The 66640-nt window shown below is 40.4% G+C and overlaps 5 protein-coding genes and 1 pseudogene across 6 annotated transcripts; 2 read left to right on the forward strand and 4 right to left on the reverse strand.

Moving 5' to 3' along the window:
* Positions 1-12120: 12120 nt before the first annotated feature.
* LOC102715430 (ubiquitin-conjugating enzyme E2 5A) lies at positions 12121-15931 on the reverse strand. Its single transcript, XM_006644402.3, has 5 exons — positions 15583-15931; positions 15395-15487; positions 13703-13830; positions 12637-12741; positions 12121-12527 (listed from the first exon to the last, which is right to left on the reverse strand). The coding sequence occupies exons 2-5, from the start codon at positions 15462-15464 to the stop codon at positions 12387-12389; spliced, it is 444 nt and encodes a 147-aa protein (XP_006644465.1). The 5' UTR covers positions 15465-15487; positions 15583-15931; the 3' UTR covers positions 12121-12386.
* A 1314-nt stretch (positions 15932-17245) lies between these two features.
* Positions 17246-20332, reverse strand: LOC102715705 (vacuolar protein sorting-associated protein 25). Its single transcript, XM_006644403.3, has 6 exons — positions 20011-20332; positions 19037-19176; positions 18726-18779; positions 18521-18609; positions 18327-18402; positions 17246-17617 (listed from the first exon to the last, which is right to left on the reverse strand). The coding sequence occupies exons 1-6, from the start codon at positions 20067-20069 to the stop codon at positions 17496-17498; spliced, it is 540 nt and encodes a 179-aa protein (XP_006644466.1). The 5' UTR covers positions 20070-20332; the 3' UTR covers positions 17246-17495.
* Positions 20333-28029: 7697 nt separating this feature from the next.
* Positions 28030-31083, forward strand: LOC102707365 (annotated as a pseudogene).
* Positions 31084-31321: 238 nt separating this feature from the next.
* Positions 31322-36022, reverse strand: LOC102707641 (putative glucose-6-phosphate 1-epimerase). 2 transcript variants are annotated; one of them, XM_015836355.2, is made up of 8 exons: positions 35430-36022; positions 35211-35285; positions 34465-34539; positions 34186-34349; positions 32918-33052; positions 32264-32366; positions 31913-32012; positions 31322-31780 (listed from the first exon to the last, which is right to left on the reverse strand). In XM_015836355.2, exons 1-8 carry the CDS (start codon positions 35535-35537, stop codon positions 31578-31580), a joined length of 963 nt encoding a protein of 320 aa, XP_015691841.1. In that variant the 5' UTR covers positions 35538-36022; the 3' UTR covers positions 31322-31577. The 2 variants fall into 2 exon arrangements, with proteins under 2 accessions (XP_015691841.1, XP_006646164.2); XM_006646101.3 differs by having other exon boundaries at positions 34465-34521; positions 35430-36018.
* A 2886-nt stretch (positions 36023-38908) lies between these two features.
* LOC102707925 (common plant regulatory factor 1-like) lies at positions 38909-44398 on the reverse strand. The gene is made up of 12 exons (XM_006646102.3): positions 44257-44398; positions 42220-42292; positions 41933-41977; positions 41746-41835; positions 41583-41666; positions 40980-41107; positions 40825-40870; positions 40704-40752; positions 40373-40560; positions 39841-39918; positions 39593-39718; positions 38909-39487 (listed from the first exon to the last, which is right to left on the reverse strand). Exons 2-12 carry the CDS (start codon positions 42277-42279, stop codon positions 39245-39247), a joined length of 1137 nt encoding a protein of 378 aa, XP_006646165.2. The 5' UTR covers positions 42280-42292; positions 44257-44398; the 3' UTR covers positions 38909-39244.
* Positions 44399-53452: 9054 nt separating this feature from the next.
* On the forward strand, positions 53453-57752 carry LOC102715984 (V-type proton ATPase subunit E-like). Its single transcript, XM_006644404.3, has 6 exons — positions 53453-53723; positions 55256-55356; positions 55927-56083; positions 56458-56654; positions 57133-57232; positions 57473-57752. The coding sequence occupies exons 1-6, from the start codon at positions 53622-53624 to the stop codon at positions 57506-57508; spliced, it is 693 nt and encodes a 230-aa protein (XP_006644467.1). The 5' UTR covers positions 53453-53621; the 3' UTR covers positions 57509-57752.
* Positions 57753-66640: the final 8888 nt, after the last annotated feature.

The raw sequence follows: 66640 nt of genomic DNA on the forward strand, positions 1-66640 counted from the left end.
TGGTATTGTATTTTTGCAAGTTGGTATTTACAGGCTTGTAAAAGTTACCATTTTTTTTGGTAAAATTGAGAGGTGGTCCGTGTCCCTATGTACTTTTTGGTGAAATTTGCTACTCTAGACTGCCAAATGCAAAGATATTATTTTCTTACCCTAGTGTTTAAATCCATTTTGTCAAAAAGTGCTCCAAAATGGCAAAACTTTTGCCATTTTGAAGGATCTAAACAGACCCAAAGTTTGGATTACATATATAACTTTTAGATTCTATTTATATATGTTTGGATTTCATATAACTCTTAACTTAGAAAAGGTTTAAATTTCATATCAACTCCAATATTCTATTTCTATTGGTATAGGTTGGATTTCATATATAGCTCTTGTATCTTACGTACGACTAGTATATCCATCCATATGCATTATTATAATCTGAACACACTACTCTTTTTTTTCTTTTTCTAATTAATGGGGATATTTTCAGCCGTTAGAGTGAATACGGTGAGCTTTTATTGAGTTGTCTTTACAATATAACTATGGGATTGTCCCGCGCAGTTTTCCACTAAGCTAGATAATTCACGTATGATTAGATTTAATATTCAACTCTGAAAGTTCATTTCTAAAAATACCACTACGAACCAGTATACTTGGATTTCATATAAAACTTTTAGCTAAATAAGGTTTGAATTTTATATAGAACTCTTAAATTATATTCATATATACTTGGATTTCATGTGCGACTCTTATATTCTCATTAGATTGGATTTTATTTATAATTCTTAGATCCTATTTCTATTCATATAATTGTATTTTGTATATAACTATATAAATCAATATATATATATACATATATATATATATATATATATATATCGTTATAATTTGAACTCACCGTGAACTAATGATTAAGATTTTTCTTTTTCTCCGATTAATATGGTAATTTCTAGCCTCTAGAGTGGTGTCTTCTTTTAAAGTTATCTTTATATTATAACAAGTATGGTGTCTTGTGCATTTCTATGGCTAAATTTAATTTACATTTAAGTTCTACTTACTACGTTCTTCGAGCTCAAAACTAGTTGATATTTAGTTTCCTTACCTTTGGTCATAAATCTATTTACTACACCTCAATATTCGGTGTAGTTGTTGAGTATTTGCATATCTATCTATATGTGAAGTTGATTATACAAATTAATTTAATTGTGATTTGACTAATAGTTTAAGTTCACTTTAATAGCACAAACTTCGTTCTCACCTATAGCGCTCCATCCATATTTCTATTCGTTTTCTACACTTTATATTACTTCTAAAATAACAATGCAAAATGCATACTTTTGTTTAAACCATTAGTGTTGATCCCTTATGCTAACGTGTTGCGCGATTGAGCTATCTTGTCACCCCTGCCTTTCTTGAGCTTGCTGGCTGCTCTCTGTGTCACTAACCTCAAGCAGTCCTCTGTTGTCATGCTCTAAAGCTTCTCGGTTACTTCGGTTTTTGTTGCTCCTACCGATCTTGAATTAACACTGAGATGATTAATCCATGCACGCAGAGATGCATGGCCGTGCAGCCCTTTTTGCTTTGTTTTTTAATACAACTTTTGTTACTTTTTATACTACCTCCGTCCTAAATATTTGACGTCATTAATTTTTTTATACATGTTTGGCTGTTCATCTTATTCAAAAAGTTTATATAATTATTAGTTATTTTTATATCATTCCATTTATTGTTAAATATACTTTTATGCATATATATATAGCTTTACATATTTTATAAAAAAATAAAAAGACAAATAGTCAAACGTGAATAAAAAAGTCAACGGCATCAAATATTTTTAGATGGAGGGAGTAATATATACAGTTTGTAGAACTTTTGCTTACCGTTATAATTTTGTCATATTGCAATCCAATTCTTTAGATTTTTTTCTTTTATCCGATTAACAAGATAATTTTTAAATCAAATGTAGTCTCTTTTTGAGTTGTCTTTCTAATATACTAGCTTAAAATATCAAACATATTTTCCACCATATGTTAGATTTTTATTGTCATTTTTATAATGTGTTTTAATACGCTACATTAGTTTTCGGGCTTCTGTAAAATAGAGCTTCGTTTTTCTTATTTAATGATTCTAGCTATTGGAAAAAATGGATATAATAAGTTTATGATATCATGATGACAATACTTTTTGAGGATAACCTATGTGTATCATTTGTATTATATTTAAACTACGCATTTTAAAAATTATGAATGGTTGGGACTTAGAAATTTGACTAAATCTTATAAAAAGCAATAAATATTTTTTTACTGGAGAGAATAGATAGATAACTGAGATCGTTTGCTTTTTTGCACAACTGAAATTTGACAGCTTGTACATGGATCATGGTATGAGAGGGATTCGGTGTGTACCTAGTGTTTTGTCATGATCAGTGTTCGTAATATTACGATAATCCGTCGTATCACTATGACACGCTAATGGGGTAAATGGTGGTTTGGTTTCGTAAATATCATGAGAATTAAAAAAAATTAAAAAAAGGAAGAAAACCCCATAAAAAATCATAGAGATATCTCACGATAATCACAACATATTAAACGGTTTTCGCACAAAATCACTTATCGCTCTCGTAAAAACCGTTGTGATTATCGTTCTAGGTGTCGTTTTCACTTAAAACCACAGCGATAATCGCTATAAACCGTGTGATTATCACACCCAACCACTCGGCATTCCCATCAAAACCATGACTATTTTTTTAAAAAAATTAATTCATGTTATTTTTGAGCTTTTACCTCGGCCAACGGTACCCGGATCAGGATCATCGCACATCCGTTCATCAGTAGCTAGTCTCTCTCTCAAAAAAGGTGCAAATAAGCTGTTCTCTGATAGTCTGAATACACGGGACTTGCTGAACCAAAGGCAGTCGTCGTCTTCGTACGTTTCCCCACGAAAACATCCCCACCCTCCTGACTCGCGTCATGCACGTATACCACCAACCCCCCCAAAATTCGTGCCACGGCACACTGACGCGCGAGCACACATGTCTGTACAGTAAGCTAAAGCACACGTGTCCGCCACCTGCTCGCCTAGCTAGAGGGCCGGCCCCGTACGTACTTCGCCGTGAAATTTCCGTGTGGCCTTTTTTCTCAGGATAGTCCCTGGCTGGCTCCCTTGCTGATCAGCTCTAGACTTAAGGTGTCGTTTATTGGTAGAGGCTAAATTTTTAGTTTTAGCCTCTACATATCAAATGTTTAGATATTTATTATAATAAATAGTAAATGTAGTTTATAAATAAAACTTATGTATAATTTTGAACTAATTTACGAGACGAATCTAATGAGCCTAATTAACCCATAATTAGCCTATGTTATACTACAGTAAACATTTGCTAATTATGGATTAATTAGGCTCAAAAAATTTGTCTCGTGAATTAGCTCTCATTTATAAAATTAGTTTTTGATTAGTATATATTTAATAATTCAAATTAGTATCTAAACATTCGATGTAATATGAGACTTAAAAAGATTTAGTACTATCTAAGTAACCCTCAGTCGGGTAGCTGTTGGGCAACGCGAATGGGTAGAGTAGTCGACCGGACTGGGGCCGGGCGGGCAGAAAATGCCATTGATCCATCGAGCTGATGTGCTAATGAGTGGCGATGAGGGTCTCCACGCGCACCGACCTGACGAGTGCTCGACGTGTCGTTCGTTTACCGCGAGCGAAAATTGGTTGGTTCTTACCAACGTCGACGCACGGACTCACGCCCCACACGTCGGTGGCTGACAGGTGAGCCTCGTGCCGGCCACTGTTAGCTATGGGCCCGTGCTGTCAGTGGCAAATCCGTACGTATAGGTATAGCTAGATAGGTCGGTGCGTGAGGTATGAATTCTGATGTGCGTCATAGATCGTGAGCATGCAAAAATTTTTTTCCATTTTTGTTGCCACCGGCCCTGCCTGGCGCTCCGCTACTGTTCGAGCCTTCGAGGACACCTCTACACTATAGTGTAGCATCATACTACATCGATGTTTTTTTTTCTTATTTCAGAAAATGGGAGGAATGGTCCTGGTCGTCCGTACAGCCTCCGGCTTTTAACTAATTGCGGTGTCGTTAGCAGCTGAAACGATGTCGAGTGGATGAGTGCATCCATTAATCCATAGCATGAGGTCATTTCTGGAGGCCGCTGAAAAATCTCATAAGTTTTCTGTAGGAAGTCGTAATGGGAGTACCCCTGCTGCATGAATCATCGATCGCCACCTCTTCATCGTTTCCCGCATGGGTGATACAGGCGACGACCAAAAATCTAGCACAGGCCACCATTGTCAGAGCGAGCCACTGCATCCCGAAGATGCATGTGCGAGCTAGAATGAGAGTGGCGGGGCAGGAACTCGATTTCGTTGCTGCTAAGGCCGCGTTCGTCGCAGCCAACAAGTTAACTAAGCTCTATCGTATTCCGCGCACACGCTTTCTAAACTATTAAACGGTGTACTTTTTATAAAAATTTTTATAGAAAAATTGTTTTTAAAAATCATATTGATCTATTTTATATTTTTAATAATTAATTAATCATGTACTAATCTATTACTATGTTTCCGTGTCAATGATAAGTTAACTTACCTTACCCATGCCGAACGCGTCCTAAATATGATGCCAAAAAGCTAGGCAGCGTACGAGTGACAATACCAACCAGAGCATGGCAGAACAAATAGCGCACCCGGTGGTTGGCGGTGCACCTTATGTTCACTAGGTTTGGTGAAGTCGGAGTTACCGTTGGGTGTAACGTTGTTGATAACTATAACACATTTATTCTTTCGCTTTTTTGTGTACGTTGTAGCGGGGCGTGTGATTGGTATGCTGGGAAACTACACACGAAAGTCTTGCTTAACCCTAAGTTGTTGCTAGCAATGTCGACACCCGCTGACGTGAATCCCTCATTAGAGGCGTCGTGGTATACTTCCCCTTTCTTCTAGTGGAAATAAGTTTTGCTACTTCAGAGGAAAGCGCTCTAGATATTTGTTTTTATCCTTAGAGGTATTGTTTGGAATGATATGTAAGAATTTACCACTTGTAGAAGCGGCACTTAACTTGTGTGTCTATGACAAGTAGGTCTAGGGTCCACATGTTATACACATAAAGAGTAACAATTTGTTAAATGAGGTATTGTAGCGGTGGCAAATAATTAAATGCCTTGAAAGGTCCTACTCTATATCTTGGTGTTCACCCATTTATACGAGTGAGGTCATCTTGGAAAGTCATTTATGTTCTCAGCGATAATTATATTAGTTTTTTCTTAAATAACCATCATAATGTAAGGTTTTTGGGGCCGACTTTTCTTGGCCAACTTTCTTTTTAATTAATTAAAAACATGCGCTTCATGCTCTATTTTGAAATTTGCCTCAGAAAAATATGTAACAGCCATGGATGGATCTCGTTTCAAATCGATTTAGTTCATCTGACATATTTTTCCAAATTTTGCAACTTAATTTGGGTGTTTTATGGTTTATCACTAGTTTTTTAGTCGAGAACCACTTGGTGTATATATGCTGGTCTGCTGTCATCAAAACATGTGCTAATATCATCTTCGTTGACGGACAATGAAATATTCCCTCTTTTCCAGTTTGATTAGAATAGTTTTAAAATGCTTCACTTACCTCCCAAGAGGTCCAACATTGAATTAAGGGGCTATTGCATAACTGACCCTATTTTAGGATCCAACTGCACATTGACCCTGTTTTTTCCACTTTGCAGATTTGACCCTGTTTTTCAAATTAAAGGCGCCGTTTGACCCTGAAGTTACTCTACCATCAGTTGGAAGTGGAAAAAATTTAAAAAAGAAAAAGACACACGAAAAGACCAAAATACCCCCATCTCAAACCCTAAACCCTATCTCTCACTCTCTGACCGACAGTAGTAGCAAGTAGAGGTGGAGGCGGCGGCGGCGGCCGACCGAGCAGGGCGCGAGCGGAGGGGGCGGCGGCCGGCGAGGCGGTGGTGGGCGCGCGCACGGCGGGGAGGGCCAGCAGGCGGCCGATGGCGGCCCATCGCGTGGCGGTGCGGGCCAGCACGCGGCGGGCGCGCGTGCGGCCGGCGGGGCGGCTGCGGGCCAGCGCGCACCCGGAGGGCCGGCGGCGGGGCTGCGGCGGGCCAGCGCGGCAGTGGGGAGGCGGCGGCCAGTCGGAGGCCGGCGGCAGCCTTTGGAGGCAGTGACCAGCAACTACACTCTTGGGGTAGTGTATATGGAAGCACAAATTAATAATTTTTCAGGCCTTCTGGTAGCTACGTATTTCTATATTTGTGTACTGATCTGTGAATGTGTATTTTAGAGATGATTATGTGCTATTTTTACATGAACATTCTTATATACTTACCTCACTGTGTGCAGTTTGGCAATTTTGGATAATATGCTGTCAAAATTTTGTTAAAAAGTAGTAAAAACCTTGCCAAAATTTTATTACATTTATCAATTTAACCAAACTTTACTAAAATATCAAACAAATTTGTCTAAAATAGTAAACATAAATAAAATATTACATGTACATTAATTGTTACAATGTATACATGTACCAAATTGGGTCATATGTGCAATAACCATTTACAAGCAGGGTCAAATACGTAAGGGTAAAAACGTCTATTCATGTCTGTTTTAACACCGTTAAGGTCACTTAACGGACTAGGGTCAGTCGGCGCCTTCAATTTTGAAAAACGGGGTCCAATCTGCAAAGTGAAAAAAATAGGGTCAAATGCGTAGCTGGGTCACAAAATGGGGTCAGTTATGCAATAGCCCTCTAGGGTTAGTTTTGTAACAAAAAATATATTCATATTTGGCATATTTTCAATAGTTCCATCAGAGCTTTAAAAAGCAACAAAATAAATGAACGCGTTAATGTTGCATAAGGATTGACAGCATGTGTGCACGGTAATAAAGCACCTTTAGGACTAATTGTCTCATTATGAAATTAAAGTTTAATTATGTGCAGTTTGAAAAGTCTAGAGTATAAATATTTGCTTACTAAAATTGATCAAATTTCAATGACATGATTAGAATTTTAAAACTTATATTTTAGATTTATACCAATTATATTTAAAAATTAAAGTTTGCATTTAACAAATTTTCTTTCACTCCCTTTGAAAATAAATTTGTCGTTGTTTCTATTTCCATAAATTGTAGACTATCAAGATATTTCAAAAACATTACTAAATTAATGTTCTATCGCATTCTTTTCCTAAATTATTAGCTATTTCTCAACTTCTAAAGGTTCAGATTTTGATAAATTTCATACTATTTTTTCTTGATGTTTGCATTTAATATTAGGGGAGACAATATGTATAAGTTAATAATCAGGGTACATGTTTTGTAACTATGCTAACCAAAAGTTTCCATACTAACTAAGGTAAAGTCATAATAAATATAATATTAATTGAGCATTTGTTTCCTTATATAATATGTTACCAAAAGTCATTTTTACCCTTAAGTGGTAAGTGATCTCATCTTACCTCCTACTGACCATTGGATATTGTAAAATATATGGTCTATAATTACTTTGGAGTTTTAAGTCTGTTGGATTATCATAGAGCTGAGCTGAGTTAATAAAAGCTATTATAAAAAGATCGTTACCCATGTGATGCCCAGTCCCGTACGCCCGTTCTAACGTATCCATTCTGTTGTAGCTGTTTCAGGGCTGCAGTCTACAGGAGCACGTACGCAGCACCGAGAACATGGCCTAATCATGGCCCACTGTCAGGCACTGAGGCCGGACACCTCGAGCCCGGATGGACTAGCCCCGACCCCGATGCGGTAACCTCAGTTTTCCCCCGCGGAGGAGGTGGTCACCTCAAGCGATGGACTTACGTGAGCAGGCATGCATGCGGCAGCAGCAGCAGCTTTACGATGATGCTCTCGCGGCAGGTTGCCACACCACCCCGTGAGGCCGTCTGCGTTTCCGTTGTCACGATCGGTCCGGTGCCCCCGGCCTCGCCGAGCCTTGGAAGAAAGCACCGGGCGCGGAAGAGAGTGTAGCACAGCGCGCAGCCGGGCAGGCGGGCAGGCATCGGGGGTCGCGCCGCGCCGCGCCGTATCGGAATGGCAGGCGATATCCCGAGCGCAGCGCACCGCGGGCGATCAGAGGCGTACACGCTCAGCCGCTCTCAGGCCACGAGACGAGGGCGAGACCACCGCGTCACGCGCGCGCGCTGCCCTTGCGGATTTGCTGGGATTGGTCGATATTTGGATGGATTTTCGGGGTGGCGGGTCCTGCTGCTGTGGTCAGGCTAACCAGGGGGGCACCGTGCGTCCTGTTCCGTTTGCTGCGGCCTCGTCGTCGTCTATTGTCGGGACTCGGGCGCCGCGATAGCCGCTTCCTGTTCCACAGCTGCCCGCCGCTTCTCTCTCTCTCTGGTGCTAGGTTTTTTCTTCCATGCCCATGTTAGTTTATTAGGATCTGTAATACCTTTGACCATTCACATTGTAGAGTCCATTCGTGAGAGGTCTTGGAGGAGAAATAGTGCGTCAGATAGGCTAATGTCACTCCTATCACGTAATACACACTACCTTTGTAAGTGTTCTCAGTTTAATATTTCATCATCTTTTAATTTACATAAAGAACAACACTAAACACCTAAAAATCACAAAATAATATAAATACTACTTGGCTTCAGACTCACAACTAGCCCGATTCCCCATCCACCACACAACCGACAAGGAGATGGACCCGCAACAAGATGGCTATTGCAGGGAGATGAGCTCAGTGATAGGGAGATGGACTCAGCAAACGATGGCTTTCCATCTAGATCCAGTGCCTCAAATTAACCACATACGGCGATGGCAGCCACCTATCTTGGGGGCATGGGGCGAGGTGGTGGTGCGGAGGAGGTGGGCTCAAACATGACTACGACGTGAAGAGTTTGACGGGTGGTGGACTTACAGATCCAACAGCTTCTTTACCATGAAATGCTTAGGTATGGTTCTCCCATATTTGAATTTGTCTCTATTTGCTCCTCCACCATCTTACATAGGTCACCGCCATCCTTCCTTCATCTCCAGTCGTCGCCTTTGCCTTCTGCGGCCACGAGCTTCGCTCGAATCTGGCTGCTAAGAGGATGGTTGGGATGATTTTACTCGGAGCTTGGGTGATGCATGCATGCTTTGGGGAGGAGACCTCATAGCAATTAGCGTTTTATATGAGGCTCTGCTCACACTCTTAGATATATGTGCGTCTTTAAAGAGACGCCCTCCGTTCCCTCTCCTCCACAGAGGCAACAACGCGATGTGGCTATATTGTGAATGGTCTAACACGTTGAGCCCTACTCTTCATTCTAAATTTGTTCGGTGCTCAGACTAATGAGACTTGAATTTTTCATCATGTACTATAGGTTAGTCATAGCAGCTCGTGTGGTTCAAAAACTACCTTCTAAGCAAGAGTGAATTAATTTCGAAGTCAATGAAAGCTACAGCTTATATGGGTAAATGCCCTTCATTAGTCTCTCATCGAATCTAACCTATCAGAACGAAAGCTAAGTATGCTACTACTAATAATATACTAGAACTAGTAGAATATGCTAAATCCTCTCTGAAAGAGACTAAGAGTGAGGTTAATAGAAGAGTTAGTTGCTGACACTAAAATATTTCCATATTATTAAAAGGTAACATAGAGTTAACTTATATAGCAATTACACACAAATATATACCATGTTATTAGTATATGGTCGACCTCTCATTTACAAAACGTGTCTTGAACTTTTTTGTGTTGTAGTTGGCTATAAATATATATGTAGCTCTTTTGTCTCTTCTTTCAACCCCCCATCCACATAAAACATAAATATGATGTGCGGTAATTTTTAAAGTCCACTTACATTACCTATCGTAACCACCACCGAAAGTAAGACGAAGCAAAACCCCACCCCAAAAGATCATAGGCTTAAGCTAAACCCTTCGATCCTAACGCAAAAGAAGGCTGCAGGGTGGCAGGCGTAAGTTCACCCACCCAAAGTACCAGACACCCCGTGGAACGGATAGTAGTAGTAGATGGATCGATCGGCGTGCGCGCGCCACCACCGTACACTGAGAGCAGGTACAGTAGCAGACTATAAGTTAGCTATAATCATATTTTAAAGAGATAAGAGAAGAGAGAGAAGAGATGCGGGCTACTAATTTATAGCCAGCTGCACATGGACTCCAAGACAGAGTGTGTGTATAACATATAGGACCATATACTAATATTTTATAGGTAACTATTATATAAATTGGCTATTAGATTGACTATAGATAAATTGAAGCTATTAGTTAGCTATACTATTGAACTTGCTCTGATGCACACACACGCAGCTCAAGCGGCAGTGAAAGCTGCAGCGGAGGCGTGCGCGGCCACGTGACGAGCGGGCGCATGATTACGGGGCTCATTTTTGGGATGCCGCAACCACCAACAGCTCCTGTGCCGCCGGTATTATTGCCCAGGCACAGGCACAGCACAGACCCCCCGCGCAAGGCTGCTGCAGCTGCTGCTCCCTCTAGTCTCATCTCGCTCGCTCTCTCAAAGTCGCCAAAAGCCGAGAGACGGCCAGATCAAAGTACTACAACAGTACACGCTTGCATTTTCGCATCTACTATATATATGGTGATGAGTTTATGAACTGGAAACAGGCACATGCACGCATGGAAGTGAGGGTCAAACGGACCGTGCCTGCCTCGCCCTGCACCACGGCACGAGCGACGTTCGGTGGAAAGAGGTGAATGGACCGGGGTGCTTGTTTCTTCAACACTTAGTAACATCGAATGTTTGGATACTTATTATAAATAGTAAATATAAATTATTAATAAAATCTATTCGTAATCTTAGACTAATTCGTAAGACGAATCTAATGAGCCAAATTACTCTATAATTAGTCTATGTGATGCTACAGTAAACATGTGCTAATTATGGATTAATTGGGCTTAAAAAATTCATCTCGTGTATTAGCTCTCATTTACTAAATTAGTTTTTTAACTAGTTCATATTTAATACTTTAAATTAGTGTCCAAACATCCAATATGACATGTAACGTATAAACTACCCAAAGGACGTCGTACTACTGCTAGCTAGCGGTAGATTTGGCAGCTGCTCCGTTCAGTAGCCCTTGGTTCTTCGTTCCATATCTGACACCCGGGTTCAGTACCGCAGTACGGACAAGTAAAAGTTCAGGAAGGAATTTGCGAAGAAAAATATCCCACGCGAGACACACCGTTCGGTACCAAAGGGATTGGAGGACAAAGTGTCTGAAAAATTATCTCAATCTCTCTTTTCTTGCTTTGTAGTCGTGGTAACTTTGGGCTGTACGGCCAAGGGAGCGTCTATTGTGCACTCCCTCAACCAAAATATAAGCACCTCTTGATTTTAAAATTTTTATCAGTGTAAAGATGTCCAAGGCATGCATACATTTTCAGCCCCTCATATCCTTAAAGGCTGAATCTAAGTAATTTAAATTTGGCCATCGAGGTAACTAAAAGGAAATCCATTCCTTTTCCATTAGTGTTTGCTAAGAGCAAGTACAGTAGTAGACTATAAGCAAGCTATAAACATATTTTAAAAAGATAAAGAGATAAGAGAGAAGAGCAGAGAATTACAGATTTGTAGCTAGTTGCAGCATAGACTCCAATACATAATATGTGTATGACAGGTATAACATGTTAGCATATGTTTTATAGATTGTTATTGTATGAATTGACTATTTAACTTACTCTAAATAAACTACTACTAGAAATTTTTATATTTTAAAACGTTCTGCGTAATGGTGAATGGTCGCCAACTGTGCACGACTAGCGCAGAGCTAACCGTAAAAAAATGGATGCATACTTCCACCCCTGCGCAGAAGACAGCAAGCATCTCACAGTATACCCCACTGGATTTACAGCTAAACTTCTGATCTCACCAACTTTCTTGAACAAAACACAGCTTTAGTTGATTTCAGTACCTAGTGCATGCATCCTCCCTCACTTCTGCGGCTAGTACACTGATTGATCATTTAGCGCTGGTAAAGATCTCATCGTCAAATGACTATGGCCGTCTACTACACCTGCAAACACTGCAAAAAGATCTGCAGGTAAAGCAATTTGAGCATCTAATTAACGACGGTGTATCAAGGACCACAGCATTGCAAACGCTGGCAGGACTCAGTTCAAGGAACCACTGCACTGGAAGCACCGACTTGTTGGCAAGTTGCAACATTATCTGACCGAAAACAACCCCAACACCAGTTTGGTTACTATTCCAAATCACCGCTTAACCGAGTGACACAATAGGAGCAACACCAGAGTGCACTGCAAAGCCAATTTGATCCTTACAAGGCACGCATGCACACACACACGCACACGGAGGGAGACGCGCCCGTTGATAATGTTACAGCATCGACGACTCTCCATCGATCATACTCAGAGGCGCTGCTACATTGCATACCTTTGAGTCCAGGTCCTTGCCGTGTTCTCGTACTTCTGCCTGTCCGTCTTGTACATGTGGGCGATCTCAGGGACCAGAGGATCATCAGGGTTCGGATCGGTCAGCAGGGAGCAGATTGACAGCAACACCTGAAAGCAAGCAGAAAGCACATGTTTGCCGGGTTTGTTCAGCTGAACACTGTGAGGGACCAAGGCATCGTCTCACAGAAGGAAAATAGCGTTGCGCGAGAAAGGCAACCTTGGAAATGGTCAGTGCGGGACTCCATTGGTCCTTCAAGATGTCAAGGCAAATACTCCCATTGCTGTTAATGTTTGGATGGAAAACCTTGGTGCGAAAAGCCACCTGCATATTGCATATCATCGACATCACATTCTTCAGTCTCTTGACACTTTGCGTTGTAAAGCTACAGAACTTTAAATTTGGCAAATGGATATCCAGACTGAAATTTCCAAGTTTGGATAGGATTAACCAGAAACATTTCTAAGAAAAACCGACATGCTATTATTTCAGAATGAAGCATGGAGAACCTTAGTAACAAGTAAGAGCATATCACTGCCAAACCATTATCCAGGGAAAAAAGTTTTCAGATTCAAGAACAATGGTAAAACAACTGAATTAGCATTAGACTGAACTTAGCTTTCACTTTTGCATTACTAGAGTCGTAACTTGCAATAAAAGGATCCAACTGTACCTTTAGCTTATATATGTTCAAATTACTTCTACTTTTATCTCCCTAGCTCGTGTGCGCATCTTTAGTGTTTTCAGAAAGTGAATTGACAAGTTCTCAACCCCTAACACTTCAAAATAGAATAAAAATACAAATAAAATACCAATTCAATTATCCACAAATTATAGCACCTGACAGAGTTCTATTTGTAGATGTTAAATGCACTAAGACATCAATGTTTCCAAATCATCTGATCGACCCTTATCGCCATGGCACTGATCAGACAATTAATCGTTGATCAGACAAATTAATAGACCCTAGTCGGTCCTATATATGTTTTTGTAATATTGAATTGATGAATTAACGATTTATCTATCTTTTAGTGTCATTAATTTGTTGCATTTCTGCTCTTTTCGGTATGCTTACTTTGTGCATGTAAGATGATCTAGATTACTGTAATGTTTTCATTCAACAAAACATCCTCCTATAGTATATAGTGCAAGTGTAAAGCAAAGCAAGCATCAAGATTAATTGTCTCCCCTCCATAATCAGGAATCGTATGATCAGATTACATTGTGAGGCATAGGGTTAAATAGTGCCAAAAAAAGGAGTGACAAGTAAATCATACACAAGTACCTTGGGTGGTTTAAATGGATAATCAGGAGGGAAGTGGATGGTAACTAGGAAAACTCCACCAGCATACGGGCTATCGGATGGACCCATTATCGTCGCTTGCCAGTGGAACATGTCTTCACCAACAGGACCTGTCAAAAAGTAATTAATCATCAGTGTTTACAAATGTGGTTAAGAGTGCAGAGTCCAATGTTAATATCCTTTGCATGAGAACCATCTAATATTAGAGGCATGTGACCTAGCTCTACAGTTTTTGGATTTGCAAGACAGGTAAGGGTATTGAAAATTTGAAACTGTGTCTAACAAAACAGAAGCAAGCTGAAGGACAAAAAACAAGTGCGCACCCTTGTAAGCATGGTTAAAGTCAGGTTGGTTTGCTGAGCCCAAGGGAAATTGGAAGGCGTTACTTTCACAGAATGTTACCATTTTCACTTAAAGGCATATAATAAGTTTTCCTATGTTCCAAAAAAAATGAAATTGTCAATTCTTTATTACAGGTATGCATATGGTGTGCTCCAAGCTCAAAGGAACAAACTCATTCTACCTGTGAGAAGTAACAGTTATGTTTGTTTCCAATATAGAAGTGTGGTCTCAATTACACATGCAAGTGGACGCCACAGTGACCATAAGGTTAATACAAGTAGTGATAACAAATTAAGTTCCTCCTACTGAATATTTTGGTCCTTGTTAACAATTTAAAAAGTTAGTATGACCACTACCAATAAAAAGATAAAAAGGAATATGAACTAACCCATGGACAGAACTGAAAGAACCTGGGTTCTAGAAACAAAACTGTTGCCTTCTACAAATGACTAGAAGGTAACCCATATAAACCAGCATGGATATATCTATTTTGCTAATAAAATTCCTGTGGGTCATTGCAAACAAAAATGTAGACAAACAACTAAGCAACCAACTTTTTTTTCTCTAGAATAAGGAAAGCTAATCATTAAATGATCAGTTAACTTAGAAGGAATAATTCGAATTGGTGTAACTCAGTGTATTTAAAGTACCCCATGCAGCCATCCGCAACTCCTTTGACAAAAAGAACTTAACAGGTAATGTTTACTTGCCATCCTTTAATATGCACATTCAGCTCATATGATTGCCACTTCTTGTTGAACCTACTTGGATGTGGTTGATTTGATCAGATTTAGTTGAAGTTTAGTTTTAGAAAAGTAAACTAATCACAAGAATCCCCACCGTGTCAACAGCACTTAATTTAGTTATCTGCCTAAGAAAAACAAAAAAACTGTACCATCTCAGTCGTAAATTCATAATCGACGAGGTTAAAATAATCATTATGGCATAAATTAGTCATCGCATGATTAATTTACTCAACTGGGATAAACTATACCATCTCAATCGTAAATTCATAACCGATTTGTCAAAAATTTCCATTCATAATCTTCCTATCAGGAAAAGTTCTAATCATACAGCGTTCTTCTTTGTTTACTCACTTTGTTGAGGGCAACTTGAGTATAGAGAGCTACTACAGATACAGCTAATCTAAGCCCCTTTGTTGTACGACAAATTGGATAGAAATTCTCCGTTAATATTCTACAGGGGAGTCCCAAGCATGTGGACAAGAAGTCATTCAGGAGCACATGTAGATCATCTGACTCCTCTGCAAGAGGTGTGGCCTAGAACTGCAAAATCCACGCCAAAAGAAGCAAGCAGGAAAGAAACAAGGACCTGCACTGCATGAGGTAGGGGGATCCTTCTGCAGATCCTTGAGCTCCTTCTGTATCCTCTTTGACGCCATCCCAGCCCACCCACCCCTTGCTCCTATTTTCCGATAACAAAGAGCAATCAAACTACAAATCAGGTGTCACCAAAACTTATCCAGCACAAATTAGAAAGCAATAGCCAAGAAAGCAAACCTGTCTAGCGGAGAGATTCCTCTTCTTCCTCCCTTGCCTCTCTGCCTGCTGCTTTTCCTCCTCCTTCCTCACAAGAATCAATAATGGAGGAGTTGGGGAAAGGAACCGAAGAGGAGGAGGGGTATATATGTCAATGAACCCTCCCTCCCACTTGCTCCTCTTGCTGCTACTAACTACGCACAGGTTTGCGTGCTGGTTTTGTTTATTGGTTTCACCAAATCATCGATTCCTGGGGGCCTTTACTTTAGTGATGCCATGGCTGATCAACAACGGCAGGTGAAAGCCGGATTGGTATCGATCAAATCAAATCAAATGCCATCCACTAACTCCACCCCTTTCGTATTTAGTGGCTGCTCATGAACAGAGAATAATTATTCTCCTTTCTTTTTTTGCTTCTTTCCTCGAATAAAAATTGGTTTGGTTAGAGCGGGGAGATGCAGATAAATAGATATGCATTGTACCTGACTGACATGTAAGGGTGGGCATTATGAGGGTTGGAATTGATGCGAAAATGGTTAGTGGTTTGACCCATTAGCAGGCCGCGTTTTTTCATCGTGGTGATCCTAAGAGCAAGTTCAATAGTATAGGCAACTACTAGCTCCAATTTATCTTTAATCAATCTAATAGCCGATATATATAATAGTTAGCTACAAAACATCAATATATGATCTCACATGTCATATACATATTTTGTCTTAAAACCCGTGTGCAGCTGGTTAGAAATTAGTAACTCACTTCTTTTCTCTCCTCTTATCTTTTTAAAATATGCTTATAGCTGGCTTATAGCTATTATCTTTTTAAAATATACTTATAGGCTATTGTACCTGCTGAAAGTTGAAACTGTTGCTGTGCCCACAGATTCTGTTGATTGGCCCTTCGTCGACCTGATTGATTCCTTATGGTCCACATGTCAGCCACAGGATCGAGAGGATCGAATTCTTGCGTGTTATTGCAGCGAATCGCTCGAAGACAAGTGGATGGGTGCAATCCCGGACTCCCAATTTCTGTTTGGTAGTGTGAACCGAGAGATTAAGAACTCGGTTCTTGGAAGGTTCTCGAGTTATGGATGAAGCTAACCAGTGGATTAGGATCCCCTGCCGTACCGTACTGCACGTTAAATAAACTGCCTCCCTAACCTATGCAGAGTACTTTGGATAGGAAAATGAAGCTCGGAAATAGGTTTCCAATAGAATTTATTGAGATCAAGTACGTGCCGCTGGTTTTCGTCTCTTGAACATGTTTTAGGGGCGCATTCCTAGATGTACGTGGTGTTTCATGTGTAGTAGTGTGTGTGCGTGTTGCGTTAGTATGTAATCGCAAAATAAGTCATATATAAACTTACTTATAAGGCTGGAAATGGAAAAGAAAACAACCTCAAAATGCACCGAATCTGGATATATATATATATATATATATATATATATATATATATATAATATTAAAGTATTTCTATGCTTATCCAGAATTCTCAGGAATTTGAAGCCAATCCACAATAATTTCACACTTTATTTTTGCGGTAATTTCTGTGCATCAAACAGCCGCATGTGAAGTATTAATTTTTATTGTGATCCTCGGAAAAGAACCTTTTTCAAGAAAGCCTGATCCATCCAATACTTGCTTGTTGCTTGATTAGATTTGCATGAGATTCAAGAACAGTTTCTAGTTTGATCAGACAACAGAAGGCTTTATATGTATGCTTGTGGACATGAATTAAGATCTGATCACAATGATTTAGTCAAAGATGGACAGGCCAGCTGGGTATTTAACAGCAGCAGCAGTGAACAATAGGGCAGATAAAATATGCTTGGGAAGGACGTGATCAGCATACTGGTTGAGAGGAATTTTCTCATCATTCAAAGATGCTGCTCAAGATAATTGATCTGCCAAGTTGGGGATCACACAGGAACCGGATGTTATGCCGAAAATTTTACGCCTTCATCATCAGCTGAAGTGCCCTTAAAGATTGCTGCTTTGCCCTTCTGTTCCAATAACTTCAAAGCCCTCATGAGAACACCTCGGTCGATTCCGGCAAGTTCTGCAACAGAGGTGGCATTATAATATAAATCAATCTAGTTAATGTTTATCGGTTGTGGGCTTGTTAATGTTTCTGACGATGATGAAGTACAAAATGCAATTCATGTATAAAAACCAATTAGTTTATCACAACATCTAAATTGTGATGAATAGTGCTCACTGGAGTGTCCTAAAAGTGTCAGCCAACAAAACATACATAATGAAATGTTTAGCAGACAACTCATGCTTAGTTAGTCACAATTTATTAATCTTTTTGAAAAATGTGCCTTTGATTAATTTTTGTTATAAATTTATTTACTCCAAATGATATTTATGAGACGTTAACTGCCCATTAAACTCTGTCTTGATTAATGGATTTACAGAGCACATCCATCAAGAGATAACCTTTTTTTCACAATATTGATGTATAAATGAAGAGCAATTTTACAGCACTAGAGTACGTATCAAAAGTACCAAATTTTCAGTGTAAAATTTTAATACCTCTTGGTACCTACTCAAGGACTGTAAAATTGCTCATAAATGAAATATCCAGCCAAAATATAAAACCAATTACAATATTAGTACCCTGACATAGATTATTACGTTTCCACCAAAAAATTGCATTCAGGAGAGAAATATGCCTTGAGATACACAATATTGACAGTTCGACAGTTAGAGAAACAGGAAAATTTAATGCCATAACTCTGAAAGTCTGAAGTTTGCTAATTTACCAGTCCCACGTGTTTCAATTCCTGAACGTATTTCTTCAACAGTCATTACATTATCTTCCAGTCCATTATCTTTTACCTGTAAAAACAGGGCAGAGAAACATTAACATATAATGAAGACAATGCCACTGTGTATTGTTCACAAATAATTAATAGATAACTCCTAAACGAACATGCAGAATATAAAATAATCATACAAAATTCAATATGTAGTTTGCCCAATCTTGTATCCGCAACCAAAGAATGAGGCATTTCTTATGACCTTTGTCCATCCATTCCGCACGTCCTGCATGCAGTTTCAACATGGATTCAAGAAGGTGAAAAGCATCAAACAAATGATGTACTGCATAGAATTATCATTAGTTGTGACAAAAAGCTAAAAGATTTAATGGTAAAATGGACCTTCATTAACAAGAGCAGCAAGGAATACTTCTTTTGCTTCATGGCTAAGAGATCCTGCATGAGAGAAACAATTCCTGTAACTTCAGTGCAATAGGCAAAAGTGCAATATGCTAACCTAGTAAAATTATTTTGTGCTTATGTACTCATGGAGCTTCATAGCCCTTTAAACACATTGCATTCATGCCTCATTGCTGGGTATTCATTCTTTAAAAAAATAATGAACCAAACTGTTTGTTGATTAGCTAAATAAGACATATTCTTTTTATGAATAACAGAACAAACTACATAAGATTAAGATAGAGACATCTTACTCTCAATCTTTGGATTGGAGAACAATGGGAAATCTTCTTCTAGGGAGACTATATATATCTTTTGACTTCTGCAGTAATCAAGTATCAGATCTTTCCATAGCTGCACTTGCTTTTCACGTGTTTCTCGCACAGGCTGCAAACTGAGACACAAGCTGTCATGCTACCAATGTTTGAAGCTTATAAAATGCAAAAGGAAAAAGAAAAAGAAAGAAAAGGAAATAAACAATGAAGCAAGAAAATGGTTCAACCGATAAAAACAGACTGTTTAGACACATAAGAATTATACCACGTGTCCAGATCATAACATTTCTCGTGATGAAATTTAGTTATGAAGCCAAGACATAATATATCTACATCTAGTGCCAACAAGATAAGAACATAACCATAGATTTGCAGAACATCAAATCCAACTACCAAGTACTGTCGTTCTACGAAGAGGCCTGCCAGGCATTGTAAAATTGTGATCAAACACACTTGGACAGAGGCATGCTTAGAATCAAAAGGTACATACTGTGCAACAGGTTAGTTGTTTGACTTGCTATGGTCTAGAAATTTATAGGCTAGTGTCAAGAATCAATGTAAAGCAGGGGACTTTCAGGCTTCAGCAGAGATGAAAAAGGTCTGCAAAATTTAGAGTTTACAGTTAACTGACGATATTATATCCTACGTTACCTAATTTACACTTTTACAGAGGCAATTGTGCATGCCCAACTAGTAATAAGTCACTTATACTGAAAATACCGTCGAAGTCGATGCCAAGGACCAACACAGTATGTAACAATCCTGACCACTTTCCCGACTCAGCATCTTCCTACAGATTGCAAATTCACAGATCATACTGCAAAAGACATTTGTACCGAAGCTAACACCTATTGACACGACAGGAAGAGCTTCGGTCTCTCTCTAATTGAAAGCTGGGGGATGAGAAGTGAACGGGGGAGAGCGGGAGCAACGAGGGGGGAGGGGAGGATTACGTGAAGTAAGGCGGGTAGCTGAAGAAGGGAGGAAGCCTGAAATCCCCCAAACTCTGCATCTCCGGCACGGGCGCCCCACTCCAAGAAAACCCACGGATCAGGAGGGGAACGCGAGCGCTGGGCCGGGGGTGGGGGACTGCCTCCCAGGTCCAAGGCGAGGCGCCGATCGGGCGGCGCTCCCTGCACGCTCGCGCGGAGCCCGTCCGGTGGCAAGCCTAGCGGCGGGCAGAGGCCGAGGGGAAAGAAGAAGAAGAAGAAGAGGCCGCGACGACGGCGTGTCGCCGGGATGCAGCCGTCCGGGGATGTCTCCTCGCACGCGGTGGACTTCCGATCCAGTGAACCGTGCTCCTCCTAGTTAGTGCTACTTGGGCTTTTCTGTGGATCAATCAGGCCACATCGAAAACTACGTTGGGCCCGAGGGTGCCAGGCAGGCCGAGCTATGGGGCTCGCCGTTGTCTTGGGTGTGCCGCACGGCCCACGCCGCCGCACCGCGCTTCGCTGGGCCGGCGGCGTGCTCGATCCCGTGGCCGGCGGCTGGTGGCGGTCCTGCCGCGCGCGAAGCAGAAGACGGACGGCATGGGGTCGGTTTGCTGGGAAGGATACATGTATAGGCGATGACGACACAGTGACATGTATAGGAGCAGTAATTGTTTGGTTGGTGGGATATGGCTGGATGAAAGATGACCGTCTAGGTTTTTGATGTGTTTGGTTCGTGGGCGAAACTGGATATGGTAGCCCAGAAAGAGTATTTCACGAATATGCTGGATGGATGTATCCGGCCAAATTGGCCAGATTAGCTCATCCACCTTCACGTACCATGATCGTTAGTGATTGTTTAGTGATAATTAGCTTGTGTTGACATTAATTAGTACCTACCAAGTTTAAATTAGTGTTAATTAATGATGATAGTATATTTAATTGATAATTTATATTAATTATGATAAAATCTATGATGATTAATTTATATTATTATTTATTAGTAATTCAATATGTCCATCCCATCCATCATCATTCATCCAACCAAACAAAAAATTTGATCATCTCATCCATCTAACCAAACATAAAACTGGATCATCATATCCCTAAAAATATGGATGGTCATATCCCATCTTACCTTGACCACCAACCACACGCACATTCGTCGATGGTCTGGTTAAGCGCGTAAAACATAGTACTCCGTCAAACAAATAAAATAGGAGAGTAATATATTAGTACATAATTAATTAATTATTAGTTATAAAAATTAAAAATAACTTAATAAGATTTTTAAAGTAACTTTTCGATACAAAATTTTCGTAAAAACACACCGTCTTACTGCGCAGAAAGTGTCGGTACGAAAAACGAAACAACGAAATATAGGTCATTAGGGCAAATGCAATAATCAGCCTTTAGCATGTACACGCCACTTCGATCTGACGTGGAGGAGAGAAATTAGGCCATGTTTATATGGCAAAAATTTTTAGAGGGAAAATCACATCAGACGTTTGACCGGATATCGGAAGGGGTTTTCAGACACGAATGAAAAAACGAATTTCACGACTAGCCTGTAAACTGCGAGACGAATTTTTTGAGCCTAATTAATCCATCATTAGCGCATATTGTTTACTGTAGCACTTATGGCTAATCACGTACAAATTAGGCTCAAAAGGTTCGTCTCACGATTTCTCACATGACTTTGTAATTAGTTTTTCATTTTATCTATATTTAATACTCTATTTAAGTAAGTGTTTAAAGATTGATGTGATGATTTTAGGGAAAATTTTTGGAACTAAACAGCCCCTTAGATGTGAGAGAAGGGAACGGGTGCTTCTGCAGTCGTTCGCTCGGCACGAGCGCCTAGGTGCTCTAACAGCCTAGGCCCATGCATAGGAATAGAGAAATAGTGCATATCAGACCCAGAAACAAAAATAAAATATTTTTTTATTGATACTAGAGTATGCATTTAGAGTCTATCCTTGTATACGTTGGCTATAACATTCATTTTAGAGCAGATACAATATCAGACTATAAATCAGCTATAAATATATTTTAAGATGGTAAAAAATAAGAGAGAAGAGTAGCGAACTATAAATTTGTAGTCAGCTGCAGCACAAACTCCAAGACCCACGTGTGTATGACAGGTGGGGCCGGATATTAATTATGTAGTATGTGACTACGGTATAAATTGACTATAGACAATTTGTAGCCATATTGAACTTGCTCTTAGATGATGTGGGTTATATTTAGAGCCGGTAGCGGGCTTTTCTATTGTACTCATCCTTGGTTGGAGATGAGAACGCGGCTTAAGTTGTGTCATCTATCCTCCTGCATGGCAACCTGCATGCGTGACCTCTGTCTTGCAACTGCAGTGAGAGCTAGTCAGATGGAAATGAAAAACGCCGCAACACTTAACAGATCGATCTTTCGGGCAGTCCATTGCACACACCTTAGAGATGTATAATAGCAGGCTCTAAACTAGCTAAATACTAATGTGGTGAAGAGAGGAGAGTAAAAAGATGAGAAGTGGACTATAAGCTTATAGCCAGCTCGGACGTAAGAACCAAGAAACTCTGAAAAAAAATATGAGTCAGACATTAATAATAAAGAACTAACTACTATATGGATGGGCTAAAAAAGACTATAAATAGTCTTATAGTCAACTTATTATCTATATTATTAGCCTTGCTCTGCTGTAAGAATCCGCTAATGACTATAACGACACCCGTACACTCTTCGGCAAACTAGCTGAAGCAAGTAATTTGCGGACACACAGCAGCCTGTAAATGACAAAACATTTTTTCCTTATTCTCCTGATTAACCAACTAATGATTGCATGGCTTTATAAACCTACTACAGGCCCACTTACACGCATGTAGTTAACTAACAGTCCGGCTACTTGGATAGCACGTACGACTATCTCCACATCTGTCTCATGCATGAGAATAGCTCCTCCAAGCCGACCTGAATCACGCCACAACGTGCTCAACTAATTAATCATGCATGCAGCTAACTAATTGCTAAGTGTACTCTTATTTCTCAAACTCACTAATTTGTTAGTCAAGCTGCAACATACGCAGTTATCGATCACTTACATGACACACATGTCCACGTTCTTATCTACCAGCAACTAATGAAAGACTAAATTATATGCTAAATCATGACTAGTTCTAACAATGTCTCCCCTAATCTTGACTTCATAATCACGCATGCTTCATGGGAGAGTCGCCTCATCATCGGTCGTCGCAAGCAGCGCCACGTCCTTTCTCGGTTTGCGTTACTCGCTAGCAAAGAGACAACAAATTCCTCAATTGTTACACTTTCCTTTCTTCATGTCCGACTTACGCTCAATGTCATTGGAGTCGATGCTTGCGCCGTCGTCGTCGTCATTGTCGCGCCTACGGCCTCCGCTACAACCAGCCTTGTCGTGGCCACCACCATTGTTGTCATTTTTCTTTTCTTTGAGTGAGAGACTTTTTTATTATGCACGTGTTGACGTCAAAAGTTGATCCGATGACATGTTACACACGAACACGAAGGTATGAGAGTCACTTCTTAAAACACTCCAGTGCAGGACCTAAATTATTAGAATGCGCTGGTGTGCCAGTCAGTTTGATCCTGTAACTGACAAGGTGAGAATAAAACAAGTCGATCGACTATCGAGCCGATAGGTAACAAAAAAAAATCTAGTCGATCGGATGATGATGCTGCGACGGTCGACCAATAGGCTGAACAGTCGGTCGTAAAAAGCTTATATCGGCTAGAGATCCGATATATAAACTTGAACAATAATTAAATAAGCAATGAATCATGTGTTCCGATCGGCTAAAACCAACTTGCATGTAATACTCATAAGCCGATGCAACACAAATAACTACCGATTTAAGTAAATCAAGCCGATTGGTGTAAAAATAATGCAGTAAGATAATCGGCTACTCTATTAGTGTAAATATAATGAATATGTAGATCAACAAAAATCATCGGCTATAAACGACTGCCGATCAATCAAGATCTATAAAATATCTAGCCTAATTTACTAGGAATAACCTTAGGAGATCAGACCAAACTGAGGCAGTTCGAGATTATGCCTAGCAATGTCAGACTAGATACTGAACAGATCTAGATTGCTATCAAGCCGATGACTAATAACTTATCGGTTGGTACTCCGATAAAACAATGAGCAAGATACATTAACCTGATATAAACTATTTGATAAACGCAACTAATAGATCGGACTGAACCAAGACAGTACGAGATTAAATATGTCAAATAGCAAATATCAAACCAACGTAAATCACCTAGAGTGGTCGACCAAATCAACTCAGGATATAAAAGTAACCTAAGCTGAAACCGATATGATAACTAGCAATCGTACAAGCAAATCGGAAGATCGGACCGAACCGAGACAGTTCTAATCTAATCGATACGATTACCTTGGCCAGCAGAACGTAAGACTTACCCCTCCGCCGAAGATCGATACAATGCAGCCCCGCGTCAGGTGCCAAGTTCCGCCGGAGTTGAAACCTCGGGAAGGAGGGTGACGATGCGCCGAAAGTAATTGATTTATGTATTGAGAATTAGATGGTTTTACAAAGCTACGGGGTGCTTTATTTATACCCCGATAATTAACTAACTAATTGGATATGGATCCGTATCTAATAACTAATCTATTACATATGGACTCTAATTAGAGATAAAACCTAAACAAACTCCAATATTTACAGAAAAAATTACACAGACTATAGCACAGACTATAGTTTGTTTCCGATTCTATCTGCATGCTTTTAAACCAATGGGACTCCTTTTCCAATCCGATTCAGACTCTGTCGACTGAATCCAAGTCGTTTCCACCTTTTCTTTAGTCCAATTGTCTTTCTTTCTTGTCCGATTCAGTCACTATTCCCGATTGATCCTCCAACGGTTATTTCCAAATTCTGACGTTAACAGCACATGTGAGCAACAAATGCTCATCTTCATTTTCACAACTGCAACACTTAAAGGATTCCTCGAACACCCTCAAGCGCTTGGTCGCCTCCACTACGAACATCTTCAACACATCACCCTATTGCTTAGTGGTGCCAACAATATGAAGAAACTTGTTCGGAGCAACACTAAACAATTTCTCCACAACAACACTATCCTTTACCTTGCCGCCAAGAGAGCGCATCTCCCCCACAAGTACGGTGAGTTTTGGTGAGAATTCCACAATAGTTTTAGAATCCTTCATGTACAACTGATCAAATTACCTCTTCAATGCTTGTAGTAGCACCTTCTTGACTCGATCCTCACCGATGTTCATCTTCTCTGTGGGCTCCCAAGCCTCGTGTCCTTGCCGCAATGGCCATCATATCTAGCATAGCTTGAGAGATGACGATGAGAACTTCAATGTCCTTCTCTTCCTTGGCCGATAATCCTTCACCAATTATTACTGCCCACACACTAAGATGGCGTAGAATGAGCTTCATCTTTACTGCCCACACGTCGTAGTTTGTGTCGCTCAACATTGGGTAATACATGGATACAACCTTGCTGGCTAGTTGTGTCGCCACCATGAACAATGGCACCGCTGCCACTCACGCCACTACTGGGTGTTCCCGTCAATGACTTGTCACAAGCTATGGCTCTGATACCAAATGTTGAAATCTGTCGAGGACTGTACCGACACACATACACTCCTTAGCAAACTAGTTGAAGCAAATAATTTGTGGACACACAACAGCTTGTAAACGACAAACATTTTTTTCTTATTCTCTTGATTAACCAACTAATGATTGCATGGCTTTATAAGCCTACTATTGCCTAATGGACCCGTTCGCAACTGACCAAGGAGGGTAAATTTTCCCTCTTTTTCTATGTGCACGTTTCCCAAACTGTTAAATAGTGTATTTTTGCAAAAAAAAGTTTTATATGAAAGTTTTTTAAAAAAATCAGATTAACCCATTTTTTAAGTTTGCAAAAGCTAAAACTCAATTAATCATGTGCTACCGTCTCGTTTTACGTGCGCTGATTAGACTTGGTTGCTTAAAGCATCCCTAGGAGAACCTTCGTATTTGATTATCCAAATACACATATGGATGGTTATCTAAAAAAGATTCTCATCCATATCTCTTTCCACTCCAACAAATCATCTATATTAAATCATCCATATCACACCCTCATATATTTTAGTAATATCCTTCAATTAACCTTACAGTTGTATTATTAATGGATATATTTTGAACGAATAATTTTTTTTGTTATTTATTATGATAATAATTAGAAATTAGTATATTTACATGGATATATGTTTAATGGTTAATTTGGTAATTGATATATTTCAATTGAGTGAAGAAATTTGTAGCAACAAAACAAAATTAAGGGGTTGTTTAGATGGGGCTAAACTTTTAGCCCCATGTCACATCGGATGTTTGATACTAATTTAAAGTATTAAACATACACTAATAAAAAACTAATTTCATAAATGAGTGGTAATCCGCGAGATGAATTTTTTAAGCCTAATTAATCCATAATTAGAGCATGTTTACTGTAGCATCACATAGACTAATCATGGATTAATTAGGCTTAATAGATCCGTCTCGCGAATTAGTCCAAAATTATGGATGGATTTTATTAATAGTCTACGTTTACTATTTTTAATAAGCGTCCAAACATTCAATGGGACAAAAGACTAAAAATAAGTTCTTGTCCCAAACACCACCTAACCTAACCTAAGAAGCAAGATGTCTTCCTTTAAAAAAACATATATATCAAGATTGCTATCCTTTTTCACTGCTATCCTTCTCACTGCTAACTAAATAAAAGCAAGTGGGAGGAGGAAGAGTGATGCGGCCAAGGGAGGAGGCAGGCAGCGGCCGAAGGGCGATGGCCGGAGGCAGCAAGCGGCGGCAGGCATGCGACAGACGGAGGACGCAGGCAGCGGCGGCGGCGCCGGACGAGGCACGCGGCGCTGGGCGGGCGACGGGTCGAGGAGGCAAGCGGCGGCTGGTGGGCAACGGCAGGTGGGCGACGGCCGGCGTGCACAGTAATAGCGACAAGGGGCTGCCACGAGCAGCGCGGTTTGAGGCGGCGGCTGATGTGCTCGGTGCTCCAGATCTGGTGACGATGGAGACGGAAGGGAGGTCACGCCGGAGGAGAGGTGGCACCGGAGTCCGCAAGGTGGCGAGGGTCGGATCCGGAGCGCGTTCGTTGGAATGGCGTGAGGAGAGACACGTCATTTTTGGGTTTTCTCTCAACTTGTTTGACGGACGCGGTATTTTTGACAGACAGCATGACGTATCCAGTGGAGCTCGTTTTTTCACCTTTGTTTGCCAAATTTGAGATGGAGGATTGGATACCTCCTCCCCTGGGAATGCTCTTAGTCAGGTTTGAACGCGCCCATTGGATAGCACGTACGACTATTATTTCCACATCTGTCTCATGCATGAGAATAGCTAGCTCCTCCAAGCTGACCTGAATCACGCCACAACGTGCTCAACTAATTAATCATGTATGCAGCTAACTAGTACTTGCTAAGTCTACTCTTATTTCTTAAACTCACTAATTTGTTAGTCAAGCTGCAACCCATGCAGTACTTAACTAACCACCACCTACAAGACACATATGTCTGCGTGAACATATAACATTTCTATCTACCAGCAATTAATGCAAGACTAAATTATATGCTAAGTGATGATTAGTTCTAACCTGCACGCCAAGCTTAGCTTAGAAACCAGAGCTCTCTCGGCTTAATTTGCATCGCTTCCCGCTAAAATGGCCATTCCTAGAAGTCACAGTAGAAGAACGAACTGGCTGCGTGGCCTATATATACCTCTCTCGATCGAGCAGCACACACCAAGACCGACCTAGCATAGCATAGCATCAGATCGAGCTACAAGAGTTCAGAGCTGCTGACCAGTGGAAGTGTGAGTACCGAGTTGAAGGACGCACCTACGTCTACAACCAGCCTTCTCATTAATTGTTTCGATCTCCACGCACGCAAGTTTGTTTATTTGCTACACTATAGTTCTTCTATCGCGATCGAGGTGGTGGGGCGACGATCGGTCGATGGGGTTCATCATCAGCGGCGAGGAGCTCGCCGTGGCGCTGGCGCCGGTGGCCGTGTACTGGATCTACTCCGGGGTCTACGTGGCGTTGGGGAGCGCCGGGGCTCTGGACAGGTACAGGCTGCACTCGAGGAGGGACGAGGAGACCAAGAACATGGCGTCCAAGAAGGACGTGGTGAAGGGCGTGCTGCTGCAGCAGGCCATTCAGGTCGCCATCTCCCTCGCCGTGCTCAAGGTACGTTTCGTCCTCCGTCTCAGCACGTACTCAAAGCTCAGCTTTTGTTTGCTGGGTCTTAATTTTTTGTTTCGAACCTCGTACTGCTGCAATCCAGATAGAGAACTTTGTGTATCATCGTCTTCCTAGCTAGCTAGACCACCTTGGCGCCTCATCTTTCCTGATAACGTTTTGTATGCGATTTTTGGGTCACTCGACATATTTGGAACCTGTTGTTTAGTTTTGATTTGTACATTAACTGTATTGGCGTAAACGAGTTGTCTGTACAAGCTTTCAACATCGCCATTCGCCAAGGAGCACAAGGCGCTAAATTAAGATACGGCCGGCCAAATGTTTATGAATGCTGAATGGTAAAGGAGAAACCGGCGTGATGGATGAGCAGTGCAGTGGGCAGTAGGGTAGCTGCTGGCTGAAATGTTGAATCGAGTAGTACTGTATGATCTGATCAGAACATAGAAAAATGAAGGACAAAAGGTGTCAATAACAATAGCACTGGTCACAAGAAGCAGGAAGAGTGAGGGCGAATGTTTGGCTTTTCAGAATAAAAATTAATTTATAAATAAAAATTTTATGTTCGTATTCTTAACGATTCAAAAGTCAACACTGGAAAATAAACTTCGGTGAAAAATCATAAAGTCAACTTTAAATTTAAGATTAAAAATTTAAATTTGACTTATAAATATAAATAGAAGCAAAAAGATTGACGCTAACTGGCTAGCCAGTTTTTTTTTTTGAAAGTAGGGCAAACTTTATTCAAACACAATTTAGGGAAGTGACAGTTACATTAGGGAAGCTATTAGAGGTAAGGCCCGACAGTGGGCAGATTGTTGAGGAGACAGATGGTAACACATGTTAAGCATTTTGACAAGCAAAACGTGTTGTAGAAAGATCAACATGACTTCTTCCTTTAGCAGCTTAGTTTATTTCCTTAGGAATCCATCTGATATGGAGATCACGATCCTGCATCAGTAGCCTCGGTTGAAACCATTGAGGGGAGTTGACAGTGAAGTCATTTCTCTGAATCGCCTGAGCAATTGCCTTTGTTGTCTGTAAGGAAAACCTGGTTTGGGATGCCATATTTGGAACAAATGTTATAACCCAGAATAAGTGCTCCTAGCTCGGCTTGAATCGGCGATGAGTAGCTTTTGGAATGGGCTTGAATAAAAGCTGCTTCTTTGGTGATGCTGTTGTGGATGAACACTCCTAAACATGAAATATTAAATTTCCACGACGCATGGACAAAGCACCCTGTACCTACAGGTAGCCAGTTATTAGCCGTGGGTACTACTTCCTCTTTCTACAACAGTGAGTTACCTCCTCTTTCCACAGTGAGTTGCTATTTTTACGTCGTTAACTTAATTAAATTTATGTTTGATCATTCGTCTTATTTAAAATATTTATATAAATATGAATTTATAACTTATGCTTAAAGGGCCATTGATTATAAAGAAAATTATAACAAAATAATTAATATGTAATTTTTTAAATATGGCAAATGGCCATAGATGCGAAAGACAATAGTATTAAATAAAAAGATTCAAAGATACTCCCTCCGTTTCATAATGTAAAATGCTGGACTTTTTTCTTATAATGTTTGACCATTTGTCATAGAAATATTATGTATTTTACTTGTGACCTACTTTATTATTAAAAGAAGCACTACTCGTATTTTTTATATTTATATTAAACTTTTGAATAAAACGAATAACCAGATGTTAAAAAAATAGTAGTACTTATTATCCCCATATATCTTATGGTAAATTTGCATGTATGCAAACCAAACAGTCAAACACAATGCATACAGAGTACTTATGTGTCATCGTTCCCCGCGATACGTTGTGTCATGTCCTACGCTTCAGCCTGCATGCGTGACCTCTGTCCTGCAGTTGCAGGGTAATCTATTGCGTGCTCTCACACGGTCACGCCACCGAGCACCACAAGTCGCGAGCTCTCGCTCTCAGCGGCTTCTACATCAGCTGGATACAGAGCATTCTTTTTTTTCTTTTAAGGCGAACCGCTGCCGCTTGTGCCTAACCTCTTCCGACAACAAGATGAACACCAACGGTGCACACACTTAACTTCGTCTCACCCTGCACTGCACTCGCCCGGATGCAAGTATGGCTGGGCCTGACAGACGCATTGATAGATCAAGAATAGCCTTTGACTCAACTCAACTGTACAGGTCTCTCGGCACGTACGCATCCGCCTCAGCTCGTGATAACTGATTGATTGAATGATCTGGTCTTCTTGTATATGCAGCTGACAAGTGATCAGCAAGACGGTGGTGACGACGGCGTCGAGACCGGTCAGGCGAGCACCCCTGCTGCTGCTGCTGCGGCGGCGGCGGCGTTACTGGGCGTGGCGGCGCGGTTCGGGGTGGCCATGGTGGTGCTGGACACGTGGCAGTACTTCATGCACCGGCTGATGCACGCCAGCCCCTACATGTACCAGCGGTTCCACTCGCGGCATCACCGCGTCGTGGCCCCCTACGCGTTCGCTCACGGAGACGCTGTCGGGCGCCGCCGCGTTCCTCGCCTCCGGGATGCCGCCGCGGCGTTCTTCGCGCTCGCCACCGTCAAGGGGATCGACGACCACTGCGGCCTCATGCTGCCGTGGAACCCGCTGCACGCCGCGTTCGGGAACAACACGGCCTACCACGACGTGCACCACCAGCGCGGCGGCGGCCGACGGAACCTCTCGCAGCCGTTCTTCGTGGTCTGGGACCGGCTGCTCGGCACGCACGCCGGCTACGTCGTGCTGGCGACGAAGGACGGCGGCCTCGAGGCCAAGGCTATGGAGGATTATCGTCACGTCGCATAAGAGTTCTGTAGCTGTAGATATGGTGCTCTCTCGTCGCGGTGCTGTCACGTGGTAATCCAGCGTATGTGTATATAAAAAGTATTTTAGATATCCACTTCTTTCATCTCACCTAAATAAATCATCGAAGAAAGTTTTAAAAAGTTTAACAGTAGTGGAGGGAGTATTAGTAACTAGAGTACAAGAGAGTCTCACCCGAAACACTTTCAGAAAGCTCATGTGTTTTCATACTCCCAAGGTGTGTCACAACAGCTTTGCATGCATCTGAATAGTGTTCAGTATCTGACAAATGGCACAAGAAAGATTCGAGCAGCAACAGGCTGAACAAGACGGAACCTAGCTAGGTGCCCCCGTGTTGTACAATGAAAAACGGCGTACACTCACTCCATGTACAGGGAAAAAACGTAGTACATGATTCTCGATTCAGGTGGGCAAAACTACGCAACTGAAAAAACAGCTACTGATGGAACACAGAATTTAAACTCCGAAGCTAGCTGCTAGCTACATGGGTAGTCCAGATGGTCGCTGCAGTTGGTGGAAGCGACGGCCGACAGCTCCAGCTTCCCCGTCCACTCCTCGCCGGGCTTCAGCGTGATGGCTCGCTCGACCGCGGCAGCGTCCACGCAGAGCATCTGCTTGTACTCCTCGTCGCCGAAATCCGCCATCGTCTTCGATTTCTTGTCCCATGGATTCCACACAACTGATGGCCGAGACAGAAGGCATAAAGCCCATTTATTTATGATTAATTACCAAGGATGACAAAATTTTCATTTGTCTGGCCTTAATAATGCCCAAACTGGTTTGGTGTGGTAGAGGAAGGAAATCATCTTACCGACGTCGGGAAGCCCTTCTTTTCTCACGATGAAGGTGCGTTTCTTCTCATGGTCAAGCACAGCAATTACGCTTGGGGAGCCAACGTAGACTCGGTCGACCTGTAAACATAGTTTTGTCATGCGCTACATCAGTGCAAAAGTTCATAATGAACAACTCAGGATGTACGGACTCTACCAAATTCAGATTCAAGAGCTGATCATTAGCGATGATGTGTTCAAATGCTACACACAGTATTGGCAGGCTTATACTGAGAAAAAGTGACATCTCTACCAATGAAGCGGAGGAACTATAAAGCTGAAGTAAATCTAGTATGCTTATGTACACCAACATATAAATAGTGAAAATTTACCTCAGACTCAAATGTTATAGCATCTCCTTGTTCTGTAAAACGTTCTCGTTGGCTAAGGTTGTCAAGATAATCAAGTGTCTCCAGACCTTCTATTCTAACCTCACTGCAATGAGAAAGGCACAACACACCATCTTATGCATATTGTTAAATAACGAAGTCACAAAACCCCCAAATGTTCTATTGATTCTGAAAGCCCAATATTTTATTTTTATGTATATACACGAAGCATGAGATGTAGCTCACAAGGAAATAGTTTACTGATTGTAAGCTTCAATGGGTGACAGTAGAGTTAATTGCTTATGGGCACAAATATGTACGACCTTAAGCTATCAGAAGATTCTACCGAGAAGAAGGTATAATTTTTGTGTTCCGTTCGTACTCAAAAGATAGCAATTTCTACACGTACATTCTCTCAACAAATTATTACAACATTTCCCTATTTAATTTCTCTACATACATCCTTCTCTCAACTAATCACAACATTCCCCCATTTAATTCCAAGAGTATTTCCTTAATACACACGCCCAACCCTAGAAGTTATATATTCGGACGGAGGTAGTAACTTTTAAGCCCAAGAGTGTGTAACTTCAGCGATAATCACATCACATGAAATTCAATGAGCAAAAGGATTTAATTCCTCAAACAATGCCTTACCTGATGTCAGAGACAGAAAGATATGTGTGGTAAGCAAAAGAAAAACTGAACGGCTTCCCATTAACATTCCTGACACGTGATACCAATGAGAGATCTCCATCCATTGAAAGAGAAACTCTGAGGCGGAACTCAAAGCTGGAATTCACATTATAATAGTCATATCAGACAAAGGGCAAATCCTCCAGAATGACTATGCAGATATCAAAATGTACAACGAAACTACTAAAGCTTAACTTCCACCATAAATAGCACTTGGTGCAATCTTTTATTACCCAAGTTTCAGTTTGGACTATTCTTAAACCTATCTTTTTTACTTTGGACTAGATAAACTTTCCATTGCTCTGGTTTGGACCACCCCGAATAACTTTTGTAGTCATGTCTAACCCCTATTTTCGCAAATACATAGACTACATATAGATGGGAGTTCACATTTGAACCAGAGCCGATGTGTTTGAGGTCATTGATGTATACTGAAAAAAATGTTCAGGGTGATCCAAACCGGAATAAGGGAAAATTTACCCGGTCCAAAGTGATAGGTTTAAGGGTGGTTAAAAGTGAAATTGGGGTAATAAAATGTGGCCCAAAGTGCAGTTTACTCTGAAATATTTAAGATATATGACTCAAATCTCATGAAACAGAACATCTGCCTGACCCTATACTATTATAATCATTTTTTTAGATAAAGGAAGCTTTTATTGATCTCGGATGATCACATCAAGGTGACACAGTCACTCGAAGACCACTTTCAATTATAATCATTGAAAGCACACTTATCATAGTTATAAGATATATCATAGAATTAGTGTAACATAACTCTAGGTTGAAGTATTGAGCTTATTGCACTCAGGACATCCCTGTCCACATTAATAACAGGTGTACACTATTTTAGACTTAAGATTTCCTTGGTAAGGAAAAAAATTATATTTGGCATAACATTTGCTTGCATCAAAAAATTCAGTGTAAAGCAACATAATGTTTCGTTTGTCCAATGTTCTTTATCCAAGAAGTAGTTTCTCTTATTATTATCCAGTTGCTATATTTAACAAAACCAGGCTGTTCTGAACTTCTGATGAATATTCATTTAGAAAACTTATACTGAAGGTTCATAAAACTATAAAAGTACATAACCAAATGGTGTGAACTATTTTACCAACCAGCTCCCCGACACCCTAGCTAACTTGAATTGGACATTTTACTCACCTAGCTGTAACAGACAAACTACTCAAGGAAAGTGAAACATAAATGTCCCTAAAAATACATCACCATACCAGTGTGGCCAGCATTTGAGGTCATCTTCAGATGGCTTTAGCAGAAGGTCAACAGAAGCTTTGCCATTGTTATCGTTATGATTTAGTGGTGGAGCCTCATCATCTACAGTCCATATCCTGTTCCTTGCAAATCCGTGTTGCTCCAATGTTCCACAATTTCCAAACTGAAATATTCATTTTTTTCACCAGTTGAGAAGTAAAATTGTATGGACAAATAAGTGAAAAAAGATGCAGATTTGCACTGTCCACTGCAAAATTTTTTAGGGAATATCGCAGTACCTGTGGAAAGCATATGGGAATTCCACCGCGCATCGCCTTTGGTGGCTTGAAGATAGCCTGTATATACACCCATAGCTGTGAAAAGCCTTAAAATTAACGGAAAGCACACATATTATACATATTTTTATGTCTAGCATAGAAATACCTTAGAAACAGAGGAGAACAAATCAGCAATCATACTAGGCCTTTGGCAAGTAATTCAGAGGTAAATGGAAAAAAATTAGGATCATGTAAAATTTGGAAAAAGATTCAATTTTGGGTCTGTAAATTAAGATCCTAAAGTAACAGCAGATTAGTATCATTTCCCACTGTACAGCATTGACCCAAAGAAAGTCCCCTAGCATCAAAAGAGTCTGCCTTTCTTTTATCCAATCAGAAAACGACGAATTTCAATTTGCATGTCTGACAGAGTATCAGAGATTCATATTCCAGCACAAGGACGTTGTTCCAGCATAAATTTAAATCTTCAACATTAAATTTGGAGTTAATTTCAATTTGCATGTCTGACAGAGTAGCACAAGGACGTTGTTCCAGCATAAATTTCATCAATTACGTCCAAACAAAAAATAGAAATCGGCACATCCAGCATAAATCGCGCAGGTATATCCACAAGAGAATAACTTGATGGCCCCAAACCCACTACCCTTCCCCAATCACATAGTACGAATCCTATGAACAGTTGCAGACTTGCAGACACAGCCACATTGGCGCAAAACAGAATCATGATCAGTTCGCAAAGGCCGCACCTTGCTGCTGGTGAAGAGGAGCTCCTCCCCGCGCTCGTTCCTCCAGGAGACGACCTGGCCGCCGTGCAGGCTGACCTGCAACCAACCACCGCATCAACCAAAAGACTCGCATCAGACTAGCGCGGTTGCCGCGGGAAACGAAACACCGAGCCAATCGCCGACAGGAAGCCCATAAAAAATGGGAAATTTTTGAAGGCCAGGCACGGCGCGGCGACTCACCAGGACGGACGCTCCCCGCGGCGACCGGATCACGACCTGGTCGCCGCCGTTCCAGTCCTTGGTCACCTCGAACCCCGGCCTCTGCTCGGAGTAATGCCCCATGCTCATCAACAATGGCAAGGGCGAGAAGCCGAGAACACGCCGCCGCCGCCCCCTCACGACGACCCGTCGCAAGAACCGAAGGGGAAATGAGAAGCGAGCGCACCACCCGCGAGCCTCCTCAGCTCGCTCGCTGGCGCGCACGAACGCACGCAAACCCACAGGGCAAGGCTACGAGTACGGCAACCACCGCCGGTACTACTCCCCTAGTACATCGCCCAAAGCAACGGCACCAAGGGTCGCCATTAGAACAGTTCAGATGTCTACGGCTCCACTTCTCTCGCTCCCGAGCAGAAGCAACCTGCGCCACGGCTTTCCCTTCTGTCCTAGCGTAGCCTTTTTTCTCGCTGCTGCTGCTGCTGCTGCACGCTCACCAACCACCGCGCCTACGACGCCCGCAAGGCAAGAAAGAAGAAAGAAGAGAGAAGAAACGGCGTGGAGGAGGAGGCAGCAGCGGCGGCAGAGGAGGAGCAGTCGACGCGAGGACACGGGGGGGTTGGGGGGGTGGGGCAATGGATCTCTAGCTACGTCGTCTCGTCTCCTCTCCAAAAAGCGGCGTGGGCGCGTCACATGGCATGGCGGCGAGAGCGCATCATGGGAGCCACCTCGGCAACGCCATGGGTACGGCCGGGAATCCAAGAAAGGCCACGGGGGACAGCTGGAATCCGAGAAGCGGAGCGAACAACGCGGGGCGGGGCGTCGTGCGGGACGGGAACCCATGCCCGCGCCCGCCCTCCACGAACGAAGCCAGCTATCGGGGACAGCGTCGCGCGGGGAATCCGAGAGCGCGCGGACACGTGCACCGGCGGGTCCAGGCGTACAGCCGTCGCCGACCGACCGCTTCACGTCTTGCCCTATCCGAGAAAAAACCGGAGTTGCTAGATTTCTTACCAAAGAAAAATGGAAGGAACAACATTTGAATTTTGAGTCGTTGGATAGATTTTGAGATTCATGCGCGGGTGGAACGGGCTTTGAGATTAAGGCTGCGTTCGGCAGGCAGATAAGTCGTTTTTCACGCGCACGTTTCTCAAACTGCTAAACGATGTATTTTTTAAAAAATTTTCTATAGAAAAGTTGTTTTAAAAAATCACATTAGTCTATTTCATATTTTTTAATAATTAATAATTTATTAATCACGTACTGATTTATTGTTACGTTTTCTGTTACCTTATTCTCTTCCTAACGAACTCGGTCTAAGGGGGGATAACTTATGAGTACGAATGTTATATGTGTGTTTTTTGATTTAAAAACCAAGGTTAAAAATAAATTACGGCAAAAAATCATAAAAATCAACTTTAAATTTTAAATTTTAGTTTATCAAAAAAACAAAAGCGAAAACAAGAGGTTTCCATACGTTAAATGCATATAAGAGAGAGAAAAAAGAAAAAAAAAGCTACGGAGCGAGGTACTGGTCCTCTATTTGGGATAGTATGCACAACGTTAGGATATGGAAGCTACTACGTATGTGTCACGAGATTTGAGGTAGGGCAATATACATGGGTCAACGAGTGTGGTCAAGGCCGGCCCTAGAAGAGGGTAAGAGGTGTGGCCACTCTTGTCCCCCAAATCGCAGTGCCCCCTCACCTCTAAATTTTTTAGATAACATATATAGTTTTTTTTCATATAAATTTTATTGTTGAATACAATTTAAATATTTATGAAATTAATTCATATATATATAAAGTATATCTATTTATTATATTGTATGATGAGAGCTTCTATGCTTATTTTAACACCCAGTCCTACAAAGTCAAGATCAGACCTAACTGTGGCACATGCGGAGATGTAAAGAGTCATTATTCACGTGTTGCATACACACATAACACGTGCAATCCTACATCGGTTCGTTGGTGCAAGTAGTCTATGTGTGGTATTTGTACTCTTTCATATCTAGAGTCGAACTTATGTGCAAACTCAGAGATGTGCGGATTAGAGACTATTGGCAACGGAGACCGATCTTGATGCAGAGATAAACAGGAGATGGCAACAAACTCCAAGAAAGACAGTGTCGCCATCACCGCCACAATCTAAAATAGTTCTGAAATTATAGTGACATTCTTACAATTAGTCGTCGAATAGTAGCTGCATATTTCAAAACTGATAAATTTATAATGGCACAAATCTAATTAACCCAAAGGAAAAATGGTCCGTTACCTCGACAGGTGAAAATTGCTTAGGCTGAGTTCTTCAATGTGGATTTTTCTCGTTTTCTTCTCTTCTTATGCATGTATATTTATAGAACTATTAAGTGATAATTCTTTGTCTAAAATAGTTTTTATATAGAAGTTTATCATCCACTTTTTAAATTAGGTTTGTTAATTTTTAGTAGTTAGCTTCATCATCTATAGTATTAAATAACAATCACGTGATCCGATATCTTTATCTTCCTCGTGAAAAAGAAAAACAATCTTAGCATGTTCAGACTTTGGGTCGTGGACTCATGGCGACGTAGAGCCGACCCGTCTGCAGCAATTGGATGCATCGATGTTACCAGTTCAGTCAAGGGTCACGCGGGTACTAGTCGGGCGAGTCAAGAGAAAAGCAGACCTAAATACCGTGCAGGGCCCAAGCTAACAACAGCACTGGACCATGCGATGCGTCGTAACGCAGGCTCTCTCATGCTCCTACTGTTCCACAACAAGACCTCACCTAAGAGCGGTACAATAGCAGGCTATAAGTCAGCTATAAACATATTTAAAGAGATAAGAGATAAGAGAGAAAAGAGAAAAGAGAAGAGTAATGGACTACTAATTTGTAGCTAGCTGCACACGGACTCTAAAACACAGTGTGTGTATAACATGTGGGACCATGTACTAATGTTTTATAGGTAACTATTATATAAATTAGCTATTATATAAATTAGCTATTAGATTGATTATAAATGAATTAGAGCTAGCAGTTAGCTGTACCATTGAACTTTAAGTGATTCCATCAAGTAGGGAGTACTAAATACTCCGTACATACATCTCTGCCCCGAATTCGCTGGCACTGGGCAGTTTTAACCATAAGCTGACACATGCCCAAAGTCATGGCAACAGCACGTCTGGGAGGATGCAGAGCAGGCAGCAGGGACCGGAGGATTCCCTTCCGCTGTTCTCGCTTTCAAGGGAGTACTACAGGGCTACCGCCGACAAGGAGAGTGGTACAGGACGCCGGCGAGTAATTGCCCACCGGCCACCGCATAGTGATCATCGCCGCTGCAACCGTGTGATCTTGTCGATCATCAATGGAGAGCCCGTATCAGCGGAAGGCCGTCAAGAACATGTAGTACGCCAAGGACAAGCGAACAACCACCGGTGTCGATCGCATCGGCTACACTGTATGTAGAACTAGCCAAAGAGCAAGAGCCAAAGATAAATGGAAAAAGGATTAAAGCTAGAACGCTTTCTGTCAGTTACAGTATTTACAGAGATCAGTTTGATATAACACGGAGTCAGCAGGCAGCACTCAGAACTGATGTTACCGATCTACTACTAGTAGGTAAGAGGAAAAACTCGCTGAAAAACAACGGCCGAGAGGGCATCCACACATCCCGGCGGAGCGGTTGGACTGCCCCGTCTAAAAAGGCAGCTAATTTACAAGTACAAGTAACAAAATCGCACCTACTACTTCGACGTTAATCTTGCGTGCAGGTTGAGCATATAAAATTCACCGGGCCAAATGGTGGCATGCGTGCGTCGGAGCACGAACGAAGCGCAGGGTTAAGAAACTTGGGATTATCTTGCGGCTACAGCATCAGTCGCCAGACGAGTGCCCAGGAGTTGACGAAGTTTGGGCGTGGCCTGCTCCATTTGACGAAGTTTGGGCGTGGCCTGCTCCATGTGCCCACTACTTCTTGATGTGTTAGTGTTATCTTTCATTGACAGGAAGTTTTCGACTCCTCGAGCTGACCGTGCCTTTTTGTTTTTGACTGGAGGCACTTCTTGTGCTTCATCTGGCCCGGTTTCCGTCAGTTTCTCCTGTGAAACAAAAGCGCATTTGAGAAAGGAGGTTAACAGATCATAGATGTTGAATGAATATATCTCCAGGTCTCCAATAATCGTATCATTAGAAAAACGGTGTACCATTAGAGCAGAATTCTCTAATCTAAGTTTCTTGGAGCTTTCCGCTAGCCTGCTTATTTCACGTCTAAGCGATCTGTTCTCCACAGTCAATAACTCCACTTTCCTAGCCAGTTCGTCAGTCTCGGCCTGTTAGAATGAAATAATACTATTATTGTATAAGCATGGGTTAAAATTCTACTAAAGGGACTTTATTAGATAATGGAACCACGAAACTTAGAAGTTAAAACTAACCAAGCTTCTAATTATACCTGCTTCCTCAGTCTTGACCTCCGAGCAGACTCCCTATTTGATTGCTTCCTTCTCTCCCGCTTTGATTCCTTATCATCCTGGTAATTTATTAAGGATTAGTTCTATAGTAAGAAATGGTCTTGTAAATTGGAAGCTCAAACATCCTGGTATCAGCGTAAATTTCATTTTTCTTATTATCAGGTATTTTGGCATTAAGGTGTCTCAATGTCTGGTGTCCTCGTGGTGGTGTTAGCTGTTAGGTGAGGTGTTTTGTTGCTATCCCAAGAGGTCCTTCTGGGACGGGTTTTCTTGTGCTTCTCTCTGGAATGAACGGGCAGATATTTTCGAAAAGAAAAGAATGTGAAGAACTCCAGCTATCCATTTGGCAAAAACATACTAGCAACTCAAGAATTAATCCAAAAGACAGTTGTACTGAAGTGGTAGTGGTAACAACGTTAAGAAATTTGATTGCTTTCTCCATGAAGTTAGTGGCACTTTTTCTAAAGGATAATTTGCTGGCACTTAAAAAGAAAAAGATTGCAACTGGCATACCTTAGTTGGCACTTCAGTTACTGGGGTGGCAATAACTCTGAAATCACTAGCAGCGCTCACGTCTGGTTTGATTGCTGTAACCGGAATACACAGATTTGGCAAAGCTGCCCTTTCGCTAGGTCTATCATTAGGTGTCAAAGCTCCACCAGTTTCCACGCCTGGAGAAACATGTATGGCCTTCTTGTCATCTGTAAGCTTAAACAGAGGACTATATTATGTTTCAATTATGAATTTGAAAATAAACAAGGAAATGTCACAAAGTTCATGAGGACCAAATCATGGAAGTGGATATTATAAATATCAAGTATCAGATGAAACCAGAGTTGAGTACCTGATTTAGGCCTATCATCTATGCTCCTTTTCTTGGGAGTTCCACTTGCCTAAATAATGAAGAGTATTAGCTTGCTGGCTCAGAACATCTTCAGTGGCATTAAAAAAACACATAACAGTACCTTCTGGTTGTTTCCATCACTGGATCCTTCTAAGCTGTAATCTCCACTGGATTGGCAGCATCAAGATACACATGAAATCAGTTAAGCACTCCTAATAGTTTATAAGTTAAGTATCAATTAGGTTATACTTTTTGTTTTGTCAAACCCTGTATCACCTCGTTTTTTCACTGTTGCCACTGCCAGTCGAGATAGCAGCACCATCAATTTCCTTCAGTTTCTTATTTGAACAGTTCTCCTTGCTGTTCACGGATTTTGCTGGCTCCATGCTCAATGGGTTCACCATCTTGATGAAAATATACAAGAATCAATAAGAGTAACATAATTAAGACACAAAAATAAAATGATTGCAACTCAGCACAGAAGGTTAACACACAAGCCAAGCAAGAAAGAGCAAATGGTTTAAATACAAGTTTCCTTCACAAGCAAAATTTTGAAAAAAAAAAACACCTTACAGTCGTATTATCCTTCTATGAACAGATGAAAATTATATGAATAGATTGTTTTTATGTAGAGATATCCTATCAACAAGGATAGGCTTTCCAGCAATACCATGGATGATACTTCGAACTGCAGATTCATATTGTTCAGTTCTGCTCATAGAGAAGTTTCCATGTTAACATAGTTTTTTGCATGTATTTTTAACGTCTAGGATATTGCCTTAATTCCAAAGCATCAGAGTTGACTCAAATCCATGGTTCATGTTTAGGTAATTGGAATGTGTGCGAAAAACAGATAGGTGAACAACATGAAATACTTACAAGGGGCATGAACGGGTGTGAAAAACCTCCACCAGGTGGATATATTGTCGCATATGGCTTCCCAAAAGCGGATGGCACCAGAGGCTGTAGAGGAGCAGGGATATAGCTTAGAATTCTTAAAGATAAAAATGGCATCTCGTACATAGAAATTAAACTCAAATACCTGAGGACCCCAGATAAATGGTGTGGTATGACCAGGGACTATTCCAGGGCCAACAAATGTTGGTGGCAAGATCCCTGGGCCATAATATGCCTGTTTTAATTGCAGTGCTTTGAATTAATCACTCAGTCCAAGGGAAAACTCAAATTTCAGTTAATAGCGGAAAATACAAAATTGTCAAGCAGCTAACCTGCATATTAGACCAATCAAGGTATGGACCAAGGGCTGGATGATCCTGCAAAGTAATACAGTTGCTACTTAGGCACCTTTAAGGATTCCACCCCTTGTCAATAATGCAGCAAATTGACAAAATCATGCTTCGCAGTTGTTTGATGTAGCCCTAGCACATCTAAAACTTCAAGGTGGATTTATGTTGTCATATAAAAGATGCAATGCCAATCATCCATTTGAAATTTTGCTCATGCAATCTTGTCTGCCTCCAGATTTGGCCTTGGTTATCTAATCATGTGCGTTTACCTTAGGGGGCGATGGTGCTTTCCCCATCTTCTGAGTAACTACAGCTTCATCATTCCCCATTTTTTATAACTTCCTGCATATTTTTATCATACAGGTTGGTTATATGCTAGAGCATACCATTTGTACTGAAAATAATAATTCAAAAAAAGTATGTTTCATTTCAAAAGTATTCTTGACTTAGTGTGCAGATACGTAGTTCTTGCGGGCTCATACATATGGCAAAATCATGTACAAAAACCAGTACACATGCAGTTGGTGCAGATGTTCCTCTACAGCGATCTGAAATTTGAAATTCCACTTTCCAGTGAACCGTCACCGCTTCATCATCTTTTTCATCTCCAGCAAGGCTCTCCTAAGCCATTCTCCTTGCCCAACTTCAGCGGCCACCAGTACGGATCTGCTACTATTACCAGGTACTACTCCCCTACCCCCACACAACCCACTCCTAACAGCCAACATCACCATATACACCCACCCTCCAACCCCGCCTACCTCTGGGTTCAGGCGGCAACGCTGCCCTAGGCCATTACCATGCCAACTCGAACAGTAACGCAAGATTGTTGTCAGAGTTCAGAGATCGATGTGCCGAAGAAAGAATCGGAGAATGAATCCCTGTAGCTATGTTCATTCATGTGAATGATCCGGAATTGCTTCACCACCCTCACATGAAAGTCTAGTCGAGTGCTTTCAGTACCAATAACAAGAGTGTGACTCGCCATCACCAAGAAATTTAAATTAACCCCAAATTAGGACAGCCACCATCATTCTCCCACAACACCACAATCCGGACAAAAAGACTAAGGGGTTGTTTAGATGGGGCTAAACTTTTTAGCCCCATTTCACATCGGATGTTTGGACACTAATTTAAAGTATTAAACATAGACTATTAATAAAACTCATGTATAATCTTGGACTAATTTGCGAGACGAATCTAATGAGCCTAATTAATCCATGATTAGCCTATGTGATGCTACAGTAAACATTTGCTAATTATTGATTAACTAGGCTTAAAAAATTCGTCTCGTAGATTAGCTCTCATTTATAAAATTAGTTTTTTTATTAGTTTATATTTAATACTTTAAATTAGTGTCCAAACATCCGATGTGACTAAGGAAATATGTGACTATGGAAATAGGAAACAAACACCACCACCTAACTGGTTGAAAGCCAGCCATGCTTTCACGCACTATTCCGGCCGAAAGCTGACTAGACTAGTTGAAAGCTTCGGTATCCAACATATATAGAGACCAATTTGCCCATATCAACTACATATTAATTATTTCAAGCTTGAAAAATATGTTTGCTCGTGGTTTCGAAGTAACTTTTATATAGATTTTTTTGCAAAAACATAATTAATCATATGATAATGACGTATATTGTTTTGTGTGAGAAAATTGTTTCCGGCAGTCCGGCTGTTTTGGCCCAAAAGAACTCGCCCCAGGTGACAGTTGGGAGGACGAGGCCGGCCAGTACTAAAAGCCTATAGTGTCATCTTCAGGGTTTTAAAAACAAATGCTAAGAATAATTTGCGAATAAAACTTGTATATACTTGTTATCTTACAAATAGTGAAATTCTGTGTTCCAAAAGTACCAGTCACCATTTCCCCAGAAAATTTCATTTTTGCTTGAAACACGGAAATACTACTACTGAAGAAACATGTACAAGCTTCCAACGTATGGCCGTATGATTCGCTCCCAACGACATGAAGCAAAAAATAAAAACACTCGAGCCATGATGCCGAACGCCGACTATGGCCGTTCAGCGACCCAAGACCGCATTTGAATCAAATGCTACTACGATAAGCAAGTACGGTAACGCCACAGGAACAGGGGATCGCCCGCCGGCGACGAAACCCGGGAAAATTCCCCGCGACCACCACGCGAGGGGCTCGGTCTCCTGCTCTCTAGAACCCTCCCCCTCGCGAGGAGGCAAAACGGAAGAGACGACGACCAGGGGCCGGGGGGGCATTGCTCTGAGCGTGGACACGGGGATGAGGAAGGCACCAAGGCGGAGAGAGGGAGATCGGCTGTATATACCTGGAGCGTCGCAGATCGGCGCGGCGGTGCGGGCCGGCGGCAGGAGCGCGAAGAAGCCCGAGCGGAGAGTGAACGCGACTGATGGCGGGGAGTAGGCTAGAGCGCGCGCCTTGCCTTCCCCCGTATGCGTGCGCCGGGGTGGGTTGATTTGACGGGAGGCCATCTCGCGGGGAGGAAGGGGGAGGGGGGAGGCGGCGGCGCGAGAGGAGGCTACCACGTCACACGACACGTGTCGGCTTGTGATACACGGGGTAGGCCTGACGGACAACGCTTTCGCTACGGGGACTTGGGCTCGTGTACCCACCCCACCCACAGGCCACAGATTGTGTAGATACCGTTGGTGTCAAACTCAGTCTCTAGGGTTGAAAGTAATTCGGATAATTTCCACTCGACTGGATCATTTTTCAGATTCGGATAGCTTCGGTCGGATAGTTGCAGAAATTTTCGGATTTGGAATCGGATTCGGATATTTTTTCGATACGGAAACGAATACGGTACGGGTGATATCCGTCGGATAGTATCCGGATTTTTTTCCAGATATTCGGACATATGCATTAACCATTCAATCAAATCAGCTCAACCTAAAGAAGTATATCCCAACGGCCAAACTAGTGTTAACCTTAGCTGGTTCTGATTAACTGGCTTCAAGTGGTCTAGGTGTCCACGACCATACAACCGCAACGGATATTTCTTTTTATGATATTTGTAATTACTTATATTTAAATTTTTTTGATAAGTTATATACTTATATTAAAAAATAACAAGTTATATTTCTTCAATGATACGTGAAGGTTAGTTTAAGAGGTTTTTATGTTCTGATTAATATTCGTCACCGTATTTGTTTCGATCCGTATTCACTACGTATCTGTATTCGATAATATTCGATTCCGCTTTCATATCCGAGTTTCCGATTCTGATTTTGATTCCGAAAAAAATATGAAAACGAATATGACAGAGCTATTTTTTGACCGTATTTGATCCGTTTTTATCCCTAGTCTATATATAATGCAGGAGTAGACCAGTTTTGAATTAGTTTTAGTAACATTTATAGAAATATTTCTCCTACTTGTTGGAGCAATTTACCCAAACTTACTTTTTTTAAAGGACAAAAATATGTCATCAAACCCATAAACCAACGTTGATTTATGGGATTTCTCAAATTAGCATATTTTAAATCTCTATTTCAACTGCAAAGACTTCATGTAAAGATTTCTTCATCCTGTCAAATATCTATGTTTATTTGCTTATTCTTAATTTATACACTATATTAGCACCACCTATTTATGTTCCTGGATAAAAAATAGCCTGTCATTACGAGAGCATGTGTTCTAGGCGTTTTCCCTATGAGATGGGCATCCCTCGAATAATGGTGTTTTAGTTGGGCCCGGTGGAAACGTGGGTACGACTGGTGGGTGAGCGGGGCAACGTGCCCGATAGTTTTAAGTCCGAGTCACGCTGTCACTCGCTGCTTCGGTACATGTGTCCCCGCCAGAGCGGTTCTACGCGTCCACCCGCTCCTCCCATGAGGGCCAGGGGCCAGCTTAGTAGCCCAGTCATGTGGGTGACGCGGTGGCCACTCCGCCCCCGTGGGCCCACCAACCCGGGTTGGGAAAATTCTCCACGGCGTACACGCACGCAGGAAAGACCCTCGGCGCCGTGGCATCCCAGGCCGGGCTGCATGAGGATTTAGCTTAAGTAAAACCAGATAGTTAACTGTGTGATAATATAGTAGATATGAATTTAAAAAATTTATCTACTATATAATTTTTTATGTGTTTATATATTTTTCTGTCTTTATCAATTATTTGTATGTCATGAATAATTAGGTTGTATGGTGTGTCTTTTGTGAAAAAGATATAATTTACACTCTTAATGAATCATCTAAAGACTAAAAATAATTAAGATGACGTGAAGAGATGCAATTTACAATCTTAACGTATCGTCCTAAGGCTAAAAATAATTAAGATGACGTGACTTAATTTATATCTTTGATGTAGCATCCTAAGACTAAAAATAATTGAGATGGTGCGGTTTAATTTACACCTTGATTTATCATCATAAGACTAAAAATAATTGAAGTAATACGGTATGAGAGAAGAGAGAATACTGTAAATTTAGAAAGTAGGGATCAATTGGCTGCCTGACTCTACTGCCCTACTAGTATGGGTGGTTTTGCTGATAATGTTTCATGTTTGTACCTTTTCCCAACGTTTCATCAGCAACGACATTGAATATATGGTTATAATACCGCTTGCCTTTCGTTTCCGCTGGTTATTAAAATTCCATGTGTTGATACAATGCAAGGGGCTTCCACCTGTTCGTGATATTAGTCGTGTGGACCATGTCTCCCGGCTGCAATTTGCAAAAAAAGTGTGTCCTTGTAGTGACAAATACGAACTGGCATTCCGCATTAGAGTTCCTGTATGTAGGAGTATTCCTCTGGAAGTTTTGGATACACGTAGATCGCAAACACGCATGACGACTGGAGTGTGAGTCCGTGGCTTATCCTGCGTGCTTGATTTTGGAGGCACGCTTGATCGATTTTGTACAAGTAAAATATGAGAAACTTTGGCCATAACAAGGTAAAAGATTATTTAATTTTGTAATTATTATTTAATATATAAGCAACGAAATAAACTACTATAAATTTAAAATTTTAATTTAAAAAATATAAGATGATGAACACAAATTTTCTGCAAAAGACGGATCGTTTAACATCTTTTAAAAATATATATGAAAATCAATGAAATATTAATAATTATCAGATGAAAGAATGCCGTTTTTTAATCACCGCGTGCCATGCAACTTGAGATGCAGGGCAAGGCGGGCCACGTAATGCTGTTTTTTTTATCACCAGCTGGACGCGCGTGCAGCTGCATCGCGATCTGGCTGCCGCCGAAGCCACGTATCCCGCTACTCGCGTGCGTACGTGTTGCCTTCGTGTGGGGCCCAGAGACTAGAGAAGAGCCAACGACAAGGCGCCAGCTCGCGGGCCTCCACGTATCAGCTTATCCTGTACTGTCGTCGCCTGACAGGCTCACATACCCGATCGGTGAAGGACACCTGGTAATGCTGCGCGCACTCCACGGCAGGATTTTTTTCCCCCTACTGTTCTAATATTGATTAGCACGGCTAAAACCATAACCGAGAGTTTAGGTTCCGAAGAGAGACGAACACAAAAGAAATTTTCCAATAGATTGGATCCTAGGTTAAGAATTCCTAAGAAATTTTTAAGAGATTTGGAATATGCATCCATTTGTTCCGAAAGGGCCATATAGGATATTTTCTATAGTAATTCTGGACCTTTAAGTTCTCCTAAAAAGGAGCCTTTATTTTCATCCGTGTTTAATGCTCTATTTAGGTGTCCAAAAATTCGATGTAATGTTTTTTAAAAACTTTTTTGAACTGAACGGGGAAAATCGTGAGACGAATCTTTTAAACCTAATTAGTGTATGATTAGTCATAAATGCTACAGTAACCCATATGTGCTAATGACGAATTGATTAGCTCAAAAGATTTGTCTCGAAGTTTCTTGGCGGAATATGTAATTTGTTTTGTAATTAGACTACGTTTAATACTTCAAATGTGTGTTCGTATATCTTATATGATGTTTTTTTAAAAGATTTTCAAACTAAACTGGGCCTAAGATTACCACGACGTGATGTAACCGGGATAAATTACAGTGAATACAGTTGAAGATTCCGTAGAAGTATCGAAGTCTGGCCGATGTGATCAGCTGGACCTTTGGCTGTAGGGGTCTTAATAGCCTAGAGCTGTACCCCTAGAATATATTATGTCGTAAGATTCTTCGGTCTAACTAAATTTATATGGTGTATACATATGCAGCGATATTAGAGGATCTGAACAAGTTAAATATAGTTTTAGCTTCCTTTCTATTGATCTTTGCCATAAATTTCAGAGGGTCTTCGTGGGGCTCTAATGACTTAAACGGGGATAGCGGGAGCTCGAGCCCCTGTCGCCCCGTGCCAAATCTGCCACTGTATATATGTTAAATATATTAATATTCATATGAAATCTTGATAAGACAAAAAGTCTTATATAATAAATAAATGAATATATATATGACAAATAAACACTGGTAGTAAATTGGAGTATTGAAGTTATCCTCGTGTAGTTATCATGATCTAACATTTTGTATAGATATGCTATTAGAAGAACAACGAATGAACGTGCAAATAGAAAATAGAGGGCATTCAGGATGCCACTGCAATTGTCTAAGCGGCTCGTGGCTCAGCATGACCACCACAAAGTTCACGCACTTTTTTGAGTGTTTCTTCACCTACCTATTCATTGCCCCAATATGAATTAAAAGTGTTGAATTAATTTGATATTTACAAATAGGTATCGTGGTCATATTTATCCAAATTATGGCCGATTTGGTCGAGACTGTCAGGAAATTTTACAGAATATAATGGTCGAGATACGGGAGAACAGAGAGGTAAAAATTGGAGAATGACGTTTTTGGCCACACGTATATGCCATTTCGTGCTGTTCATCTCCACCGGAGTCCGTCCATCTTTCATCAGGCTCACTAAACTCCAAGCCCAATGCCCCACGTACCTCATTTTGCCGGTTACCGGAAAGCTTATCCGTGTCACGTGGAACGTGCCGGATACTTAATTATGCATTATCGTTTTCTTTTGCCTCCGTTCATTTTCGGTTATCTAGCTGGACTACTAACGTCGATAATGTTACTGCCCCCATTTGTATCTACTTAGACCAGGGTATAACAGTAAGTCTATAATCTAGCTATAAGCATATTTTAAAATGTAAGAGGGGAGAGAGAAAAGAGATGTGCTACTAATTTATAGTCAGCTGCACACGGACTTCAAGACAAAATATGTGTATGACATATGAGACTATGTATTGATATTTTGTAGGTAACTATTATATAAGTTGGCTATTAGATTGACTATAAATGAATTAGAGTTAGCAGTTGGCTATACTATTGAACTTGCTGTTAGTACATACTCTTCTTTTCTCCGCTTAATTTAACCGCCGACTTCGACAGAAGGGTTATTCATTTAAGTGAGACAGCCTCGATTTTGGCATAGCATGAATCTAATGTTTCTAGTTTCTTATCCTGCCATTAATAAAAATCACATATCTATCCACACCGCCAGAGTTTTTTTTTTTGTTACTGTAACATACCTATCACTTTCCACTAACAGCACAAATAGACGATTGTTTGTGACAACCAGAGAACTGAGATTTTGTACTTAAGAATGCCCACCTTACATGGTGAACGGTGGAGTTATAGAAAGACTTCAATGTTTACCTCCCACCGCCACCACCTATAGGTATTCTTTTCCTAACTACTCTTATCATTAAGAATTTATATGTGTATGACCTGTCTTATTATATATAAACATAGTTATACATACTTGTACTCATGACTTGATAGATAAGTATGTCACTAGAAGGGTCTAGGTCCGTGAAACCGTGATTATCGCGACAATTATCACAACTATCACGCATATCGCGAGGGGACGACTTTGGTTTGTGGCATTAGGGTCCGACAAAAGGATGTGAATCAATTGAAAGATGTCGCAAAATGATTTAAGTTGAGTTAAATTGAAAAAAGTAATTAGATAGCATGACACGTGATAAGAGCCGATTATCCCGGAGATCGCTCCTGCCGCCACAGTTTTGTCATCATATCACACGATTATCATGTTGTTCTCCCTGAAAATCACACACTGTAAACATGCCCTGATTATTGTAGGAAATCATATGATTATCATGCCAATCTGCGCGGTATCCCTTCCAAAACCATGATGATTTTGTTCAAAAAAATTTGGATTCAAATTTGCACGTTTTTAGCACGATTATCGCGTTCACGCCGTGCAACAATTTTGGCTTCCTTCGTGATAAACTAATCTCTGGTCACTACTACCTAAATCATCTTCGCATACAATTAAAGTTGATTTTCTCGTATGAGTGAATGGGTCGACTACGACAGAGGATATGTGAAATTTCAAACGGTTGCCTGACCAGATGTGAAAAGTGATCTTCGTAAGTGGCCCTTTAAGACAGCCGGATGCAAAAACCCCTTTTCACATGTAGTTGGGTAACACCACCCAGTCGCGCTAAGTTTTCTTGGCGAAAACAAAACAAAAATCACATTTGGTCCTGCATCAAATTTGGCCCCAATGGACATAGATCTAATACCAAAACTAACCTTAGATTCCTAATCAAATTCATAAAATTTACAACACATTCACAAATTTCCAACTATATATGGGCCTTTCAAGCAATACTAACCAAATATGGACATCGAGCTCACCACATAATGGAGAAGTTGGTCAAGGTTGTGGGCATCAAGGAGTTCACGATCACCATGGCCTCCACAAGGATGGCAATGCCTCTTAAGGCCGCGTTCGTTGGCACACGTCAGTTAACTTAGGTCTCTCGTTTTCCGCGCGCACGCTTCTCGAACTGTTAAACGGTGTATTTTTTATAAAAAATTTTTTATAGGAAAGTTGTTTAAAAAATCATATTAATCTATTTTATATTTTTTAATAATTAAGAATTAATTAATCATGTACTAATCTATTACTCCGTTTTCCGCGCTGGGTAAGTTATCTTACCCCATCCTCTATCGAACGTGGCCTTAACACCCTCCACAAGAAGAGTGGATCTAACATCGTGATGTCCAAAACCTTCTCCCAGACTCTACCAGCACGGATCGGTGACATGAGAGGTGAAGTAGGAGAGAGTGGTGGTGGAGCGCTAGATGTCACTGAGCTGCCATCTCCCTATGGCTAGTCGTCACCGATATAGTGGCGACAGGGTTGGAGAGCTCCAATAGGGAGGAAGCGCTGATGTGCTAGAAGGAGATGACTGACATGAGTGAGGAAGAGGGACCTAAGCTATCGACAGTCGTCCTGCTCCCATGGTCTGCAACAGCTGAATCCATTATTCCTAGACCCATCGCCACTTGACTTGGTACTCCCCATCCTATGTCATTGTTGTTGAAGAACAATGCCATTGCCACTGCATAATCATAGTTGTGTGCTCTTGCTGCTCCTCTCATACTATGCTTATGCCTTGGATGTGCATGCTAGTGTAGGGTGAGATTATTTTCTTAGTACATGGTCATGTGTTTTAGCTAGGACCTAAAGGTATAGAGGGTCAAGTGGGCCACCTAGGTCGATCAAATCTACATGTTGGGCAGGGCCGGGTCTACCCACGGACTGCATTAATGGCCTAGGCACACCAATAACACTCGGGCCAGCCCGAAGGCACAACATCTCATCATGCTTCTCTATGGAATAAGTCTGTTTTGCCTCCCTCATCTCTTTGGGTTATGTCTTATGTGGCCAAAATAAGTATATTTTTCATCCTTCTTCTTTGGGTCGCTAAAATAAGTCTATTTTGCATCTCTCCTCTCTTTGAGCCATGACTTATATACCTAAAATAAGTCTATTTTGGACCCCTCAACTATTTTTCTTGCTCATTGGAGCGTGTAGTGTCGGACCGACCCATCGTGTTGAGGCATCGACCCAGGGACAACCTCATCTATCGAGACGGGCCAGCACGGGTTCGACACCAGTCATGTCATGCCATGCTTAAGCCGGCCAAATGATGGTCTCATAGGTCATCAGCCTTATGGCCATCTATACCTAAAGGCTTATATGCATGTAAGACCTGGTATGACGTCTCAAAGAGAGTTAAGACACTAGGAAAAGAGCAACGCTTAAGTTGGTCATTTGATCATAATACCCCACAAAACCATCACACGGAATGAAAACATAATGCTAGAATGTGGTGTACCACGCATGTTGTTGGGAATGGGACATGTTTTTAGTACAATACTAGTAACCGCTCAATCCATTACCTGGGTTAGATTTTTTGATTCTTTTACCATTTTTCTCTAGTATCATTTTTATCATAATCGAGATATTATAAGTTATCATTTATATTCTAAAGTATCATCTTAGTATTAGTCGTCACCGATAGGGTATCAGCTGATACCATCCAAGTTCCAGTTGGTACCAATCAATTATCAGCTGTACCATTGTTTGTCGTATCAGATCTGACACCGCCAAGGTATCTTGTCTGGTACATTGTAGGAATCATCCCGTTGGAATGGGATAACCCCTTTAAAATAATTATTGATAGTCAGAATCTTAGCGCTCCTTTGGAATGTATGATTGTCAAAACAAATGAATAGAGAAATATGCAAGATTTGAGTAGGCTGTCAACCCAAATCCCATGGATTAGAAAATACAAAAAACTGTAGAAATAACGGTTTGGATCGAGAATAGGAAAAACATAGAAATTGGAAGAGAGATATAAACAAATGATTTTTTCCTAGAGGTTAACTCATGTTGACTCCAAAATTTCTATGTTTTGAGGCATTCCTAAGGAATTTCAGAGGAATTTTGAAGAGTTATTTCTTTGCTCCAAAGGGTCATATAGGATTTTATTCGTAGGAATTTAATCTTTCAAAATTCTTTTGTTCCAAACAAGTCCTCATAAGTTTTACCAAATTTTATCCTAAACGATAAATATTTTTAACTGAAGGGAGTATTAAACGTAACCCTTATATTAAGCCGATGCACAATATAACTGGATTCGGGTAAAATACAAAGCTTGTGTAGGGTTTTCCCCTTTTGAAATAAACCTAACATACTAACCGAGGTGGACATTCGTTGGTTTTTTTAGGGAAGAACGAAACAACATATTTACAAACAAAAATTAGTTTGTGAATAAAAGTTTTATATACATGTTCTTAGCAATGTAAATGCAAAAACTGAAAATAAACTAAGAAGGAAAAAAACTCAAAATCAACCCTCAATATAAGGTCAAAAATTTAAATCTTAACTTATAAACATAGAGATTTTTTTAGAGAAAAATAAGCATAGACATAAGCGGACATCAAGTTGCCAAACTGAAATGATTATTTTTTAAAATCTTTACTAAACTGCACCGAACACAAATGCTTATTTTTAGTAAATCTTTACTAAACCGCACCTATCAAGGTGTGTGGTAAGCGGTAAACAGTGGCACAAGTTTTAACGAAAAAGCAGCTGTCGACAAAAGCCATAGCGTCATAGACAGCGACCAGAAACGAGAGAGAACGGAGACCACGGATCCATGGACCGGGTCCACGGAATGATATCTCACGCGACACGGACGGGCAGCGGCAACCAAGGGCCGGCACGTTGCCCCGCGCGGCTAGACTAGTCCCACGACTCCTCCCTCATCGACCACTCCCGTGGACTCCCCCCCCCCACCCCCTCTCCCTCCCCCTCCCCGAGGCGGTGGTGGTCGCCGGAGCGCAGCAGCACAAAGCCGCGAGGGCCGTAGGGGGTACGCCGCCCCGCCAGCCCGCCAAGATGAACGACGCCGATGTCGCCAAGCAGATCCAGCAGATGGTGCGGTTCATCCGCCAGGAGGCCGAGGAGAAGGCCAGCGAGATCTCCGTCTCCGCCGAGGAGGTCAGTACAAGCTCCCCCCCTCCCCCCGCGAGTGTCGAAGTCCGCGGCTGCTTTGGTCTGTAGTGCTTCATACCCGGCCGATCTGCCCGATTCCCCCGTGATCTCGAAGCATCGGGAGCTAGAAGGCGCCCGCCTTGCCTCCGAGCTGTTCGACTGATTTGGCCTAAGGTTTCGATTTCTAGATCGAGGAATTTGTAGCCAACGGGACCGGGATCCCAACTTCCGAGGTAGATCGACAAGAGATGGGATCCGGGATATGTCGCTTTGGCCGATCTCGGTGTATGGATCTAGAAACCTCCAGATCACGTGTTTCTAAACACACTAATGAAGCTCTTCTGTTTACTTGGGCAAGGAAGCACTGCTACACTACCACTAGATGGTCAATTATGCAATTAGCTTCTTCTCGGACCTAGTTAGCCTGTACCTGAATTGGGGCGTCCATTGTACAAGTAGGATGTGGCTTTTGAGATTGCAATACAAGATGCTACTAGCTCATAGTCACACTAATCTAATCCAAAGGTCTCTAGATGCTTCTAGAGGCAAGATTTGCGCTTGATATAAACTTAAATAGGGTACACTTATCTGTTCATTCTCCCATTTTGCACCTAGCACTATCAAGAAGCTTAACAACGAGAGATGGAAAGAGGTAGCACATGGTTAGAAGAAATCCTTGCAACAACCGACCACCACTTTCATCACTTGACAATTCATGATCTGCAATTCTCCATTGCCATTAGCCAGCCATAAACTTTGATTCCCTTTTTCATCAATGCAATCATAATGGAGATAGAATCCATGAGCACCGTTATTGCTTGCCAGATTGTTGACCATCTTTTGATTGCGCAGCATACTTGCTGAGTTGTTGCTACTGTTATGCTCATTTTACTTGTTTTAGGCTTCTAGCTCATCATTTCAGAAGAATACAAATGATCCTCCTGCATGGTTTGGTCTACCACCCCTTAATGTATCTGACTGGTTATCACATTTGCTAGTAACAAGCATCATAAATTATCCCACTATGTATGGCACCTTTTATTGTATTAAGGTCTAGGGGACATGTTTAATGTGCTTTCTGACTACTGTTCTAGAAGAATGCTTTATTCTTGAAGCAACTGGACAACATCATGTGTGCAACAAAGGAATGTTTCATTTCCATGACTATTAACCTTCTGGAAATGCATGCTTGTTTTGTTTGCATTTCCATGCTTTTCAATCCCACCTTCACTGACTGATAACAGGTACTTGTTTGATGAGTCAGTTTTAAGTAGATTGTTTAGTTTGAGAAATCAAACCATCCAGATGTGTTTATCAATCATGGGATGATCCTTTCATCACCTTCCCACTAATGTGTGCTTTTGAGGGAACAGGTGATGATGGGCAAACCCATTCCATTCCTCAAACCAAATAATTCATATAGGATTGAGTGGTCAATTAGCTCAATTAACCATCCCATTCCCCAAATTAAATGGACCAATATGCCTTTATTGTTAAGTTCCTGCCATATGTTAACTTATTTTTAAAACATTTTTCAGGAGTTCAATATCGAGAAGCTTCAACTTGTTGAAGCTGAGAAAAAGAAGATCAGGCAAGAATATGAACGGAAAGAGAAGCAGGTCGAAGTTCGAAAGAAAATGTGAGGCTTCAATTCCCCAAATTATTTCTGTTTTTCTGTGTTCTCCTTATGGTCCCATCAATAGCATTCCATGTTGAGGATTTTCACAGCATATAGTACATTGCATGCCTCAATACATTTTAGATATAGCTGATTTTCTCATTTGTGTGCAATATTAGCGGTAAAAAAGGCTAGCTATAAACTAGTACTAGCCAAATAGTTAAATTGACAGTAATTATTAATTTGACTGGCCGGTTGTGAGACACTTAAAACTCAAATTTGGATTTGTAGTTCAGTGCAGAAACTTCACTGATGACTTTTAAAGATGAGAGCTCATGTCAAATTATCAATCATGATCTGGATGTAGTAAAAGTCATATATTTATAATCTTAGGATGGAAAGTGTTAGAGAACCATTGGACAAAAAGGTAAGTACAAATTGGCATGCATACTCAAACATTGACACCGTCCATGTACTGATATGGTACTGATTGCTTCTTAGTAGAGGTTTCGTAGAATCCACCTGTATCCATTTCTCTGGGTTTATCCATTTGTTAACAGATGAAACCATGTTTTTTTTTTCTATTATCAGTGAATACTCTATGCAGTTGAATGCTTCTCGCATCAAAGTGCTTCAAGCTCAGGATGATTTGGTTAATTCTATGAAAGAGGATGCTACAAAGCAGCTCCTGCGTGTCAGCCACAGTCATCATGAATACAAGAACCTTTTGAAAGAACTCGTTGTTCAGGTTTGTTTGGAATTTGGAATGCATCATCTTTGAACATCTTAATTCTATATGAGTGATCCTTCTGAGAATTCTGGATTCTAAGAAGGTGCAACAGTTAAGTTTGCTACATGAATCTGGATTATTGGATATTAAAATGTTAAATCACATCATATTTTCATAAACTGCAAAACTGCATGCACAAAGGAGCTTGTGCTAAAAGAACCTTGTTTAATCACATATGCGTAATTATTGCCTTTTCCTTTATGATTTAACCGTTAAACTTCTCTCGTGGACATGTCAATTTAATTGATAGAATTGAGTCTACATTGCTATCTTCTTGTTTGTTTACTATTGTTATTAAAAAAAATCATTAGTCATATTGACTGGAAATACAGGGTTTGCTTCGGTTGAAAGAGCCAGCAGTACTGCTCCGCTGCCGCAAAGAAGACCATCATCACGTGGAATCTGTATTGCATTCAGCAAAGAATGAATATGCGACAAAAACAGAAGTTCATCAACCAGAGATACTTGTTGACCATGATGTGTACCTGCCACCTTCTCCAAGCTCTCATGATTCCCATGAGATGTTTTGGTAATGAATAGTTTCTTACCCTGCAGTCTGCCGGTTTGCTCTATATCTATATCTATATCTATAATATACTAACTGTTTAGCAAATATACTAAAAGAAAGAAACCTATCTACTGGAGTAACAGTGGTCAGTAATCCTACAAACATGTACAGATTGAAAGTCATTGATGTTGATTTTCAAATTGTGTAACCTTACAGTGTTAGTGAGCAGTTTAGTCCCAAAGACTTAACCCTATACCCTGGACAATCAGCTCCTTCACTGGCTATTCGTTTTGGCATACATTTATGACATCTGTTGGACAGTCAATATACTCAATAGTGTAATACTACCGCAATAGGTTAAGCCACAAGTACATCTGTCCACCTTAACAGATTGAATAGGAGAAGTGGGATTCGAAATCCATAGCCTTATTTCAATTTCAGTATAGTCATTGTTCATAATGCATTCTTCTGTTTATGCTAACATACTGTGTTTGTGCAGCTCTGGAGGTGTTGTGCTGGCTTCTCGTGATGGAAAGATTGTGTGTGAGAACACACTTGATGCCAGGCTGGAGGTTGTCTTCCGCAAGAAATTACCAGAGGTGCTTCATTTAACTGTTTTTTAATACACATTTTGTCCCACCAGTTCCAGAGTTTCCACCATGTGCAAAATGTTGATCCCAAGTATCGTTCAGTACCACTTGAACATTTAAACTTAAACATGATTTGCTTGTTCATATTTTAAAATTTCACCGCCTCCCGAATAGGCTACAACACATGCAGAGCAAATGCTTATAGTTTCATATGGAATAATCCTTGCTTTCTCCCCCACTGCGTCACAGATCCGGAAGCTTCTTTTTGGTCAGGCAACGGCGTAATCTGTTCATGTAATTTCAGCTGTGGTACAGCTACTTCTATGTAATTAGCTGCTGGTTCGAACCTGCAGCTGCAAGGAACTCCCACCTGTTTTTGCCAGATTGATTGTTTAAAGTATTCATCCTCTATGTAAACACTGTCTATTTGTTCATTATTATCGCCGAGCACAAACTATTTGCACGCTTGTTTGCTCAGAGGTATAATAATAATAATAAAGGACGGTCAAACCTTCCATTGCTGTGTAAACCGATTTACCTGTATAATTGTGTACCTAACTACTTGCACCCTCGTCTTTTTGTTTTTCTCTATAAGCCAAAATTTAAATTTTCAACCTTAATTTTGAAGATTATTTTTGGGGTTTCTATCTTGGTTTATTTTTAGCATTAGCTTTTATATTGCTAAGTATATATATATTGCTAAGTTTATTTTTATTTATAATTATTTTTTGTTTGTAAATATATTGTCAAACCATCACCCTCCTGGTCTATTTTTATTTCTCTTCCGCAAAGCTTTGTGCAACTCTCATGTACTTAGCTACAGCACTATCGAGTGTCCACAGCTGTTGGTTCTATATGCTGATGCTCCTGCAGCTGTTCCGCAGTTCAACTGCAACAGTCTTGAAGCGGAAGAACTCACGGAGTCGGAAGTTTTACAGGCGCTCTGAATCTCGGGTGAATTTGGTTGGTTAACCGATCGTTTCACCTTCGGTGCCCCATAACGACAGCACCGAGCCATCGGTATATGCAAAGCTGCAACGTGAGATTCCGCTTATCATGTCACCGAAACCGTGAAAACTTGTGAAGTAAGATGCATTTTCGGCTAGAATCCTGCCCGGCAGCCGCGATGAGGTCTAAATAAGAAGAGCTTCAAAATTTTTCTATGTTGTTAAGAGCCAACGCAAAAGTATATACTATATCATTAATATATTATATCATTAATATATGATCATTGTTATACATACATATATAATATATTAGAGTTTATGTTGTAGCTGAATGTATATGTGTAACCTATTTTTCTTCTCAATTTCCCAAATAAGCACATGATGTGATAATAGGTATCTACTTTCTATACTACCACGTATTTTCTAATATAGATAATTCTTTAGAGCAAGTACAATAAGTACAATAAGTGATGTACAAACGAGCCGTAAAATTGACATGTGACATTTATGCATATATGGAGGATACATGAAATGAGAGAAGAAAAACATGCTGCGTATGATAGATGGACTATACATGATGATATAGCATATATGTTTGAATGTAATTATTATATAAGTTGACTCTACTTTAGCTTTTAATAACAAAAAAATTTTAGAGCAGCAGTTACCTTTTCTATTGATCTTAGTCTTATATGCTATTGATATGTGATAATAGGTATCCAGTTTATACACGTATTTCCTGATAGAGAGAATTCTTTATATGCTATTGATATTTTTGACCAGTTTTCTTATATGTCATTAAAAATTGGCTCTTCTTTATGCCATGCTTTAAATATGTCTACTCTATTGTGCTACCAGTGGCAACGAACAGTTAGTTAACCGTTAAGTCAACGAAAAAATAATGCATTTACTCTTTAGAAAAAATATGTATGAAAAATGACACATTTGCTCTTAAGGAAAAAATTATACGTGATTTTTAAAACTTTATTTCTCATATTTTATATATATAGTAATAAATTATTTTATAAATATATAAATTTCAAATTTTGAGTGGCACATAAGAAATCAGTCGATTTCGGATGGCACACGGAGAATACTCTCTTTGGATATCCAGCCCTGGACTCCTGGTAGGCTGGTACGGTGTGGTATGGCTACCAACTCACCATTGTTAATTCCCTAAGCTGCGCTAAATATGGAGTTCAACCATGATACAGGAATGGAATCCTGCAACAGCACCTCCACCATTGGCACGGCTGAAGAAGAGAGCCACCAGACTAGTAGCATTTGGACAAAGGCTAATCTGACGCTAGAAACACTCCACCTGAAACTCCTCGATCTCCACCATTATCAAAGCGATTTTTCAGTCTGATGGTCGTGCCGACTCTCTCTGCCTCTCTCTCTGACTCGTGCTGATTAGATTAATCAAATTGGGACATGAGAAAACACTACTTTATTGTTAGAACCCTATTGACAAATGACTGTTTTCAGATCACGGTTCTCCCCCCAGCTGCCCTGCAAGATAGTTTTTTAAGTACTACCATGGGCGCTCTGACATTAATTTCACAGTTTGATACGGATTTTGTTTGACCATCTGCCTATGTAAAGATACCAATAAAGTCGAACCAACGAAGATTTGTGGTGTTTTAACAGTTGTGTGTATAATATGGATTCAGGTGGTTGGTTAGTGGGAGTGTCCAGGGAACAATAAGGCTTTGCCTAGAATACAACGATTGTAGTAGTACTGAATCTTCAATGAGAACAATTGAATATCACGCATAGGAATAGTAAAAATAATCGTGTCGTTCTGATGAGGCCTAATGTACTTTTCACCTAAACAACCACTCTACTTTTGTGAATGATCGTTAATATCAATTTTATGCTATTGAATTCCGCGAATGCACTTGAAATAGACCACACATTGTTTGTAGGGTTAGGAATAGGATATGATAGTACAAAACAATTTTTTTATCGTGTAAACCAACAAAGCATTCGATTTTAGAGATCATACTTTGCTAATACTCAACATGCAGAGCATCCGAAGTAGAGTTGGAGTAGATCGATCCAACGAAAAGCATGACGACACAAGGAAGCAACCGAACTCAACAACTAGATCTTTTTCCCTTGGCATGAGTGTCTTCGTCTCAAACGAATATCTTTTCTTGCACAAACATACTAATTGACACCATAATATATCAATGCATGTACCGTTGTCTATACACTATTCACATCTCACTGTATGTTTCACTACAAACATAAAGACTACTTTTATAACTACCAACTACAAAGCAACGTTTGACAATTTCAAGTGAGCCACCATGCACGTTCAGAACCATGACAATATCAACACTAAGGATTCTACACCAACACTGTCAAAGACTAATTGGTGGCATGTTATATCTCTCTCTTATAGTGTCTCATGATGGGTCTATCCAACGATATGTACTCCAATATATGTTTGCATTATTGATTTGGTATTTTTATGAGACATGGCATCAATCGATATTTGTAATGATCTTATTATCATATTTATTCCACATATGATAGGATAAATCATTTAGAAATAGCAATGTATCACATAAAAAGTCTCATGAGTAAGTATATACTCATTGATCAATAATAGGCTATCTATTTTATGGAACATAATAACACTTTATTATATTTTATAATATTTATACCAGAGTTCTAGATATGAGATACCTTGGGTGTGTGTATATAAGTTAATAGAGTACCACGTATATAATGTTCTATACGGGAGAAATCCTATGTGTATGGATAGAGTCCATAGCAAATAAGAAAGGTAGGATGCTATGCAAATTCCTACTTTAACATGATCAAGAGTACTCGGATAGTATCCATACTTGCCTTCCTAATCCTACTTGCACAAATGAGCATGCGGGGGTATAAATATAAGGCTTGTAGGAGGGGGAGGACTAGCCAACGAGAGACCGATAGAAACCAACACGAGCCACATGCCCAATCTCATTGGGCTGATACACGAGGAGCCTAAAGACGACTAGATGCCACTGACCCACCACACATATCTCAACCTAAAGCAGAGTCATCTTTTTGCTACTTCCCACTTGTTGACACAAAATCTACCCCAACATGTGAAGACCTAAGAGATATGCTTCCCTTTAGTGCAAGTCCTTAGCTTCAAGGTTTAAGGCGTGTTAATCATTTTGATTCTGTAACTAAAAAGACAAGCAAATAAAATAGGTTAGGTTAACTGGCCGATCGACTTGTGCAGGTTTTTGGGATCAGCTGATTGCCGCATGAATAATTAGCTACAAATTCGATATATTTTAGTGATTAAGTAAAGTAAGAAAGTAAGGATCATAGACTAGAATAAATTGAAGATAAACAAAGTCTATTAACTTACCCAATTCAACTTATTAGAAATAATCTTGATAGATCTGACTGTATCGAGATAATATAAGGGGTACGAGAGGTGTTGCCCTGTTGCCTATCATGTTACACATACCGCTATTAGGGGAGGTGTGTATATATTAAATTGTTCCCTGCAAAACATAAGACAAAATTAATAGGCTTTTGTGTCGGGTCATTCTGGTAACCTATTGGCATTATAAAAGGAGGACAAAACCCAGTAGAAGGAGGATCAGATTGAATCGAGACTCTATGCTCATACTTAGTTTGTATTTCACCCAACAACACAAGAACATACATAGGAGTAGACTATTACAATCCCGTGCACCCCGAATTTGTATAATCACTTGCCACGGTGTTCTTTGAGGTTTTCCATGGCACAAAGCACGAACTCTAATTCGTGATTTCTCTCGTATTTCCTAGACCGAACACAAAAAGGAAGGGGGAGGGGTTGGGTGAGTCCATCGACCTCCTGCTTGAGTTCACGCCCCTACAGGCTATAGGGAGAACCTTGATGGAGAGAAGATGAATTTTCGGCCAACGACCACCATAGATAACTAAGCAATCAAGAATACAAGAGTGTGCCGAACCTCTCTAAACTCATATGTTTCTCCTTCACCCTCGATCTCATAACATTCACTGAGTAGGTAGACTGCGCATGGTGGATCCTCCAAGCCAAACAAAAAAGGGGTCAGGTGGGCTCCCGCTCTTGGTGTTGCTTTGCTAATATATGGTTTAATGAAACTAATTGGGTGCTATGAACGATGGTATACTTTTCTATATACTTGTTTAGACTTAAAAAAATATTTGATTTTAAGTTAAACCAAAAATAACTTATATTATAAAACTTAGGAAATCTCTACTCCGGTTTGTTGTTACACTGCTCTTAAGCATGCCAACCACATAATTTGGTAATGAGAGGAGCGGATGTAAGTAAATCTTATTGTGGCAGTTTCATCCCAGAAGGTTTTGCAGGAGCTCGGTAAAGTTCCCCTCTTTTTTCTCAGTCCTAGTAGGGCCATGTTCGGCACCGGGAGCTAGATATCTAACTCCGCTCTTTTTCCGTGGCACGCTTCCCGAACGATTAAACGGTGTATTTTTTGCAAAAAATTTCTATAGAAAAGTTGTTTTAAAAAATCAGATTATCTATTTTATATTTTTTTAATAATTAATTAATAATGTACTAATCTATTACTATGTTTTCCACGCTGGATAACTAACCCAGCTCCCACAGCTACCGAACGAGGCCTAGATCGTACACATTGCTTTTCTGATCTATTTATAAAGAGCCTGCATAAGATGGTCTGTTCAACACACAAAAATTCCACACCAGCAGAAAACGGGTACCATCGCAAGGGGACAGGCAAGCAGCAACTAGTTGGAATGAGGTTTTTTTTTTAAAAAAATTATTCATGGACTTATACGAGCACGTTTACCGAACTGTAGATCATTTGTAAAAGATTTTTATACATAAGTTCATAATATCGATTTTTAATTTTATATTAGTTAATTTGATCATTTATGCTATTAAATAGTATCAAAAAATCACATAATCTTCCATAGAACATAGTCTTGGTGTCTTGGTACATCTTAGACTGTTGAACAATGTGCGCGTGTCTCCTGCACGCATCATGCAAAACGTACAGAACCATTTATCGTACGTCCTTGTTTCAATCAGTATTATTGACAACTCAATTTCACGTAACACTTGGTACCTCGAATGTTAACACGTGCGTGCGTTTTTGATTGCCCAGTTGAACCTTCCGGTTCAAATACGTACGTACCATAAACCAATCTTATAGAGACTCATTAATTTTAAACTCTATGCTGATCATGGAAAAAACATAATTCTCTCAAGTCTTACATTCTTGTATTCCAGGAATTCAGTTCGTATACATAGTACGAGGCCCAGTTCAGTTTGCAAAAAACATCACATCGGATATACGGACACACATTTAAAATATTAAACGTAGTCTAATTATAAAATAAATTACATATTCCACCAAAAAACCGCGAGACAAATCTTTTGAGCCTAATTAATCTATCATTAGCATATGTGTTACTGTAGCACTTATGGCTAATCACATACTAATTAGGCTTAAAAGATTAGTCTCACGATTTCCCTCATAATTGTGTAATTAGTTTTAATGTTCATATATATTTAATGCTCTATTTACATATTTAAAAAATCGATGTGTGATGTTTTTAAGAAAATTTTTTGGGAGGCCTGAGGAGCTTCAAATTTGGAATCTCAGAATTCCAGGAATTTCGGTTCATATACGTTATACATACTCCTAGCTGGTAGTTCTCACTCCCGAGTCCTCTACTCCTATCACCATTAATTATTCGATATATCTCTAAGGCATAACTGCAGCTGTGCAGCATATTGATACACAAAAATACATTGACAAAAATTAGTGAACAGATGCCATGATTCACATAGATGGTGCAGGAGATGCAATTAATAAAATATATAATCTTTCGGTAAAGCCTTTCTTAACCATATATATGTTATTACGATATTATCTAAAAAAAATCATACATATATACGTTTTCTTACATCTCTTCTGATGATGCCGCAGTACAAGAGATCCCATGTCCAATGTACATATATGCATGTAAGCACCATTTGATTCTGACGACTCACTGTACTAAAATAGATCCTAAAGGTGACACATACAAACGTTTACAACAAATAAAAGTCTCTACACAAATAAATGAAAGTATGAAACATAGGTCCTAATATTACAGTGACTGGTTAAACAAAGCCTGAATATAATTTACCACATTTCTGAATTAACTGACCCGAAGAATCCGATTAACGGAAAGTCATAAACAACGTTCAGTACGTAGCGTTGCCGTGTGTACACTGAAACTGGCCTCGAGCAATGATATCAGTAATCTCCTTGGCCCTGTGAAAATCTGAAAACTGGCAGAATAGAGATTCCCATGCATACACACATTTACAATAGCGTTAACATTGACGGTCTTGCGCGCCCACTTCATTGCCAAAAAAACAATATGCCCTACCAAATAGTGTTTAATTTGATTCCTTGCAAAATTTTGGTAGAAGTCTTGAGAGTAGAATGTGCTAGAATTGCCAACATTCGGTGACATTGTTTTTTGCAATTATTATCTGTCGATTCAGTTGCCAAAATTTAGAAAGATTAAAAATGAAATTAAAGTGAACGAGCTCAGCACTCTTTGACTAATACTTACTACCTGGTTAGTTAATTTTTAACTGAATATTTTATGTAGAATAAAAGCACAGAGTTGGCGACATTCCCTCATCACCAGTACAGTAATAACACAAACAGAATGATGATAAATTTACTGTTAGGTGACAAGACATATCCGGTCAGGCCTGGATAGTGTAGCTAGCTAGTTCCCGTAGATTTGTGTGTCTGCAGATTTATCAGGTAGTAAAACAAAAACTCCAAATGTTGAACCGGAGCATACTCGAGAGCTAAAACCCACATAACAATATTTTCTCTCAAACAAACAACCAAAAAGAAAACTTGTGGTTAGCGGATGATTTTATGCTCGAGTATTTGAGCAAGGGAGCACCCTTCAGTCCAACCACAAACGGCGCAGAGCTAAATTTTAGCTCCCGCGCCATCCAGTCGGCTACCAAGAGCTACACTCCTGCATGATTCTTGGTAGATGAATGGATGATTCGGCAGCTAATAAAACCCTACAGCCATCTGAGAGTGGACTGAAGAGAGCTCTCTTCTTAGGCATACAGTACTCAAGCTGGCCACCACAATCTTGGAGCACCAAAATAAAGAGAACAAAACAAGAAAACAACGGAAAACGAAAGGCAATTAACCTTATAAAATCTACATCTGAATCCAATGCAACCGAGAATAGTGAGATTCGCCTTGAACTTGGTGTTCATGGATTAAGCGAGGGTGTTTGCTTCAGATTATTGTCGCAAGGAACACCAAGCAACTATATATAACTAGTAGATTAACAAAGCAACTAGTATATATAACTAGTAGATTAACAAGAAGACAGACAGCTTGAATGAAAGCCAGGAACAGAACACAAATGGAGGAGGCCGGGGAGCTTTCACCGGCCAAACACAAAGAGGAGAAGGATTTCTCTGTGTGTATCTGGGCTTTTACTGGCTCTCGGCCCTGGAGGTGGAAGGAGAAGAAGCAATTGCCATGGCTCAGGAATCTGCACACAAGCGCTGCCTTAAATAGTTCGAAAGGATGGCTGACATCATTGCGGCCAGTACAGCCTGTAGGGCTACTAGTTTATAGATGGCTATGTCCTACATATACTTTTTTATAATAGGCGCACTGTACGGTTAATTACCTTCGAAATTCTTTGGAAAAAAATAAAATTAAATCCCCACAACATATTCATGCATGGAAAACGAAAATGTCATAGCCACTAGCGGATACAAAACAATCGAGAACACCATTGCGTGACAATAACTAAGGTCTTGTTAGTTCTTGAAATTTTTTTCCAAAAACATCACATTGAATTTTTAGACACCTAAATAAAACATTAAACATAGATGAACCAAAACACTAATTGCACAGTTATGCAAGAAATCTTGAGACAAATCTTTTAAGCATAATTAGCCTATGATTAGCCATAAGTGCTACAGTAACCAACATGTGCTAATGACGGATTAATTAGGTTCAAAAGATTCGTCTTACGGTTTCTAGCCTAGCCGTGAAATTCGTTTTTTCATTCATGTCCGAAAACTCCTTCCGACATCCGGTCAAACATTTAACGTGACACTTCTCCCAAAATTTTTATTTCTAAACACCACCTAAGATAGTGGCATTGGCTGCACCACGTCATGCTCATTAGTATTTTCATGGTACAAAGAGCGAATTTAACGGTAGAGCCAATTAATAGTTATAACTATAAGTCTATATTAGAGTATCATAAATTAGACATAAGGACAACTTTAATTTTTTTACTGTTTTCTCTTACGTATATATTTAGTAATGCATCTATCTTAGGTCATTCCCAATGTAAGTTTCATTAACACGATTATCTAGAGTATATATGATCTAAAAATATCTAAAACTAGAATAAAACACTCCTCTCTCAATGCATAGTT

Source organism: Oryza brachyantha, chromosome 1 (genome assembly GCF_000231095.2).
Source record: "Oryza brachyantha chromosome 1, ObraRS2, whole genome shotgun sequence".
NCBI lineage: Eukaryota > Viridiplantae > Streptophyta > Magnoliopsida > Poales > Poaceae > Oryza > Oryza brachyantha.

What these genes read in the sequence shown, in the direction of transcription:
- LOC102715430 (XM_006644402.3), bottom strand. Translation starts at nt 15,464, where the DNA reads ATGGCGTCAAAGAGGATACAGAAGGAGCTCAAGGATCTGCAGAAGGAT. An exon ending in ATCCATTTAAACCACCCAAG is followed by an intron (nt 12,742 to 13,702) that starts GTACTTGTGTAT and finishes TGCAATATGCAG; the next exon opens with GTGGCTTTTCGCACCAAGGT. An exon ending in CCGCACTGACCATTTCCAAG is followed by an intron (nt 12,528 to 12,636) that starts GTTGCCTTTCTC and finishes GCTTGCTTTCAG; the next exon opens with GTGTTGCTGTCAATCTGCTC.
- LOC102715705 (XM_006644403.3), bottom strand. Translation starts at nt 20,069, where the DNA reads ATGCAGAGTTTGGGGGATTTCAGGCTTCCTCCCTTCTTCAGCTACCCG. An exon ending in AGCTACCCGCCTTACTTCAC is followed by an intron (nt 19,177 to 20,010) that starts GTAATCCTCCCC and finishes CTTGTGTCTCAG; the next exon opens with TTTGCAGCCTGTGCGAGAAA. An exon ending in AATTGAAACACGTGGGACTG is followed by an intron (nt 17,618 to 18,326) that starts GTAAATTAGCAA and finishes CCTCTGTTGCAG; the next exon opens with AACTTGCCGGAATCGACCGA.
- LOC102707641 (XM_015836355.2), bottom strand. Translation starts at nt 35,537, where the DNA reads ATGAGCATGGGGCATTACTCCGAGCAGAGGCCGGGGTTCGAGGTGACC. An exon ending in TCCTCTTCACCAGCAGCAAG is followed by an intron (nt 34,540 to 35,210) that starts GTGCGGCCTTTG and finishes GGCTTTTCACAG; the next exon opens with CTATGGGTGTATATACAGGC. An exon ending in CTCAAATGCTGGCCACACTG is followed by an intron (nt 33,053 to 34,185) that starts GTATGGTGATGT and finishes TGTGAATTCCAG; the next exon opens with CTTTGAGTTCCGCCTCAGAG.
- LOC102707925 (XM_006646102.3), bottom strand. Translation starts at nt 42,279, where the DNA reads ATGGGGAATGATGAAGCTGTAGTTACTCAGAAGATGGGGAAAGCACCA. An exon ending in TTGATTGGTCTAATATGCAG is followed by an intron (nt 41,836 to 41,932) that starts GTTAGCTGCTTG and finishes CAATTAAAACAG; the next exon opens with GCATATTATGGCCCAGGGAT. An exon ending in CACACCCGTTCATGCCCCTT is followed by an intron (nt 41,108 to 41,582) that starts GTAAGTATTTCA and finishes ATTTTCATCAAG; the next exon opens with ATGGTGAACCCATTGAGCAT.
- LOC102715984 (XM_006644404.3), top strand. Translation starts at nt 53,622, where the DNA reads ATGAACGACGCCGATGTCGCCAAGCAGATCCAGCAGATGGTGCGGTTC. An exon ending in TCTCCGTCTCCGCCGAGGAG is followed by an intron (nt 53,724 to 55,255) that starts GTCAGTACAAGC and finishes AACATTTTTCAG; the next exon opens with GAGTTCAATATCGAGAAGCT. An exon ending in GATTCCCATGAGATGTTTTG is followed by an intron (nt 56,655 to 57,132) that starts GTAATGAATAGT and finishes GTGTTTGTGCAG; the next exon opens with CTCTGGAGGTGTTGTGCTGG.